The sequence below is a fragment of the Schistocerca cancellata genome, chromosome 1 (genome assembly GCF_023864275.1).
Source record: "Schistocerca cancellata isolate TAMUIC-IGC-003103 chromosome 1, iqSchCanc2.1, whole genome shotgun sequence".
NCBI classification, from domain to species: Eukaryota; Metazoa; Arthropoda; class Insecta; order Orthoptera; family Acrididae; genus Schistocerca; species Schistocerca cancellata.
In genome coordinates this window covers 1,035,375,979-1,035,448,067 of record NC_064626.1, presented here as the reverse complement: position 1 = coordinate 1,035,448,067, position 72,089 = coordinate 1,035,375,979, and the positions used below count along the sequence as shown (strand labels likewise).

At 40.3% G+C, this 72,089-nt stretch overlaps 1 protein-coding gene across 1 annotated transcript; it reads right to left on the bottom strand.

The window, feature by feature from the left end:
• Positions 1-25,147: 25,147 nt before the first annotated feature.
• Positions 25,148-34,580, bottom strand: LOC126122987 (uncharacterized). The gene is made up of 2 exons (XM_049915093.1): positions 34,535-34,580; positions 25,148-26,079 (listed from the first exon to the last, which is right to left on the bottom strand). The coding sequence occupies exons 1-2, from the start codon at positions 34,578-34,580 to the stop codon at positions 25,148-25,150; spliced, it is 978 nt and encodes a 325-aa protein (XP_049771050.1).
• Positions 34,581-72,089: the final 37,509 nt, after the last annotated feature.

The following is a 72,089-nucleotide window of genomic DNA, read 5'->3' as shown; positions in this document are numbered from 1 at the left end:
GTCACTTCTGCCTTATTTGATCTCAAGTATTCCAGAACTCTTTTAAATTCTGACTCTAATACCGTATCTATTATGCCTTCCATATGGACTCCAGTTCCTGTGCCTATCACGTCAGGCAAGTCCTCCTCCACATGAGGCCTTCAATCAGCTCTTTCCACATATCCAAAAAAGGCATTCCCCCTGCACTCTTAATGTTAACACCATTGCTTTTAATTTCATCGATTGTTGTTTTGACTTTCTTTTATCCTGGGCCAGTCCTTCCGACGGTCATTTCTTTTTCGTTTTTTTTTTCACATCGTTCCTGCAGCCATTTTTCCTTCGGTGTCCTGAACGTCCTATTCATTTCATTGCTAAGCGATTTGTATTGTTGTATTCCTGACTTCCTCTCAACATTTTTTACTTCCTTCTTGCGTTGATCAGTTGAAATATTTTATCCAGTACCCAATGTTCCTTCTACCTATGTTTGTTTGTCCAAAATGTGTGATTTCTCTTTTTAAGGCCGGCCGTTGTGGCCGAGCGGTTCTAGATACTTCATTCTCGAACCGCGCGCCCGTTACGCTCGCAGGTTCGAATCCTGCCTCGGGCATGGTTGTGTGTGATGACCTTAGATTAGTTAGGTTTACATAGTTCTACGTTCTAGGGGACTGATGACCTCAGATGTTAAGTCCCGTAGTGCTCAGAGACATTTTAACCATCACTTTTTAAAGATGTCCACTCCTCTTCAACTGAACTGTGTACTTTGGCATTCCTTACCGAACTTCAAACGCGACTTATCTTTCCTCAGTACTTCAGTGTCCTTCTTCCTTCTGCACTGATCCTTCCGTGTGATTGGCTTAAACTTGTCTACTCTTCATAAATACGAAATTGTGATTTAAGTCTAAATCTGAACATGGGTACACCTTACAATCAAATATCTGGTTACGGAATCTCTGTCTTACTATGATGTAATCTCAATTGAATCTTCCTGTGTCTGTTGGGAGTCAAATTTGAATCTTGGAGTAAGAAATTGTTAAAATTACGTAAATTCACTTCATGACTCTCACATTGTTTAGAAGTCACCTTAGCACAATGTCTTATAATTTCTTTGAGTAGTCCAGGCTAATTATAACTTTTCTAAATAATCATTCTCACACCAAGGCTGACGCAACTTGAACATTTCGTCCCATCTTGTACTAAATATTATCTGCTGTATGTATCTTAGTTCCTATGAGTTTTACGAGTACTCTCTACTGATTTGCTACGTTTCTACTGCACTTTTACTTTTTATGGTAAGAATCTTCGCTATTGCTACAGAACACGCTCGTAATCATTGTGGAAGACAAAGTATGGACCTGCAATTAAAATTTCACTCTGCAGAGGATCTAAAAAGACTGTTCCACTCTAACGATTTGCGTATTATACCTCTGAACCCAAAGCACCAGACGCCACACAGCCACGTGTTTATACTCATAGATACAGCAGCAACAAACAGGACAGATAACGTAACTCGCACGATTAAGATTTCTATCTCTGGACTTTCTGCTCTTGATCAGATATTTTTAATGCACTCATTGAAGACACAAAAGAAAAATTTCACCCAATATCCTATAGTAACTTGAAACAAGTCAACCATGATGCCCTACAAAGAACATGGCGGGATATAAATAATGAGGTGACATTAGACGGTAAACTTCTGGAATATTCAGTCGCTGATTACTGCATTTTGTGAGAAACATGCCCCTAAAAGTTCTGTCAAAGTAAAGAAGGCTCCTGCTCCGTGGCTGACCACACAGCTGCGTCAGATAGTGAATAAACTTGATTCGGCACATAAAAGATTCAGACAAAACCCTACATTTGAACTATACGAAGTACGTAGGAAGCTGCGAAAGAAAGAAAAGCAAAACCTACGCAACACCAAAATCAGGCATTCCGAATCTTGCAGCACTGTGGAAAAACCTGCGCAGCTTTGGAATAGGAAGGTCGAAATCTGGTACTGTTTGTCAAGCCTCTGTAGACGAATTAAACGACTTTTTCTCAACAGCAGACATTTCTCAAGTTGTGACAACCATCAGCCGCAAGACAACACCTCCTCGACAGCCACGTTTTTGTTAAAATATGTTTCTGCACATACAGTACGGGAAGCAGCGACGAGAATCATTTCTGAGGCTGTAGGTAGTGATGGAGTACGTAAGGCTAGATTAATAACGTTATCGATATTACACTGCTCCGCAAAACCTAGGGGGAACGTAGGTAACGTTAAAAGACATGTCAGCTACTCGGTGGAAGTAAATGAAAGTGCGAGAACATGCTGTTAAAGGTCTCCCAGTAGTGCACAGAATGTTGGACGCCACATGGCGTGAGATCAGCATGACTACAGCTCCAAATGGGGGTAGCCACGGAACACGAGCTAGCTGAAGGAACGAGAAGAGACTTTTGTACCAATAATCAAGTAGATACAGTGCACTGTGGTGGTGTTCACCGTCACAACATGGCCCGGGGACAGCATTTCGATGACTTCAGAGCGGGAAGAAGGACGAAATGTGATGGGTATAGCCCGGGAGCTTGGTACTACTCATACCATTGCACCACGTGCAGAGGGTGTGGGTATGGGAGACGTTCTGAACCGCAGCACTGCTGCCCAAAAGGGGAGAGAGGTCACACAGTCAACTACAGAAGCAGAGGACCTACACTGCGCAAAAGACACATCAAGAATGACATCTTGTAAACATTGGGAATAAATGACTGAACTCTAATGATGTTTCACCAGTATCGTTAACGATTAGCAGGTTTCCCAACAACTTTCCTGACTTCAAACTGAGGTGCCTTCACTCAGGTATCTATAACGTCATTAACTTTGATCATAAGCAGAAATAAGTAATTGAAGCAATAGGGGACAAAGTAATTATTTTGCGACTTGAAGAAAGTGCGGGTTCGATTCCCGGCGGGGTCAGGGATTTTCACCTGCCTCGAGATGACTGGGTGTTTGTGTTGTCCTTATCATTTCATCATCATCCAGGAAAGTGGCGAAATTGGACTGCGCAAAGGTTGGGAAATTGTACGGGCGCTGATAACCGCGCTGTTGAGCGCCCCACAAACCAAACATCATCATCATCATCATCATGAAGAAAGTGCGTTGAACCGGCAAATTAATGAAGTTAGGAATAAGGTTTTGTTTCCATGGAAAATGGTGATTTGAGAGCAGCTGCTGTAGGAGAGGAAAGTGGGTTACTTACTTGGAATTTTTTTAATCAACTGCCCAATCCTCTTCTAAGTGTAATTTGTGGGATTCCTAGGTTAACTATGGACACTAATAAGCAAATTGTTCATTTATTACGGTTAACAGTCTGATTGCAGAATCAGTCTGTGGTGTTGCAAGTTACAGATAACGAGGTCACGTATCCCTTTTCTCAGAGCAAACTAAGAAAAGTGATTGCTGACACCCACTTTGAAAAATGTCGCTTAGTATGCTGTGCTTAGGCTATTAGAAAGTAACTTATCCAATCGATTGTGTAATGAACTTGTTAATCATTATGTTTCCCGTTTCTACTAGCAAGGGGAGAGCTTGGCTTGAAAGCTTGGCGACATTAAAATGTCTTTAGTAGTTTACATACAAGACGCATGAATCGGAAATTGTGGTCATTATTGTAGAGTGGATACCTCCTGAGGCTCGGTCGCAGGTGCTCTTTGCATATAAACAATAAAGGTTTTCTAATTTACGTGTATTATTGGCAAATATCGAGAGATTTTTTCAGGAAGAGTAATTCCGTTAGTGTTATCGCTTGATAGTGGGTAGGAAAGCTCCAGGTAGGTGACATCCACCAGGATATACAACCAGGGGAGGAGCATGTTTTCGATGCGATAAAGATGGACATTTGATGCATGATTGTTCGATATCCTGAGAAAAAGGAAATGAAAGCTGATTCCAGAAGCGCGCAGATTGCTGTTTGGGACTTAGCCAAAAAACGAGAACCGAAAGAGCCTCCTTTTTCAGTTGTTTCGCTTGAACCTGAAATATGTTAGACACGTATTAGACTTTTTGGAACACTATCCTGACGCGGTGGTCTAGCGGTTCTAGGCGCGCAGTCCGGAACCGCGCGACTGCTACGGTCGCAGGTTCGAATCCTGCCTCGGGCATGGATGGGTGTGATGTCCTTAGGTTAGTTAGGTTTAAGTAGTTCTAAGTTCTAGGGGACTGATGACCACAGATGTTAAGTCCCATAGTGCTCAGAGCCATTTGAACCATTTTTGAACACTACCCTGAGATTTTGACAGACAAGCTTGGTGTCATGAATCAAATGGAATATAATATTCAATTGACAGTTAGGGTACCATTTCGACTGTCAGCCACGAAGATGAAGGAACTTATAAAGATAATCGATCAGCAACTGGCCAATGGCATAACCCAACCCTCATTGTCGCCTTATATGTCTCCCATATTTTTTGTTCCCAAATCGTCAGTTGGTAGACTACCAACAGTCAAAGCAGAAGGTGATCTTAAACTCAGTCCCACTTCCAGATCTGCACGACTGTTTCTTGCAGACTCAGTTCTTGATCTGAACCAAGCGTAGCATCAAGTACCACTTGCGCAAGAGTCCAAGGCCTTGACTGCGTTTTGCACGGACGGGAATTTATTTCAACGAATGTATCCAGGAACATGTTAGCATCGTAACAGCCTCAGGGTAGATTTCAGCCTTGTTTGGAGATGTTTGGCAGCAGCACGTTGAAGGCTACAGTTACACCAGATTAAGCAGCAGCTCTGACAAGATAGAGAAGCTCTGGGACACTCTCTTAAAGAAAGATACACTTTGCTTTTGAACTTAGTACAATGGGATAGACATGTTATGTCTGCCCATGGAATTAGCTCCGACTGTTGGTCCCTTACCGCCCTCTGGGCGTGGGAAACACTATTTATTTGTAGTAGTCGATAGCTTGTCTAGGTTTGCGTTGCTGTTAGTGAGCAAGTTGGGGGCCCCTGGAACCACAATTGAACATCTAACTCAGGTATTTGTTGTGTTTGGCCCTTCAAGAGTATTAGTGAGCGATAAATCGTCGGCGTTTGCCTCAAAGGAATTAAAAAGTAGGATATCGTTGGATATCGCACATAAGCACAACTCCCTACTATTCTCACTTCTCTTTCGCAGAGTGGATGAACCAAAATTTAAAGTCAGCTCTTACCATCTCTCATTCACAGACAGTTGCAGACCGAGTGGGATAAATCGACTAGGCGGTCGAATTATGCATTGAACAGTACCATTCATGACGCCCACAAGACAGCTCCTGCTAGCTTGTATTCACCTTCATAGTGAATTCGATCCTCTCCAACTTATGGGGGATCAATGATTTACTGTCAGAGGATAGTGATCCTGAGACAATAAAATAATTGGGGGGCAACTAAAAACATTCATTTTGCACATAGAATGGAGGCCGTTTACTATAATCAGGGAAGGCGGGCTGTCTTGCTAGGGTGGGTAGCATGATGCACTTAAAGAATTTCTGGGTACAAGGTAAATGGGCACAGAAGCTCATCTCGAAAATTCTACCTAGATTTGTGGGACCTCATAAACTGATTAAAGTCATCTTCCTAGTCAGGATCCTTCTTCTGAAAACTTATTAAGGTCCACACGAGACAAAGTTGGCATGTGCAACCAGGATGCTGGGGAACAGTAAGGCCATTCACCCACTCCACTCCTACCTGTTCAAGCTTAATGTGGGGGAGGGGTGAACATTTGTGCCGTATGGGATACCTTTTCTTTTCGCACTCTTTGATTCATGCCTCAGGTGGGCAGCACAGTTGATCGTAGCAGCGGAGCGACTGGCTCCACCACCACAGGGAAGGTCGCATGTTGTGATGTACGATTTAAGATCAGCCACGGTGTGAGCGACATCAGTCAATTCCGGACAGACAGTGAGCTGCGAGCAAGGGCAGTGTCTTCGGGGCTGGTAGCAGGATCAGGCAGCAGCTACGCTTCAGACACTGATCTGTTCAAATGGCTCTGAGCACTACGGACTTAACTTCTGAGGTCATCAGTCCCCTAGAACTTAGAACTACTTAAACCTAACTAACCTAAGGACATCAGACACATCCATGCCCGAGGCAGGATTCGAACCTGCGACCGTAGCGGTCGCTCGGTTCCAGACTGTAGCGCCTAGAACCGCTCGGTCACGACGGCCGTCGGACACTGATCTATGCTGTTCCGATGTGTCAATTGGTGTTTTGCCAGTGAATATCGCCTGGTGGGAAAACTGTTCTGCTGCGACAGTTGGACCTTCCTGAGGTTCTGAATCTGAAGATCTGAAGGAACACCAAGTCAGCTGTGTTGGCGGGTTCGCTACCTGTCACCCAGTTCCGATCTTTGTCATAGGAACAGCCTGTGGATTATGGTCTGTTGGACCTTGAATGACAGCTGCATGGCGAAAGCTTGCTTAATTATGGTCGAAATGACGGTAAATAATTTTTATTACTCTTATATTGTTACATGATGTGGCCGTCTGAGTGGTCGACGATCTGGTCACACAGAAACTTGTCAGTAGCACAGTAATGTCATTGAACTATCAGGTCGGCTACTGAGTGAATTCTTGCCGGTAGTGTGTCATTAGCATTACAGTACCCCCCCCCCCCCCCATGAACCATGGACCTTGCCGTTGGGGAGGTGGGGAGGCTTGCGTGCCTCAGCGATACAGTGAAACATCCCCTTACAACAATTTATACACGACTGTGCTTAACCTGACACACAATATTTTTTAGCGCAACGCAATCTGACTTTCAATAATCCCTAAAAAATAATGGCCCTGACTGACATTAACCTATACCTTTCACAAATCACTTACCTCACAAAAATCTTCATTACTCGAACTACTGCAATACAGCGAGCGCCACTACTGCCAGCTAAATAAAAGATTCAAACTACGGAAGGCACTAACTACTGATAGGCATAGTTAGCAAATGAAAGATTTTGATAGAGAACAAACAATGTATTTACCTTAATAGTGTTGAAAAACCATAATATACATAGCAGTTCATAATATCCAGTAAAACAAATTTCAAAACTCTGCCATCTCTCTCCCCAAATCCACCACTGCTGGCGGCTCACCTCCAACTGCCCAACGCTACGCGCTGTTCACGTCCAGCTGCCGCTGCCCAACACTACAGTGGCAGACAACAATGCAAACTAGCCACAGACTGCACACAGCACAGCCAGTAATTTTCATACAGAGCGCTACGTGGCGTTGCCAATAAGAAAACCTAAACAGCCTACTTACAACAGATAGCCGTACCGTAGGTACAACCACAACGGAGGGGTATCTGCTGAGAGGCCAGACAAACGTGTGGTTCCTGAAGAGGGCCTTTTCAGTAGTTGCAAGGGCAACAGTCTGGATGATTGACTGATTTAGCCTTGTAACAATAACCAAAACGGCCTTGCTGTGCTGGTACTGCGAACGGCTGAAAGCAAGGGGAAACTACGGCCGTAATTTTTCCCGAGGGCATGCAGATTTACTGTATGATTAAATGATGATGGCGTCCTCTTGGGTAAAATATTCCGGAGGTAAAATAGTCCCCCATTCGGATCTCCGGGCGGGGACTACTCAAGAGGATGTCATTATCAGGAGAAAGAAAAATGGCGTTCTACGGATCGGAGCGTGGAATGTCAGATCCCTTAATCGGGCAGGTAGGTTAGAAAATTTAAAAAGGGAAATGGATAGGTTAAAGTTAGATATAGTGGGAATTAGTGAAGTTCGGTGGCAGGAGGAACAAGACGTCTGGTCAGGTGACTACAGGGTTATAAACACAAAGTCAAATAGGGGTAATACAGGAGTAGGTTTAATAATGAATAGGAAAATAGGAATGCGGGTAAGCTACTACAAACAGCATAGTGAACCCATTATTGTGGCCAAGATAGATATGAAGCCCACACCTACTACAGTAGTACAAGTTTATATGCCAACTAGCTCTGCAGATGACGAAGAAATTGAAGAAATGTGTGATGAAATAAAAGAAATTATTCAGGTAGTGAACGGAGACGAAAATTTAATAGTCATGGGTGACTGGAATTCCAGTGTAGGAAAAGGGAGAGAAGGAAACGTAGTAGGTGAATATGGATTGGGGCTATGAAATGAAAGAGGAAGCCACCTGGTAGAATTTTGCACAGAGCACAACTTAATCATAGCTAACACTTGGTTTAAGAATCATGATAGAAGGTTGTTTACATGGAAGAACCCTGGAGACACTAAAAGGTATCAAATAGATTATATAATGGTAAGACAAAGATTTAGGAACCAGGTTTTAAATTGTAAGACATTTCCAGGGCAGATGTGGACTCTGACCACAATCTATTGGTTATGACCTGTAGATTAAAACTGAAGAAACTGCAAAAAGGTGGGAATTTAAGGAGATGAGACCTGGATAAACTGAAAGAACCAGAGGTTGTACAGAGTTTCAGAGAGAGCATAAGGGAACAATTGACAGGAATGGGGGAAAGAAATACAGTAGAAGATGAATGGGTAGCTTTGAGGGATGAAGTAGTGAAGGCAGCAGAGGATCAAGTAGGTAAAAAGACGAGGGCTAATAGAAATACTTGGGTAACAAAAGAAATATTGAATTTAATTGATGAAAGGAGAAAATATAAAAATGCAGTAAATGAAGCAGACAAAAAGGAATACAAACGTCTCAAAAATGAGATCGACAGGAAGTGCAAAATGGCTAAGCAGGGATGGATAGAGGACAAATGTAAGGATGTAGAGGCTTATCTCACTAGGGGTAAGATAGATACTGCCTACAGGAAAATTAAAGAGACCTTTGGAGAAAAGAGAACGACTTGTATGAACATCAAGAGCTCAGATGGAAACCCAGTTCTAAGCAAAGAAGGGAAAGCAGAAAGGTGGAAGCAGTATATAGAGGGTCTATACAAGGGCGATGTACTTGAGGACAATATTATGGAAATGGAAGAGGATGTAGATGAAGATGAAATGGGAGATATGATACTGCATGAAGAGTTTGACAGAGCACTGAAAGACCTGAGTAGGAACAAGGCCCCCAGAGTAGACAACATTTCATTGGAACTACTGATGGCCTTGGGAGAGCCAGTCCTGACAAAACTCTACCATCTGGTGAGCAAGATGTATGAAACAGGCGAAATACCCTCAGACGTCAAGAAGAATATAATAATTTCAATCCCAAAGAAAGCAGGTGTTGACAGATGTGAAAATTACCGAACAATCAGTTTAATAAGCCACAGCTGCAAAATACTAAGACGAATTCTTCACAGACAAATGGAAAAACTAGTAGAAGCCGACCTCGGGGAAGATCAGTTTGGATTCCCTAGAAATACTGGAACACGTGGGGCAATATTGACCATATGACTTATCTTAGAAGAAAGATTAAGGAAAGGCAAACCTACGTTTCTAGCATTTGTAGACTTAGAGAAAGCTTTTGACAATGTTGACTGGAATACTCTCTTTCAAATTCTAAAGGTGGCAGGGATAAAATACAGGGAGCGAAAGGCTATTTACAATTTGTACAGAAACCAGATGGCAGTTATAAGAGTCGAGGGACGTGAAAGGGAAGCAGTGGTTGGGAAGGGAGTAAGACAGGGTTGTAGCCTCTCCCTGATGTTATTCAATCTGTATATTGAGCAAGCAGGAGAGGGAACAAAAGAAAAATTCGGAGTAGGTATTAAAATCCATGGAGAAGAAATAAAAACTTTGAGGTTCGCCGATGACATTGTAATTCTGTCAGAGACAGCAAATGACTTGGAAGAGCAGTTGAATGGAATGGATGGTGTCTTGAAGGGATGATATAAAATGAACATCAACAAAAGCAAAACGAGGATAATGGAATGTAGTCGAATTAAGTCGGGTGATGTTGAGGGTATTAGATTAGGAAATGAGACACTTAAAGTAGTAAAGGAGTTTTGCTATTTGGGAAGCAAAATAACTGATGATGGTCGAAGTATAGAGGATATAAAATGTAGACTGGCAATGGCAAGGAAAGCGTTTCTGAAGAAGAGAAATTTGTTTACATCGAGTATTGAATTAAGTGTGAGGAAGTCATTTTTGAAAGTATTTGTATGGAGTGTAGCCATGTATGGAAGTGAAACATGGACGGTAAATAGTTTGGACAAGAAGAGAATAGAAGCTTTCGAAATGTGGTGCTACAGAAGAATGCTGAAGATTAGATGGGTAGATCACACAACTAATGAGGAAGTATTGGATAGGATTGGGGAGAAGAGAAGTTTGTGGCACAACTTGACCAGAAGAAGGGATCGGTTGGTAGGCCATGTTCTGAGGCATCAAGGGCTCACCAATTTGGTATTGGAGGGCAGCGTGGAGGGTAAAAATCGTAGGGGGAGACCAAGAGATGAATACACTAAGCAGATTCAGAAGGATGTAGATTGCAGTAGGTACTGGGAGATGAGGAAGCTTGCATAGGATAGAGTAGCATGGAGAGCTGCATCAAACCTGTCTCAGGACTGAAGACCACAACAACAACAACAACAACAAGTATTAGTAAGGACCCTAGTTGAAGTCGGATTGTGTGGGCCCAGTTAAAATGAGAAAGTCACATGCAATTTACGTCATTTTTCTGATGGGGTACTTAACTTTATTTATTGTGCCTTATTATACCTTGTGAGGACAAGTACTCCCTTAATCTCAAGGTGGTGTGTTGAGTGTATGTGTAGATTGTAAAAATTTTTATGGCTCTTCTGTATTTTGTGCGTTGCGGAAAAGAGGTTCTTGTATTTCTGTCTGTTCGTTTTGTATGCTCATTGATCCCAGAACCAGAGCTAGCATAACTTGGGTCAGTAAGTCTGCTGGACAGTTGCTGTTTATTTCATTGAATCTTTTTATTAAATACTATCACCAATTTAATTTCCATAAGTTATAACTATAAATCTGGTGGGCAGTTGCTGTTTGATTTATTGTATTATTTTGTTAATTTCTGCCAGCAGTTGCTTTCAGTAAGTTGTGACAATCAGTTGCTTTCAGTAAGTTGTGACAATAGATTTGATAGGCAGTTGATACTTCGTTCGTGCCATCGATTATTCTATTAAGTTCTGCTGTCAGATGCTCTTCTAGTTACAACAGGAATTATATTGGTCAGTTGTTGTCTAACTCTTTGGATTGAATCATTTTATTTAATTTTGTCAATAGTTGTTTACTTTAAGTGGTAACATTACAACTGTTGTGCAGTTGCATTCATCACACCGTTAATCAGATCCTACCAACAAGTGCTTTTCTGAAGAGTTAATAGTGAGTCGTGGTGGCGGTTGCTATTATGATGGTCGTTTTATTTGAACTCTGTCAACATTTAAAATGTAATGATAAATTTTGTTGGAATGTTACATAATAGTGATGCTGTTAAATTGCTGCATTGAGGTTCTGTTTAGTAAATTCCGCCATCAGTATTCTTTGGTAAATTCACGTTAATGAATGTTAGGGATATGAGATGTTCTTATCTGGTATAGTTTATGTTTGTGAAGTATCTGCTTGTTTGAAGAAATTTGAATAACCTTATTCTGGTACAGTACCTTACCTCTCAATACCAGAACACCACCGCTTTCAGGTCCATTGCTTTTCTTGTTGTACATCAGTAATATTTCATCTCTCTTGTAAATACTGCCAGCCTTTGTGGCCAAGCGGTTCTAGGCGCTTGAGTCCGGACCCGCGCGACTGCTACGGTCGTAGGTTCGAATCCTGCCTCGGGCATGGACGTGTGTGATGTTCTTAGGTTACTTAGGTTTAAGTAGTTCTAAGTTCTAGGGGACTGATGACCTCAGATGTTAAGTCCCATAGTACTCAGAGCCATTTGAACCATTTTTTATAACTACCACATATGTGCCGGTGACATCCAGAAGTACCTAAGAGCCCGCCCTAAGAACATCGTTACTGCAGTATTAGGAACGAATGACGATCTTTGTTGAGTATCACATCGGATACAAAACGCGACTGTGAAACAAAACCCTAAGAAGTCTCAGACAATCATTTATCGTCGGAAATGTCGTGAAACAGTCTCTCCAATACTTAATGACACCCAATTACCGATTCAAAAAACAGCAAATGGCCTTGGCATACTGTTGGAGGAGCATATAAATTAGGAAGAATAAACTATCTCAGGTACCATCTGAATAGCTGAGTGGGTAGCACGGGTGACTGCCATGGGGGATCCCATGTTTGATTCCTGGTACTGCCAGGAATTTATCCTAAGTGTTCGGACTGGTACATGGTGTACTCAGACTCGCAAGTCCAACCGAGGAACTACTAGATTGATTAGTACCGGTTTCTAGACTGGATCCAGTTGTCACATCTATGCCCAGAATGCGGAACTTTAGCTTACATTTATATAAGCTGTTGACGCATGGAGTAAATCTCTTTCCTGCTTACATGCAGTCTATAACTAAGAGAATTATTTCCAGCTTAAACAAAAATTACCCTTTCTGTCCTGCTTGCCATATCTTCATTACCATACTTAACTTCTTTAGTACAACACGGCACGAACAGTCAAAACTCCAGATGGTTGAGCTAATGCTGAATGCTTAAGTAAGATTTATGTGCAACGTTCGGTTCAACAGAGCACAAACAGTGAAAACTACAGATGACTCGAGCTAGCGATAAATGCTTACGTAAGATTTGTGCGCAACATTTGATTCTACATAGCACAAAGAATTGAAACCCCAGAATACTCGAGCGAGCGATGAAAATTTACTTATGATTTATGCGCAATATTTGGTTCTACATGGTGCAAACAGTGAAAAGGACAGGGCCAGACAGGAGTCGAGCTTTTCACACACTTCATCGGTTTGTTAGTTAATTGCACCTCCAATACCTTTCCTCACATATCAAATACCTTTTTTCGTACCATAACTTGCAGTACCAGATCGGATACGGCCAGTTGAAACGTCCCCTTAGGACAATTTATACAAGACTGTGCTTAACCTGACACACAATATTATCTAGCGCAACGCAATCTGACTTTCAAAAATCCCTACAAAAGAGTGGCCCTGACTAACATTAACCTATACCTTTCACAAATCACTTACCTCACAAAAATCATCATTACTCGAACTACTGCAATACAGCGAGCGCCACTACTGCCAGCTAAATAAAAGATTCAAACTACGGAAGTCACTAACTACTGATAGGGATAGTTAGCAAATGAAAGATTTTAATAGAGAACAAACACTGTATTTACCTTAATAATCATAATATATATAGCAGTTCAATTTCAAAACTTCCGCCATCTCTCTCCCCACATCCACCACCGCTGGCGGCTCACCTCCAACTGCCCAACGCTACGCGCTGTTCACATCCAGCTCCCGCTGCCCAACACTACAATGGCAGACAACAATGCAAACTAGCCACAGACTGCACACAGCACAGCCAGTGATTTTCATACAGAGCGCTACGTGGCATTACCCATATAAAAATCTAAACAGCCTACTTACATAGCCCCCATGCTCCCCACAAAAAATTTTACAAATTTTTTTTGGCCAGTGGCCAATACAGATTTGAAAAATTTTTTCATAATTACAGTAAGAAAGATATCAAATGCACACAATTATTTATACAATGTTGGTCAAAAGCTAAAATTTTCTCACAGTCCATAAAGACAGTCCAGATTGTTCATCACAGTAAAATTTCAGTGTTTTTTTTTCTAAGTCTGAGCAGTAAAAGACAATGCACACGGAAGTAGTGGATTTCCATGCAGTCTTGAAGAAGTAGTGTTGTCCTTCCAACTGAAAGACAGTGCTGACTCTTGACATGCTGACAGGTAATGGGCCACAACAGAGCAAACCCACAGCAGAGTCATTCGACGTTTTGAGGAATATTGGTAGGTAGGTCATCACAGAGCAGACCCACTGTAGTCCTGGTAGAGATTGTGGTATTGGTGGGCCACCAGAGATGCAGACCCACTGTAGTCCTTGTAGAGATGGCCAGCAGCCATCTGTTGTGACTGTGCAGGTGCACAATCACCATCGAAGAGTCTTGCGGACAATATAGCAGGTCCATGAACCACCACTTGTGCACTCACAAAGTTTTTTGGAATTGTCCTTAGAACCAGCAATGCTGTTATCCAGTCCCTTGCTGAATTAGTAACACACGTGCAAACACTAACAGTCCCAACTTCTCACATAGTGTCCATATAGTATAACCAACAGAAAAGTGTGCAGTGAAATGAATGCTTACAAGTTAATAATATGATGAACTGGTGTCAATTACAATTTTATGACATAAGAATACAATTACAAAGGTACAAAATACATAATTAAAAACATAACAATACAGATAACATTTGTAGTAATATAAGCTCTACAAAACAATAGAAATAAACATATCCATCAGTGTTACAAGAATTATGACATAAGTAAATACATAAAAGATCAGAATAACTTGCGAAACATCAACTTCACACATGAGCATTAAAACAAAACAGAATAAATAATGTCTAAACATCTTTGCAAAGTAAATAACAGAGTATTAGAAAAATTCTACAACATAGCTCTCATCAGCTAAACACATAAAGACAGGAAAAACACAAATACACAAGGGTATACAAACATATAGCGGAATAACACAAAAGGAAAGGACAGGGTTTATTTTACTGCAGTATTTTGCAAACAAAACTTTCTTTGCTTCTTGGAGATCTCCCTTCATTCATCATTATTCCCAAAAAGTCCTATCTATACCTCCTTCCTGTATTCTATTCATATCTCTTTCAAAATAAGTATTTCTGATTGTACAATACTCATTTTGGCCCAAATCTTTTTCATATAACTTCTCAATGCATTCTTTCCCTACTGTCCATAGTCAGTTTCTTATATAGTCTACCCTTCTTAAGCTAACTTAAATCTACTGAGCTCAGATGCTAAACTAAGGGACGAGGCAATGCAGCATCACATAAAACAATTAATACAAACATCAATGACAAAAAATTTAAATAGGTAAAGCAATTGCAGCACTACAACTAATATGAGCCAATGTGCAGCAACTAAAAATAAATCAGTAGTAAAACTAGCTCAACAGAGTAATACAAAGTGAAATTCAGTAACACTATGCCTGGCAAACAGCAGCAACTTATACCTAAACATAACATAGCTCAAGCAGAAAAAATATTACACTAAAGACAACAATGCAGACAAGGGAAATGTATATTCACATCTTAATGTCTATGTAATCAAAGTGGTGCACCACAACAACTTATTTTGAAAAGAAATATTACCATGTACTTGAAAAGAAAATTATGTGTTACTGTTACTAGTTCCTTCTTATTGTTCTTTCCTTTCCAAGTGCTCCTTTTTTAAAGAATGTGGGTCATAAAATAATTATTTAATAGATCTGTTGACAGAAAGTGTTCACATTAGCAAATGCATTTCATTTTATAAAAGCAATGCTGCAACACAGCTGGAAACCAGATATCAAATGAAATAAGCAATTACGCAAACCAAAGCATAAAAATATCATTCAATAGTCATGTGACATTTCATAAGTTAGTAGAAATTCTCTCAACTCTCATAGAAAGACGCTTGTCATAATCAGGTGTGCAGATGTAAAAACATTTCTTGTCATTTTATTAGGCATTTCAGTAAATATCATAAATTAAGAGCTCCACAGTGTTATCATATGTTTTTAATTTCGACCAAGTCGTTTTTGCGATGCTTTCTACAAACGAATGTCATTAGCGGCGGTATAGGCCTCCTTTTTTTTCTCTACCTGTGCTTCCGGAAAGGCACACCCTAATGGCTTATTCTCCAGGTGTCTGACACAGCTGTGTGCCGACGACGCACGTGCAGGTGGTCACTTAACATTCTTATGGAAATATTTACGACATTTCTCCGCTACAGAGACAGTCTCATATACAAAATTTCACGGGTCGAGAATTTGCATTGCAAATGTGTAGAAACCAAATCTTATGAATATAACAGTGTCCAAAAAATTTTCGCCGTCATTGTGATACATTCACGCATCTACACACACATTTCATAACTCTTAAAGTACGATTCTTGGTTTCCAACATCCTTTTTCACAAGTGAAGAGTCCCTAAACACTACTCATTATTCCTTACCTTATTCGTCAACACTTCTTCAATATTTCATCATAACATACGTAGCATAATCAAATAACTCATATAGCATTAGCTTATTGATCATAAACATACCTCAGCAGCATAATACACATCGTCGTCGTAATAATAACATCATAACACCTCAGTCAAATCTCAAAAACGTCGTAGCTTCCTCCAATAATTTCAAAATCTAAAAAAATTCTCTGCTCATGTCAAAAGTGTCATCTACCTCAAACGTTCTTTAAGAATAATGATCCCATACCAAATACATCATTCAAAGCTCTCATAGTATCACAATGGTTCAAAAAAAATATAAACAGTGCACAAAGTACAGACGAAATACAATTTCGTAAGTGTGAAGTAATCCAACTCTGTAATTGCGTAAACATGTGTCACTGACGTAGTAAAAAGATGTTTGTTTCTCTGTTAAATGATCAGATAGCTGTGTAATTTATGTGTTAGAGAAATATGGTACCGATGTTTTAAATTGTATAAGCAAATACCATATTAGCTAGGGCTCCTTGTGCTTGCCAAACACATGGTACACAAAGTAGGCGTGTACCCCCCTGAGGTTTAATGTAATTATACCCTCAGGTATTACAGATTACAGCAATGGAATGAAATGTATCACGAAAAACCTTCTTTGTAATTCAAAAATCTTTAAAAATAAATGTTTTAAGTACAAAATTAATCACTCAAATACATGTCCTGTAGCGCTAAATGTGCGTCTTGCTGTAAGATAATCTCTGTGGGAGTGTCGTAGTTATTGTCCTCCGAAAGCTAAGTTCAGCAGAAGCCAATGTACTTACCTCATGATAAACAAAAGTGAAACGCTTTGCATATAGATTTCTTAGTTATTACGCTTATTGTTGTGATGAAGAAATTACTGTGCTGTAAAATATTGTTGTGCTACGGAAAAGGCTGTCTCATTGTAGCTATACCACAAAAGTTACTACTAAAAAATATTTTGTTTCCAGAAAGATTCAGAAAAAACTGTGCCGATATAAAACAGATACACCGCAAAAGCAACATTGTAAATTCTCACTCATTAATAACGTCGTGATAAACTCGTGTAGCTGTCACATTAACTAACCACTGTGTCATCTGGTATCTCTCAGAAAGTACTTTAATTCAGAATGTATTTTCAAGTAAACCAAAATGTTGCATTAAAATCTCATTAGCAGTACTAGTAAATGTTCTAAGTATGTGAGCCTTATAGTCATTACGTAATCGTGCAACTAACAAACAAGAATGCACACACACAATAACACTGTGTCGTCTGTTCGCAATAACAATGCATTCGTAATTTCTGTTTAAATAAGTTCTCTTGGTTCTTGACTGGATATTAAACTTCAAACATTGTTGCATGTTAACAGTTTCTCAGTGTGACAAATTGTACAAGTAGCGTGAAGTGAAAATTGCAAAGACTAAGTTAAAAAGCAGATTATCTGTCAATAAACGGTTTTACATGTGAAATGTGGTGTAAACCTTTGCTCTTCCTAGTATGCAGAATTTCAACTTGAATGCAATTATCATGCGGTATTCGTCCGTAAAGAATACTGGAATTTTGCTCAAGGTTAGCGTCAATGTTATTTTCCCCTGAGCCAGCGGGCACAGGTGGCTGCCTGCGGTGCGAGTCATTGTCTGTTTCTTTGTTGGCGCGCGTCGTTATTGGGATTTGGAGACCTAACTTCCACAAATTCATCATGACGAGAGTGCTCTGCTCTGTTTAAATCTCGCCAGTTCTGATGCAATTCAGGTCTGTCATTACGATCATATCGTCTGTCGTCATGTCGGTAGATTCGATAGTTTCTTTCTTGTCGGTCACGTGGTGGAGAATTTCTCCCTGAATCGTAACTGCGCGCTGGACCGTTGCGTCTAAAGTTATTCTGTCTCCCTTGATAATAATTATTTTGGTTCCCATATTGCCTGTTTCTCTGATCGTCTCTGTGATAGTCATTACTGCGGAGAGGTGATCTTTCCCTGTAATTATTACTACTCTGCCAACGGTTGTCATACGGGTGGTGTCTATTTTGGTCACGATTTGTGTGGTGAGAATAGCCTTGTCGCGTCCAGTTATCGTTTCTGTCGTCACGGAATTGTGACGGATGTGACCTGTAGTGATTGTTTTCCTGTTTTCGCATCCCGCGACTGTCTGTGTCAATTTCTAATTCTTGTAACAGTCCCTGAAATGCTTCAATGTCGTCTTTGCAACGTCCTGCTAAAATAATATGTCGTAAATGTTCAGGCAGTTTGATTAAGCAAATGCGGATGAGTTCTGAGGGGCTGTATGGGTTTGACAGGTATTGATTCTTGTGCAACATGTCTTCAAAATATTTCACAAGACTGGAAAATTCAGATTGTTCGAAGTGTTTCATCAATATGATGCTATGTTTTACTCGGTCTTGTGTAGCTTGAGACCAATATGCTGAGAGGAAGGCATGATAAAAATCTCCTTCACTGTGACAATCGTGAATGACCGATCGCATTCTTACACCTGGTTCATTCTCTAAGTAGCCACACATAAATTCTAACCTGTGCTCCAATGACCAGTTGGGAGGGAAACAATGAGAGAATTGATGGAGCCACGCTTGTGGATGAATGTCGTTGGCAGAATTCTTAAACGTTTTGAATTTACGTGTAGTAATGAACAGCTTATAGTCAAAATCATCGTGTCGGCGAGTAGCATATCGGTCATTGTTACGTCGTGTCGGCGGTTCCATCTCAAAATTCGGTGTACCTTGCCAATTTCTTTCATAATTACCGAAATGCCCTGTGTTATTATTTTGTGGCTTTTGCGTATTTCTAAGTTCCTCTTCCCGTGTTGGAGCGCGAGTGTCCTCTAAAATACGTAATTCTTGTATTACCTGTACTTCCCGGATTTCTCTTTGGTGTTGCGTATTAATTTGATTCTGATTTTGTTTGAATTTCCTAATTTGTTCGCACTCTTCTGTGTCATTAAAGACTACTGGTTTTGTGTCATTTAGATTATCATCTACCTTCATAGATAAATTATTTAGCTGTTCCGAAAGTTGAACTACTTTCTCTGATAATGAACTAATTTCCCCCATGTGTCTTTCTACTGTGTCCTTTAAGTTTTCCTGAGTTTTTGCAAGTTCCGTAACCGAATCGGTAGATGCAACTGAGTCCATTTTAGCTTGCAAGGTCTCATGATTTTCATGAACAGTAGTCTGCAGTTCTTTTATGGCTGCTTCGTGATTCTGTAACGCATACTCATGACGCGAAAAAATAGGTTGGAAATGCTCACAAATTTGTGTTTTTACGTCATTACAGACCTTTTGACATTTCGATTCGATGTTATGTAACTCAGTAGTTAAATCTTCACGTGTTTGTTCAAGTGTGGTGTCTAACTTCTGAAGCTTTTGCTGTGTTCGTCTCTGATTTTGTTCCATTGTGTCTAACTTCTGAAGATTTTGTTCCATTGTGTCTAACTTCTGAAGCTTTTGCTGTGTTTGTCTCTGATTTTGTTCCATTGTGTCTAACTTTTGTAGCCTTTGTCCCATTTGTTGCATTAACTGTAATAACAATGCACTGGTGTCTGAAACATGTTTCTCAGTGCTTTTCGGCAGTGAATTTGCACCGGCAACATTCACATTTTGACAAGCGGAAAATGTGTCTTGACTCATTTGAGAAAACGGTGAGGACGCAAAACCTGAATCTACAGTATTTGCAAAATTGTGTCCTATCATTTCGGATTCCTTAGGCGAGCTGTTGCCGACCGATCGATCGATAATGCTTCCCTGTTCACTACCTGTTTCACTGCCTACGCCATTGTTTGACGCCCGCTCCATTTCCCTATGCACAGTTACCAAATTACTACTTTGAATATTAGTTAATTCATTACATGGTGGGGCCAACACACTGCTTTCGTCTTCACTGTCATTTCTCAGTTTACTTTGGAGCCGAGTGTTACGTTTTTCACACGCCATTATTGTCACAATATTTCACACGATAACACAGAAAAGCACAATTTGAATAGCAAAAATAAGAGAACACATTAACATAGCACTGAAAATAATATGTAGTTAATTGCAAGCGCAGCTGCGAAATACTTGGTGCAAATCTACATGCATGCCACAACTGTTTTACAGTACAACAATGAAAGAGTGCAACTACAAAGGAGATTCTCTCTACAATTACGCGCTAGCAATAAACAGAAGCTACACTAAATACACAAACTACAAGAAAAAATCAGAAGATTGCAGTGAGGTATCCTAGGCTAAGTGTCGACATATGAAACGTCCCCTTAGAACAATTTATACAAGACTGTGCTTAACCTGACACACAATATTATCTAGCGCAACGCCATCTGACTTTCTAAAATCCCTACAAAAGAGTGGCCCTGACTAACATTAACCTATACCTTTCACAAATCACTTACCTCACAAAAATCTTCATTACTCTAACTACTGCAATACAGCGAGCGCCACTACTGCCAGCTAAATAAAAGATTCAAACTACGGAAGTCACTAACTACTGATAGGGATAGTTAGCAAATGAAAGATTTTAATAGAGAACAAACACTGTATTTACCTTAATAATCATAATATATATAGCAGTTCAATTTCAAAACTTCCGCCATCTCTCTCCCCACATCCACCACTGCTGGCGGCTCACCTCCAACTGCCCAACGCTACGCGCTGTTCACATCCAGCTCCCGCTGCCCAACACTACAATGGCAGACAACAATGCAAACTAGCCACAGACTGCACACAGCACTGCCAGTGATTTTCATACAGAGCGCTACGTGGCATTACCCATATAAAAATCTAAACAGCCTACTTACACAGTAACTTGGCTGGACCATTGCATAACACTAAATCTTTTTATGTTTTCTTCTCCATTTCAGTAATACAAATGCGGAACAAATTACCTTGTACCCTGTGTGTTATCTAATATCACTCTGCATTCAAGAGACAATTAAAACTTTATGTTTCGTCATCGACATATAACAACTGAGTCTTTGTGTTCAATAAAGAAACAGTGTATCTGTTACATTAGAAAGTATTTACATGTTTGCATCCCCTTCTATTTCTGTTTTCTTCTCCTCAAATAGTCTCCTGATTTTACCGTACAGTTTCGTGCTTTCCATATTGATAAATTCTGTCCTGTTGGCATACATTTATGTTATTTGTCGCTATTCGCATTCTGCAGAAAAGTAATGAGGAAACTGCTCTACTCCTTTTCCACATTTGTTACATTATGTCTTCACCACATCTATACATTTATAGCTTTGCAGTTTAACCATTTTCATAGCGTTACACTTTTAGCACCTTCATAGTTTTTACCTTTACCACTTTTATAAATTTACACCTTTAGCATCTGTATATTTTTCCGTCATTACCAACTTTATACCTTTACACTGTGAGCATCTTCAAAACATTACACTTTTATCACTTAATGCCTTTGCACTTTTACGACTTTTTACGTTTACCTTTTTACCACCTTTATAGCTTTAAAGCTTTACCAAATTAATTCTTAAAATTTCATATAGTCATTGCTATACATATTGTCATTGTTATATTTATAACTACTGTTACGTCCGTCCCCGGTAGTTGAGTGGTCAGCGCGACAGCATGTCAATCCTAAAGGCCCGGGTTCGATTCCCGGCTGGGTCGGAGATTTTCTCCGCTCAGGGAGTGTGTGCTGTGTTGTCCTAATCATCATCATTTCATCCCCATTGGCGTGCAGGTCAGCGAAGCGGCATCAAATCGGAAGACTTGCACCGAGCGAACGGTCTACCTGACGGGAGGCCCTCATCACACGACGACCGTTATTATTATCAACGATAATATCATCGTCAGTATAAATATATATTGCTGAGGTACCATAAAAATTTAGTATATACTCCCTGAAGAAGTCGGGTTAGGTAACAGAGGACCAGAAGACCCTAATATTGCCAGGTAAAACAAAGGAATTCGTGGTGAATAACCCAGCTTATTTCTTCGTAGTCTTTCAGCATCAACTGCTCGTTTGCATACAAGACTCAGGATATAGCTGCTGGCCTGGTGAAAGTTAATCTTGCACATTCTGATCTCAACGCTTTCTTTGGTGTCAGGTAGATGTGACGGACAAAATTTTCATTTCATGATACTTAATCATATGTTTGTTTATGAGGCTGTGTTCGGCAACATCAGACATGTCAGTGTCGCGTTCTTGAAGTTAGCGATGGTTCGCTGTGCATTATTCTGATGCAGGACGTCTAGACTGACCAAAGTAAATGCGATCGCATACACAAGGAATTTTATAAATTCCAGGCCCACTGATACATAGATTAATTTTTATTGGATGAGTCCCCTCTTTAATTTTCTTTGTTGTGGTAAAATTATTTGATTCCCTTGTCTCCCTAGGATTCTGCCTTTTTCACTCAAGATCCATACTTACAGTTCTTACCAAACTGTTGTCTTGAACCCATCACTTCACGACTTGCTGAACACTCGTTGCAATACAGACAAATGCCTCTGTGATCTCTTGGTATGTTTTCCCCATATTCGAGCTATGTCGAAGTCCGAAATATAGTGAAACGTTGCACATGCACATTCTCTGAACAAGGTGTTCACGGTGTAAGACTTTCCGTTTCTGTCAGTATGTTTATAACTGAAGAATATTTGGTTCTTTTCTTTAAGTGTTTTTATTCATAACCTGCCGAACTGTTCAGCTCTAGAAATTATACATTAAATACACTGACGAATAAAAATCACAACACCAAGAAGGAGTTGTGCGACATTAACGAAAGTTTTCAGGCGTGTTTCTGCATCTGAAAGATGATGTCTATTCAGATTTCGCACTAGCCGCATAATAGTGGCGCTAGTAGCGCCACTGTGAGGATGCAAACCAAGTTTGCTTTAAATACAGGCTGTAACGGTCGTGAGCGTTAGTTAACTTTGTGACTGGACGTGGTGAGTTCACATTATTCAAGAATGCCTTTATGGCTACAAAGATGCCATTATCATCCCACTGAGTTTGGACGAGATCATGTAATAGGGCTACGAGGAGTTGGACGTTCATTCTGCGATACTGCAGAAAAAAATTGGCAGGATTGTAGTCACTGGACATTATGCTGGCAGCGGTGATCCCGGGAATGTACTTTGACAAGAAGACTGGACTCCAAATGGCCACAAGGCACTAGCGAGAGGGAAGACAATCGCGACCAGCGTATGGAACTGGTGCATCGTACTGCATCTGCAGCAAAAATTTCAGCAACACTTGGAAATACAATGACATAACAACCCGTTACAAATCGGTTACTTCAACGATGCCACGAACCATACGCCATGTACTGAGCATTCCCATGACGCCAAACGCCGGCCGGTGTGGCGCTTCAGTCTGGAACTGCGTGACAGCTACGGTCGCAGGTTCGAATCCTGCCTCGGGCATGGATGTGTGTGATGTCCTTAGGTTAGTTAGGTTTAAGCAGTTCTAAGTTCTAGGGGACTGATGTCCTCGGATGTTAAGTTCCATAGTGCTCAGTGCCATTTGAACCATCTGACGCCAAACCATCTCCATTTGTGACTTCAGCAGTGTCAATCGAGAGCCCATTTGGAGGCATGATGAAGGTCTCTTGCGTTTTGTGATGAAAGCTGGTACAGCCTCGATGACAGTGGTGGCTGTTTCTTGGTTATGAGGCGAGCTAAGGGCCTGAAACCAACTTGTCTGCATGCTAGAAACATTGTACCTACTCCTGGAGCTATGATCTGGAGTACGATTTCCTACCCTCTCGTGATTATCCCATGCATCCTTATTGCAAATTTGTACTTCAGTCTGGTGTTTCAACCTGTTGTGCTGCCGTTCTTGAACATCATTCCAGAGGGTGTTTTTGAACAGGATAACGCTTGCCCACACGTGACTGTTGTAACCTGTCATGCTGTACAGAGTATCGACATGTTGGCTTGACCTGCTCAATCACCAGGTCTGTCTCCAGTCGAGCACATATCGACATCTTCGGAACGGAACACCAGCATCATCTATAAACAGGATTAACTGTCTCTGTATTGACTGAGAAAGCGAAACGGACATGGAACTCCATCCCACAAACTGACATCCGATACCTATACAACAAAATGACTCACTTTTGCCAGCTTGCATTCAAAATTCTGACGGTGACACCTGTGATTAATGTATCAACATTTTGCATTTACAATGGCTTTTCTCCCACTTACATTAAACTGTCAACTTGCAGTGTTACTCATTTAAGTATGTTACCTAGGAAAAGATATCGTCGAAATTTCATTACTCTACATTAATTATTTTTTGGTGTTTAGATTTTCTTGTTCTGTTAGTGTATTAGGTGTGGAGTGAGTTTCATTCATGGTGTGTCGACTTTGCGAATACGTATTGCACTGTAAACTGATGATTAATTGTGAAAATTCTGTGTTGTGCTAGGTATACTGATTGCAAACTGTGATGTCTGAAGCTGAAATAAGTGGCTATCATGACAGACCAAATATCATTCGCTCTTGAGGAATGAGTTGCTAGACTTAAGTGATATGGCTGTGAGAAAGATTCTAATCCATGCATGTGAATAATGCAGCCAAGAAAATTAACTTTTCAGAACATAAGCCAAATTCCATAAGCAGTGTGTTACTTTAAGTAGTAGAGTATCATGCATTTCCTCAATATGTAAATGTTGCCTAGTTCCTGTACCCTACAGCATTCCTTGAACAATACACCACTATAGTGATAGAAGAAGAAGAAGATCACCATAAATTAAATGTACGTGACTTAGATGGCACTTGGTTAGCATTCTCATCACCTACCTGTTCAATGCACAGAGAGGAGTATAAATCTTGCATATAAAATGGCAGTTAAATTGTTGCTGTTCACTTAACAGTGTCAGGTGCTGAGACATATAGGAGTCAGTGAAATAAGGAAGACAGATGTAGCAGTGCATTCTCTTTTATTTCAAGTATTTTGCCTCCCAAAGTTAGGAGCCAGTGATGGAACAGTACGCCAGCCACAACCAGTCGAGTCTCACGATGGCAACCTGAGCCAGGCTGGAGGTGGCGCCACCCACACTGCAGTATCCACCACCCACATGGCAGCCAGCGGCTGGACCTGTGCCTAGGTGATGGAGTCGGCTAGCCCAAAACCTTAGGGGGTGTGTCGCTTCCAGATGCCATGGTAGCCACCACCCAGCCCAGCGGCCTGCGCCTGTGCCTGTGCCTGGCTGAGTGCAGCTCCGCCCCCACCGTAGTATCCACCCCCAAGCCCAGCAGCCTGAGCCTGGGCCTGTGCCTGGGCAGCAGACTCACCCAGCCCCAAGCCGTAGAGGGCATGTCTCTTCCAGATGCCGTGGTAGCCACCACCCAGCCCAGCAGCCTGTGCCTGTGCCTGTGCCTGGCTCAGTGCAGCTCCACCCCCACCGTAGTATCCACCCCCGAGCCCAGCGGCCTGTGCCTGGGCCTGTGCCTGGGCAGCAGAATCAGCCAACCCCAAGCCGTAGAGGGCGTGTCGCTTCCAGATGCCGTGGTAGCCGCTGCCCAGCCCAGCAGCCTGCGCTTGTGCCTGTGCTTGGCTTAGTGCAGCCCCACCCCCACCATAGTATCCACCCCCGAGCCCGGCAGCCTGAGCCTGGGCCTGTGCCTGGGCAGCAGACTCACCCAGCCCCAAGCCGTAGAGGGCGTGTCTCTTCCAGATGCCGTGGTAGCCACCACCCAGCCCAGCAGCCTGCGCCTGTGCCTGTGCCTGGCTCAGTGCAGCTCCACCCCCACCGTAGTATCCACCCCCAAGCCCAGCGGCCTGTGCCTGGGCCTGTGCCTGGGCAGCAGAATCAGCCAACCCCAAGCCATAGAGGGCGTGTCTCTTCCAGATGCCGTGGTAGCCACTACCCAGCCCAGCAGCCTGTGCCTGTGCCTGTGCCTGGCTCAGTGCAGCTCCACCCCCACCGTAGTATCCACCCCCGAGCCCAGCGGCCTGGGCCTGGGCCTGCGCCTGGGCGGCAGAATCAGCCAGCCCTAAGCCGTAGAGGGCGTGTCGCTTTGAAATGCTGACACCCTCATGATCTGCTTTATCCAGTGCTCCAGCTGTAAATAGAGATTTACATATTACACATTTGATTAGTTTTTCTCTTTACATCTATAACTTTTTGTACAATAATCATGTTTGAGTTGCACTAATAGATGCAAATAATTGTGGAAACATAATAAATATGTACCAGGTGATCAAAAAGTCAGCATAAATTTGAAAACTTAATAAACCACGGAATAATGTAGATAGAGAGGTAAAAGTGACACACATGCTTGGAATGACATGGGGTTTTATTAGATCCAAAAAAGTTCACAGAATGTCCTACAGATGGCGCTGGACAGCAAAACGTCAGTGGTTAAAATGGTTCAAATGCTCTGAGCAGTATGGGACTTAACATCTGTGGTCATTAGTCCCCTAGAACTACTTAAACCTAACTAACCTAAGGACATCAGACACAGCCATGCCCGTGTCAGGATTCTAACCAGCGACCGTAGCGGTCGCGCGGCTCCAGACTGAAGCGCCTAGAACCGCACGACCACACCGGCCGGCCAAAACGCCAGGGACTGCGCATGACAATTGTGTATAAAAGGAGCTGTAATGAGAGAGAGAATCAGATGCGCGAGCAGGCACAGCATGTTGACGTCACTTGAAAAGGCGCTTTTAGTGAAGCTGTATTATCAGAATGAGGAATGTGCTAGTTCAGCGTTACGATCCTGTTTCCATAGGAAGGGGATTCGAACGGGTAAAGGTCCGTTGTGACGAGAATGATTTCGAAGTTCGAAGCCACGGGTTGTTTACACGATAGACCCCGTAGTGGCCGACCGAGCACAAGGCGTAATGCTGCTGAGACAGTTCAGGAAGAAATGGAGACTGTAGCGGGTTCGTCTATGCACGGGGAAGTCAGCGCTCGTGCAGTCGCACCGGCATTCCATACACTACTGTTTGGTTGGCACTGAGGCGTACCCTCCGATGCTATCCGTACAAAACGCATCGGCATCATGAACTGTTACCTTGCGATTCAGTGAAGCGGAGGGCATTTGCGGTGTGGGCGTTTCAAAAGATGGCGGAAGATGACAATTGGTTGAGTAACGTGTTGTGGACCGACGAAGCTCATTTCACGCTCCGAGGGTCTGTCAACGCCCACAACTGCAGAATTTGGGCTACCGAAAATTCTAGATCTGTCGTGGAAACTCCATTGCACGACGAGAAAGTCACAGTATGAGTTGGATTTACCACATCTACCGTTATCGGGCCGTTTATCTTCGAGGAAATACGTGACTCTGGTTTTGTAACTGCGTGACGGGTGAGAGATACGCCTATATGTTACAGAATCGCATCATCTCCAGCCTGGCTGATAAACACCTGCTGGAACGTACGATGTTTATGCAGGATGGCGCTCCACCCCATATTGCTAGACGCGTGAAAGATCTCTTGCGCACGTCGTTTGGTGATGATCGTGTGCTCAGCCGCCACTTTCGTCATGCTTGGCCTCCCAGGTCCCCAGACCTCAGTCCGTGCGATTATTGGCTTTGGGGTTACCCGAAGTCGCAAGTGTATCGTGATCGACCAACATCTCTAAGGATAGTGAAAGACAAAATTCGATGCCAATACCTCCCATAACTCCGGACATGCTTTACAGTGCTGTTCACAACATTATTCCTCGACTACAGCTATTGTTGAGGAATGTTGGTGGACATATTGAGCATTTCCTGTAAAGAACATCATCTTTATTTTGTCTTACTTTGTTATGCTAATTATTGCTATTCTGATCGACATTTTTTGAAACTTTTGTATTTTTTTGGTTCTAATAAAACCCCATGTCATTCCAAGCATGTGTGTCAATTTGTACCTCTCTATCTACATTATTCCGTGATTTATTCAGTTTTCAAATTATACTCACTTTTTGATCAGCCGGTATTCATTAGCTATTTATTTTCTTGTGAGACTTTTCGGTTTTGCTTGTCATCAGATTAATAAGCATAAATTGCAGAAATTAAATACTTCTTTTACCTCCATTGCCAAGCTATATTTATAACAGACACTGCGTTTAATCTGTATGAAAGTGCTGCAGTCATTAATTTCGCCTTACATTATTAAGCACATGCTATGTAATTAAAAAAAACCAGCACTTAAACAGTGCTTTACTACAAGTGGTCCTGTTGGAGATGTTACACTGGTGTCTGCAGGGAAAACACTTCTGGTTAAGGAGTCGTTGAAGATAAATGTTATAGAGCGCAGTAGTGGGTGAAAAATAAGCTCCATCGTTGGAACTGTAATGTCATCGTGTCCAGTAGATGCTGATCCGATACACATGATCGCTTTCCTGACGGTACTGCAAGTAACATGTTTCAAGTAGAGTTTTTCATGGCTACAGTCATTTACCCCCGTGAAGTATTCAATGAATCTCTGTTTCGTTTGTGGTTAAATTGTGTTTGTAGGTAATGTGAAGTTCAGTTCTTCGGCCGGGACAGTCGGATCAGCTGCAGCTTTTACTTTGTCTATGTCAAGACTATGGACGTTTTCTCCATAGGACAGTCGGACTATTTCTATTGTCAGATAATGTGTGGGGCATGCCTGAATTTTGTATTTCTCACAGCCTGACTGACTGTTCGACTTGTGCTTGTAAGCAATATGATTTTCAGGGCTCACTTCAGTTCGTATGCCTGATAGGCAGCGTCCGTGAAGTTCATGAGCTATTTTAGTTTTTTAGTTAGCCAAGGTGCAGGTAACCTTCTTATTTTTCAGGTAGAAATATTTAAGAAAATCTTGTAACAAAGTATTACAGAAGGACAGTGATGGACTTGTATTTATATCACATTTGCATATTAACGTAGGCGAACACAGAGATCATTGGTTTCGATGTAAAATTTCCCTGCTTGGTTATAGGTAAGAAGTTATATTCGTAAACGATGATTTGTGTCTTCCCGAGTTTTAAGCTGGATGACCTGTGCCCGTCTGTCTGGCGCAATATTTGGTTGACACGCCTCACTAACATTATCAGGTGTTCCTGACGTATGGACGTACAGTGCACAAGGAGCACGTGGTGATTATTGGGGAGCTATGTCGACGACAGGATAATCAGGCTGAAAACGCGACCGGACTCTAATAGTCATCATCAACGCTAGAAGGACAGGAAAAATTGTAACTTTGTAAATATGAGCATTAGTTACGGGCCGAGCGTTTTAAATTAAAACACAGGCCTTGATGATAATGAACTGCAACACTATCTAAATATTACGTTGGTACGTAAGTTCGTAATGTTTTTACGTAAGACAGATATACATAAGGGAGACATTAGTCATCAGTAACATATTACCCTTCATTTCCAACGCTGGGATAAATTTTAGATTCCTCGACTGCAGAAATCACGTGGTTTTGAGGCAAAGAACTTGTCGAGCCATGTTCGTAGAGCATTCCTATCCGCAAAGAAAGTTCTTGAAGGCTGTTCGACAAAGAGCGCAAAAAGTGAAAATTTGAGGACCCATGATCAGGTGGATAAGGTGGATGCGGAATGACTTCCCAACCTAAGTTCTGTATAGTGATTTTTGTCGGTTCAGCAGAATGCGGGTTGCGTTATCGTGGAGTAGCACCACTTCACGCAGCTTTTCTGATCGTTGCTCTCGGACTGCGTCTGAAAGACGTCTCAGCTGTTGACAGTAATGTCAGAATCTATATCTACATCTACATCTACATGGTTACTCTGCAATTCACACTTAAGTGCCAGGCAGAGGGCTCATCGAACCATTTTCATACTACTTCTCTACCATTCCACTCTCGAATGGCGCGTGGGATAAAGGAACACCTAAATCTTTCCGTTCGATTTCTTATTTCTCTTATTTTATTATGATGACCATTTCTCCCTACGTGTCAACAAAATATTTTCGCATTCTGAAGAGAAAGTTGGCGATTGAAATTTCGTAAATAGATCTCACCGCCTTTGTTTCAGTGACTGCCACCCCATCTCGCGTGTCGTATCAGTGACACTCTCACTCCTATTGCCCGATAACACGAAACGAGCTGCCCTTTTTTGCACGTTTTCGATGTCTTCCGTCAATCCTACCTGGTAAGGATGCCATACCGCACAGCAATATCCCACCAGAGTACGGATAATTGTAATGTAGGCTATCTCTTTAGTGGGTTTGTCGCATCTTCTAAGTGTTCTGCCTACAAAGCGCAGTCTTTCTTTCGACTTCCCCACAATATTATCTATGTGGTCTTTCCAATTTAATTTGCTCGTAATTGTAATTGAATTGATTTGTGCGATTTATCGTATACCCAAAATTTATCGGATTTCTTTTAGTACCCATGTGGATGACCTCGCACTTTTCTTTGTTTAGTGCCAATTGCCACTTTTCGCACCATACAGAAATTCTCTTTAGATCATTTTGTAATTGGCATTGATCGTCTGATAATTCTACTAGGCGGTAAATTACAGCGTCATCTGCAATCTAAGGGGGCTGCTAGGGTTATCACCTACATCATTTATGTAAATCAGGAACAGCAGAGGGCCTATGATACTACCTTGCGGAACGCCAGATATCACTTCTGTTCTACTCGATGATTTACCGTCTATCACTACGAACTGTGAAATCTCTGAGAGGAAATCACGAATCCAGACACACAAGTGAGACGATGCTCCATATGCACGCAATTTTATTAATAGTCGCTTGTGAGGCACGGTATCAAAAGCCTTCTGGATATCTAGGAATATGGAATCGATATGAGATCCCTTGTCAGCAGCACTCATTACTTCACGGGAATAAAGAAATAGCTGTGTTGCACAAGAACGATATTTTCTGAATCCGTGTTGGTTATGTATCAGTAAGTCGTTTTCTTCAAGGTTATTCATAATGTTCGAGTACAGTATATGCTCCAAAATCCTACTGCAAATTGAGGTCAGTGATATGGGTCTGTAATGCAATGGTTTACTCCTATTTCCTTTCTAGAATATTAGTGTGATGTCCGCCGCGGTAGCTGAGTGGTCAGCGTGACAGACTGTCAATCCTAAGGGCCCGGGTTCGATTCCCGGCTGGGTCGGAGATTTTCTCCGCTCAGGGACTGGGTGTTGTGTTGTCCTAATCATCATCATTTCATCCCCATCGACACGCAGGTCGCCGAAGTGGCGTCAAATCGAAAGACCTGCACCAGGCGAACGGTCTACCCGACGGGAGGCCCTAGCCACACGACATAGTGTGATCTGTGCTACTCTCCAGGCTCTTGTCAAGTGAGCGGTTGTATATGATTGCTAACAAAGGCACTATTGTGTCTGCATACTCTGGAAGGAACCTGACTGGTATACCATCTGGACCGGAAGGCTTGCCTTTCTTAAGTGATTTGAGCTTTTTCGCAACACCTACGGTATCTACTTTTATGTTACTCATGCTAACAGCTGTTCTGGTTTCGAATTCTGGAATATTTACGTCGTCTTCTTTTTTGAAGGAATTACGGAACACTTTATTTAGTAACTCCGCGTTAGTGGCACCATCATCGGTAACATTTCCATCGCTATTGCGCAGTGACGGTGTTGACTGTTTTTGCCACTGGTGTACTTTACATACGACCAGAATCTCTCTGGGTTTTCTACCATATTTTGAGACAATGTTTGATTGTGGAAACTATTAAATGGATCTCGCATTGACGTCTTCATTAATTTTAGAGCTTCCGTGAAACTAAGCCAGTCTTGGGGATTTTGCGTTCCTCTGAATTTGGCATGCTTTTTTCGTTGTTTCCGCAACAGTGTTCTGACGTGCTTCGTGTACCATGGTTTATCAGTCCCGTTTCTTATTAACTTATGTGGTATGAATGTATATTGCTGTCGATACTGTATCTTTGAATTTGAGCCATATCTGGTCTACACTTACATAATTAGCTTGGAAGGAATGGAGACTCTCTCTTAGGAAGGCATCAAGTGAATTTTTATCTGCTGATTTAAATAGATATATTTTGCGTTTATTTTTAGTGGTTTTGGTTGATATGGTTCTGAGCCTCGCTACAATGACCTTGTGTCACTAATCCCTGTATCCGTCATTACTCTCTCTGTTAGAGCAGGATTATTTGTGGCTAAGAGGTCAAGTGTGTTTTCGCAACCTTTTACAATTCGTGTGGGCTCATGAACTAATTGTTCAAAGTAATTCTCAGAGAAAGCATTATAACGATTTCGGAAGATCTTTTTTGTTTACCACCGACTTTGAACATGTACTTTCGCCAACAAATCGAGGGTAGATTGAAGTCTCCACCAATTATAACTCTATGAGTGGGGTACTTATTTGTAATGAGATACAAGTTTTCTTTCATATTAGTCGGGGGGTCGGTAGAAGGAGCTTATTATTACTTTGGTACGGGTGTTGAGTATAACCTCTACCCACAGTAATTCTCAGGAACTATTTCAACTTCACTATAAGATAAACTACTACCAAGAAACACACCACCACCTACTTTATTTAATCTATCCTTTCTGAACACGGTTTGCGCTTCTGTAAAAATTTCGGCAGAGTTTATCTCCGGCTTTAGCCAGCTTTCTGTTCCTACAACGATTTCAGCTTCAGGGCTTGAAGCTCTGGTACTTTCCCAACACAGCTACGACAATTTACAACTACAATACCGACTGTTGCTTGGTCGATTCTCGTCGTTTCTTTGCCCTGAACCCTTTGAGACTGGAGCCCTTTTTGATCTTTCCCGAGACTGTCTAACCTAAAAAAGCGCCCAGTTCACGCCACACAGCCCCTGCTACCCGTGTAGTCACCTCCTGTGTGTAGTGGACACCTGACCTATTAAGCGGAACCCGAAACCCTACCAGAATTACTTCCGAGAAGTAATTCGTAGTACACCACATCGTCGCTGTTCCACCAGATGCATAACGTTATCTTTTATGGATGCGCGCAGCTCTTTGTACGAGGATTTGCTGGTTTGTTTGCGCTCAACGATGGTAGAATGATCACACTTCTTCACATTTGCCAATTATTGAGTACACTGACGTGGACCATTGTAGATTAATGCATTTAAACGACCTTCATCAAATCCCGAAAGTCTGCCTGAACGTGGAGAGTCACTAATGTCAAAATGATCCTCCTTAAAACGAGAAAAACCATTTTATTGCCGTGCTCTGTCCAATGGCATTATCCCCTCTGTCGAGCTCAAACTTAAGAATATGTTCCCATTTGTCCACTTGGCACTTGATATTACAGCGTCCACAGCTCCACTCGCTATCTCCAAATAACAAACGCAAAAATGTTTCAAATGGCTCTGAGCGCTATGGGACTTAACGTCTGAGGTCATTAGTCCCCTAGAACTTAGAACTACTTAAACCTAACTAACCGAAGGACATCACACACACCCATACCCGAGGCAGGATTCGAACCTGCGACAGTAATAGTCGCGCGGTTCCCGACTGTAGTGCCTAGAACCGCTTGGCCACACTGGCCGGCTAACAAACACAAATAACAATAGTGAACTACAAATAAAAAATGTCGACCGATAAAAAAAACCTTAGCAACCGGAATAATAACCTCCAAGATAAAACCCCTATGAACTTGTGTACCAATCGAATATTATATTTGGACACTATAATGGAATATTTCCTTCAGAGAGAATTTAGTCTACATCTCATGCACCGGTATGTATATAATCTGTCGGAATATTCTCACCTAATGATATGCTTGCAATTTTATAGATTCTTTACCCAATCCAGTACTCGATTTGACGCTTGATGATTTTGTATGGCCATGTATCTCCGTAGTACTCGGCATTTCGAGTGAAAAATATTTATGTGAGTTAAATGAAAATGTACAGTTAGGATGAATTTGAAGAATTGAAAAAAAAAAAAAACCGAGAACCTGAAATTTTTTTTACAAGTCTCTAACTAAGTAAAATTGGATTCTCTAATCTTTAATTGGGAAACAGCCATCTTCAAATGTTGTTGCACCACTGCCCATCTCTGATATGATATGACATTTTTATTTATTGTATTAGATACTTCACGGAAAAGTCTTCGGAAGGAGCCATATTATCTCGGATGTTTGTTAATTAAATGTAAAGCCAGCTGATTCTTGCTTCTACGAATGATTAAGTGATTAATCTCCGAGTTGACCTCTATTTTAGCGACGTCTGCACGAATTAAACGTGGGACTAAGCCAATCACCCTGCAGTATTGCTCCAATATAGCGTAAGAAAATAAATAAACAAACGGAATTGCACACTTTGGCTGAATCTGGCTTTAAAGAGGATTAAGTTAGTAACGAATAAAGAATCATCTTAATTACTTTCTTTCTCCGGTTTATGATTCTAGTATTTTTGATTCCAATTTCACATCAAGCGTTAGTATACGCTACAAACTGCCAATAATGTTGATGCTTGGATATCTACTAAAGGTTCTGACAACTTCGTTGCAAGTGCATTAATATTAATGAACACTTCCGAATGTATTATGACGTATACCTCTAAAATTTCAGTACTGATCAGATATCTGCTTGATGGTCCCGTATGAGTAGACGTAATGATCGTCTGACAGCTTACCATGCACGGCGGCGACGGTGGCCAGGAGCAGCACGATGGACCTCATGGCTGCGGCTGTGGATGTGGTGGTCGAAGCGAACGCTGCTGGCCCTTATATTGGGGGCTCACGAGGAAGCTTAACGAGGAAATCGGCACGCGCTCCTCCATAATCACTTGGCTGGAGATAAGGTGGGATGGCCCTACTGCGTGCTTTCCCATTAGTCGTCTGCATCGTGAGCTTCTAATGTAATGGCAAGCAGCGCTCGTTTCGGCCATTATACCTACAGCCCACCTCTGTTCTCATGGTCGACACCGGTGGATGCACTATTAGTCGTGCTAGGCATATGCGCGATAGATAATACTGTATATGCTTGACATTACTCCACCCTGGGCGTCGTCGAGATTGATATGAAAAGAGAAGTAACGAACTTCAGAATGCCACCATCGCTTTACTAGAGTGTTTATTGAGATTTACGGGTATCAGCAAACTATGTTGTCATCTTCGGATCTTATGCACTACGTTTCATTGAATCTCGTCCCGCGACAGCTACGGTCGCAGGTTCGAATCCTGCCTCGGGCACGGATGTGTGTGATGTCCTTAGGTTAGTTAGGTTTAAGTAGTTCTAAGTTCTAGGGGACTGACGACCTCAGATGTTAAGTCCCTTAGTGCTCAGAGCCAATTGAACCATTTTAATCTCGTCCATGTTTACAATAAGTTAGTATGTGACACAAGTTATTGTACACATGGGCGAAATTCTTTGAAGCGTAGTGCATAAGACCAGAATAGATAGCAACGTTCTTTGCCGAAACAGGTTATTTCAATAAATGCTCTACTAAGGCCATCGTGGCATTTTGAAGTTTGTTACTGGCTTCGCGAAGAGAATGTTCTCAATGTGAGCAAAATTACGGGTCAGCAAATAGTAACCAAACTAGAGCTAAAATTATGGAAAACACATGAGTGGCAAAGAAATTGAGACAGTATTACAGTAATTCATCACAGCAGTTCAGAGTGTGTATGGCATAATTCCACACAGAAAGATGCCTTATTTTTGTCAGGAGTCTTCTCACTGGTTTGAACTTCTTCATCTCAGAGTACCGCTTACACCCTACGTGCTCAATTATTTGTCGAATGTACTCCAATCTCTGTCTTATTCTACAGTTTTTACCCTCTACAAAGAGATTCTGGTCATCTGCTGAGTACACGACAGAATCAATACCTCCACTGTGCGATACCCATGATAATATTACCGTTAACAGCGCCACTAAAGCTTAGTTATGAAGTTATCAAACACAGTTTTCCTGAATTCCAACACCAAAGAGGACGAAGTAAATATTCCAGACTTTGGATCGAGAACTATTGCCAATGTGAGTAACATAGAAATAGATATCCTTGGTGTAGCGAGGTAGCTTAAACACTTAGAAAGAGCAACTCTTCTGGTCCAAATGGTTCAAATGGCTCTGAGCACTATGGGACTTAACATCTGTGGTCATCAGTCCCCTAGAACTTAGAACTACTTAAACCTAACTATTTCATGATTTTAAACATGGCTGTGGCAGCAACTGTTAAAATTCTTCACAATAAAGGATGACAGCCAAAAACAGTTGCAGGATAAAATTTATTAAAATTCTTGACCAAGGTTTCGGTACATATAAATGTACCTTCATCAGAAGTAAAAACTACTAAAATTACATCATGTAATGGAGAATAATAAAAACAATTATGCCAACCATAATTGCCAACCATAATTGTTTTTATTATTCTCCATTACATGATGTAATTTTAGTAGTTTTTACTTCTGATGAAGGTACATTTATATGTACCGAAACCTTGGTCAAGAATTTTAATAAATTTTATCCTGCAACTGTTTTTGGCTGTCATCCTTTATTGTGAAAAAAAAAAATAAACCTAACTAACCTAAGGACATCACACACATCCATGCCCGAGGCAGGATTCGAACCTGCGACCGGAGCGCTCACGCGGTTCCAGACTGAAGCGCCTTTAACCGCACGGCCACACCAGCCGGCTCTGGTCCAAATAACATACCAGTTAGGTTCCTTTGAGATTATGCTAATAACAGTAACCCATACGTAGTAATCGTAGGTAACCGCTCCCTAGACGAAAGATTCGTACCAAAAGACTGCACAAGTCAAACCAATACTCAAGAAGAAATGGGAGTAATCCGACGAATTATAAACCCTATCACTGACATTGATTTGCATTAGTATTTCGGAACATATACTGAGTTCGAACATTATGAATTACCTCTAAGGCAACAATCTACGAAAAATATAATTCTTCTGACACACAACTGGCTCTTTATACGCACATCGTAAAGATTACTATCGACAGGGAATCTTAAAGTAATACCATGTTTCTAGATTTATAGAAGGCTTTTGACACCGTTCGTCACAAATGACTTCTAATTAAATTGGGTCTCTATGGAGTATCTCTACAGTTGTGGGACTGGTTTTGAGATTTCCTATCATAAAGGTCACAGTTCGTAGCAACTGGTGGAAAGTCAACGAGTAAAACACAAGCGCTATCCGGCATTCCCCAAGGAACTGTAATAGGACATCTGCTGTTACCAATCTATAAAACCATTTATAAGACCATCTCAGAAGGTCTTTTAGATATCTTCCACATAATGCTACCATTTACCGTCTCATGAAGTCATCAGAAGGTCAAAATTAGTTGCAAAATGATTTAGAGTACCCATTTTACATCGTTTACTGATGATTCTGTCATTTACCGTCTCGAAAAGTCATCAGAAGATCAAAACCAAATGCAAAATGATTTAGACATGATATCTTGCTAAAGAGCGAAAAGTGTGAATCACCCACATGAGTACTAAAAGGAATCCGTTAAATTTCTGTTACACTATGAATCACATAAATTTGTAGGGTGTCAACTGAAATAAATACCTAGGAATTACAACTACGAACAACTTACACTGGAACGATCACATATATAATGTTGCGGGAAAGGCAAACCAAAGACTCCGTTTTATTGGCAGAACACTTACAAGACGCAACACGTCTATTAAAGAGAGTGTCGAAACCATGCTTGTCGCCACGCGGGGTAGCCGCGCGGTATCAGGCGCCTATCCACGGTGCTCACGACCCCCTCCGCCGGAGGTTCGAGTCCTTCTTCGGGCATGGGTGTGTGTGTCGTCCTTAGCGTAAGTTAGTTTAAGTTATATTAAGTAGTGTGTAAGCTTTGGGACCGATGACCTCAGCATTTTAGTCCCATAAGCCCTTACCACATTTTTTTCCACTCTTGTCCGTCCTCTGCTAGAGGTACTACGGGATATTTTCCAGACAGGATTGGTGAAGGGCATCGAGAAAGTCCAAAGAAGGGTAGCTCATTTCGTATTACTGCGAAATAAGAGAATGTCACTGATATGATAAGCGAGTTGGAGTGAAAAACCATTAAAACAAAGGCGTTTTTCGCTTTGGGATGATCTTTTCGCGAACTTCCTGCTCTGAATGCGAAAATATTTTATTTTCGCCATTCTACATAAATATAAATGTAAATGTCGTGTGACTAGGGCCTCCCGTCGGGTAGACCGTTTGCCGGGTGCAAGTCTTTCGATTTGACGCCACTTTGGCGACTTGCGCGTCGATGGGGATGAAATGATGATGATTAGGACGACACAACACCCAGTCCCTGAGCGGAGAAAATGTCCGACCCAGCCGGGAATCGAACCCGGGCCCTTAGGATTGACATTCTCTCGCGCTGACCAGTTTTTTTTTTTTTTCGTTACGTTTGGTCTGGGCGGACGTCACAACACATCCATGCAAGTTGATCGCTGCTTCCTTTACTCAGTTTTTTTATTACCGAGAGCAAACAGCCCTCTGACAGAACACGCTGAGCTACCGTGCCGGCATTCAGCTACCGGGGGCGGACTGCATAAAGATGAATGGTCATTGTAATAGAGTAAGAAAAATCGGAGCCGCTATAGAAATATTTACGTGCTAATCTTTCCCAAGCGCTGTTAGAGAGTTGAATGGTACAGAAATAGTCTGCAGGTGGTTCGGAGAAGCCTCTGCCAGGCACTTAATTGTGAACTGAAGAGTACTCACGTAGATGTAGACATATAGCACCCCCTTGACCGTAGAAGTTAATCCCTGATGTATTAACGTATGATCTATCATCCTGTCCCTTCTTCTTTCCAGCACTTACCGTATGTTACTTTCTTCGCCAATTCTGTGGAGAATCTCCACATTCCTCAGCATATCAGTCCACCTAATTTTCAACATTTTTCTCAAAATCTTCCATTCTCTTCTGTTCCAGTTTTCCCACAGTCCATGTTTCACAACAATACAATGCCGTTCTCTAAATATACAACATAAAAAAATTTTCCTCAACTTAAGGCATATGTTTGCAACTGGTGGATGTATTTTGATCAGGAACACCCTCTCTGCATGTGCTAGTTTGCTTCTGATGTCCTCCTTTATTCGTCATTCATGAGCTATTTTGCTTGCAAGATCCGCAGAGTTCTTTAATTTCGTCTACTTCTTGAGCACCAATTTTGATGTTAAGTTTATCACTGTTCTCTCTTTTGCTACTTCTCATTGCTGTAATGTTTCCTCGGTTTACTCTCAATACATATTCTGTACTCATTAAACTTTTCATTAATGAATTAGCACGTGAATACCAAGGGTAGGAATACATTTCTTTGTGGTGCGCCTCAAATTATTGCTGTCGATGGCTCACCAACTTCCCTACCGACAAATCCTCAGTCCTCTTGCAATTTTTCTGATGTATCCTACGATTAGCCCTTTTTAGTAAATGCTGATATAGTGCCGAGTCAAATATTTTCGAAAAGGTTAAGAAACGCTGCATCCGCCTGACTCTCGTGACTCAGGACTCTTGGCATTTTCTTCTAGTCGCCTGTGATCAATGGTACTAGAGAATGCAGGGAGTGTGTATTTGCACACAAGAACTGCGTGAAAACTTTTCAATACTGCTCGTTTTAAAGAAAAAGCCAGAGTGTCTAAAGTACAAGTGTACAAGCTCCTCCATGCTGATGATGCTGCAACATACTGAAATAAATGGTTCAAATGGCTCTGAGCACTATGGGACTTAACATCTGAGGTCATCAGTCCCCTAGAACTTAGAACTACTTAAACCTAAGTAACCTAAGCACATCACACACATCCATGCCCGAGGCAGGATTCAAACCTGACAGTAAAACATAGACGGAATTATGTTACAGGATTATCACATAGTAAAGGACAGTGAAATGAAAGGTAAACGAGTTACAGTTACAGGAACACATTTCGGAAACCATTAAAGAATACGTAAAATTTATTGTAGTGGCACATGTCTTTCTGTATGTTCGCGTAAAATTTCTACTCTGTAAATACACAAAAAAATAACATATAGCAAATTAAAATCCATTCATGTGTACTAATATTGATAGCATGCAAACACTTTCGATGACTGCTATTCAGTAAATACTTGTGTAGCTGTGTGTTAGTGTGACGTCCACAACGGTAAATGAATGATTACAAAAAAAGTCAAAAGCAGTATCGAGAAAATTCTGTACATGGATGCAGATACATACAGCTGATGATTTTAATAGTTAATTGTGGTACCGTTAATAAAAAGTTACTTGACTACTAAAAAATTCAAAAATATTCAAATGTGCGTGAAATCTTATGGGACTTAACTGCTTAGGTCATCAGTCCCTAAGCTTGTAAGTAGGCTGTTTATGTTTTTTTATTGGCAACGTTACGTAGCGCTCTGTATGAAAATCACTGGCTGTGCTGTGTGCAGTCTGGGGCTAGTTTGCATTGTTGTCTGCCATTGTAGTGTTGGGCAGCTGGATGTTAACAGCGCGTAGCGTTGCGCAGTTGGAGGTGAGCCGCCAGCAGTGGTGGATGTGGGGAGAGAGATGGCGGAGTTTTGAAATTTGTAAGACTGGATGTCATGAACTGCTATGTATATTATGATTTTTCATGACTATTAAGGTAAATACATTGTTTGTTCTCTATTAAAATCGTTCATTTGCTAACTATGCCTATCAGTAGTAAGTGCCTTCAGTAGTTGGAATCTTTTATTTAGCTGGCAGTAGTGGCGCTCGCTGCATTGCAGTAGTTCGAGTAACGAAGATTTTTGGTGAGGTAAGTGATTTGTGAAAGGTATAGGTTAATGTTAGTCAGGGCCATTCTTTTGTAGGGATTTTTGGAAGTCAGATTGCGTTGCGCTAAAAATATTGTGTATCAGTTTAAGCACAGTCATGTATAATTTTTCTAAGGGGACGTTTCATATGACGACCCTTAGCCGAGGATACCTCACTGGAATCTTCTGATTTTTTTTCTTTTAGTTTGTGTAATTAGTGTAGCTATTGTTTATTGCTAGCGCGTAATCATAGAGAGAATTTCCTTTCTAGTTGTAGTTTTCCTTCTTGTACAGTAAATTAGTTGTGGCATGCATGTAGATTTGCACCAAGTATTTCGCAGCTGCGCTTGCAATTAACTAGATATTATTTTCAGTGCTATGTTAATGTGTTCTCTTATTTTGCTCTTCAAATTGTGTTTTTCTGTGTTGTCGTGTGAAATATTGTGACAATAATGGCGTGTGAAAAACGTAGTACTAGGCTCCAAAGTAAACTGAGAAATGACAGTGAAGACGAAAGCAGTGTGTTAGCGCCACCATGTAATGAATTAACTATTGTTCAAAGTAGTAATTTGGTAATTGTGCATAGGTAAATGGAGCGGGCTGCAAATAATGGTCTAGGCAGTGAAACAATTAGTGAACAGGGAAGCATTATCGATCGATCGGTCGGCAACAGCTCGCCTCAGGATTCCGAAATGACAGGACACAATCTTGCAAATACTGTAGATTCAGGGTTTGCGTCCTCACCTTTTTCTCAAATAAATCAAGACACATTTTCTGCTTTTCAAAATGCGAATATTGCCGGTTCAAATGCACTGCCGAATAGCACTGAGGAACATGTTTCAGACACCAGTGCACTGTTATTACAGTTAATGCAACAAATGGGACAAAGGCTACAAAAGTTAGACACAACGCTTGAACAAAATCAGAAACAAATGGGACAATATCTTCAAAAGTTAGACACAATGGAACAAAATCTTCAAAAGTTAGACACGATGGAACAAAATCAGAGACAAACACAGCAAAAGCTTCAAAAGTTAGACGCACTGGAACAAAATCTTCAAAAGTTAGACACAATGAAACAAAATCTTCGGAAGTTAGACACCACACTTGAACAAACACGTGAAGATTTAACTACTGAGTTACATAACATTCAATCGAAATGTCAAAAAGTCTGTAATGACGTAAAAACACAAATTTGTGAGCATTTCCAACCTATTTTTTCGCGTCATGAAAATGCATTACAGAATCACGAAGCAGCCATAAAAGAACTGCAAACTATTGTTCATGAAAATCACGACACCTTGCAAGCTAAAATTGACTCATTTGCATCTACCGATTCGGTTACGCTACTTGCAAAAACTCAGGAAAACTTAAAGGACACAGTAGATACGATTTCAACACAAATGGACACTCTGAAACTTGGTTCAGAAAAACACACAGAGGAAATAATTTCACTATCGGATAAAGTAGCCGAACTTTCAGATCAGTTCACTAACTTATCTACGAAGGTAGATGATGATCTGAATGACACAAGATCTGTAGTCATCAATGACACAGAAGAGTATGAACAAATTAAGAAATTCAAACAAAATCAGAATCAAATTAATACGCAACACAAAAGAGAAATCCGGGAAGTACAAGATCAGTTGGCACAAGTAATACAAAAATTACAAATTTCAGAGGACACTCGCGCTCCAACTCGGGAAGAGGGACTTAGAAATACGGAAAAGCCACAAAATTATAACACAGGGCATTTCGGAAATTATGAAAGAAATTGGCAAGGTACACCGAATTTTGAGATGGAACCGCCGAAACGACGTAACAATGACCGACATGCGACTCGCCGACATGATGATTTTGACTATAAGCTGTTCATTACTAAACGTAAATTCAAAAAATTTAATAATTCTGGCAACGACATTCATCCACAAGCGTGGCTTCATCAATTCTCTCATTGTTTTCCTCCCAACTGGTCATTAGAACACAGATTAGAATTTATGTGTGACTACTTAGAGAATGAACCAGCTGTAAGAATGCGATCGGTCATTCACGATTGCCGCAGTGAAGGAGATTTTTATCATGCCTTTCTCTCAGCATATTGGTCTCAGCCTAAACAAGACCGAGTAAAACATAGCATCATAATGATGAAACATTTCGAACTATTTGAATTTTTCAGTCTTGTGAAATATTTTGAAGACATGTTGCACAAGAATCAGTACCTGTCAAACCCATACAGCCCCTCAGAACTCATCCGCATTTGCTTAATCAAATTACCTGAACATTTACGACATATTATTTTGGCAGGACGTTGCAAAGACGACATCGAAGCTTTTCAGGGACTGTTACAACAACTGGAAATTGACACTGACAATCGCGGAACGCGAAAACAGGAGCACAACAATTACAGGTCACATCCGTCACAATTCCGCGATGACAGAAATAATAACTGGACACTACAAGGCTATTCTTACAACGTAAATCGTGACCAAAACAGACACCACCTGTATGACAGCCGTTGGCAGAATAATAGTTACAGAGAAAGATCGCATTTCCGTAGTAATGAATATGACAGAGATAACCATAAAAACAGACAATATGGGAACCAAAATAATTATTATCAAGGAAGACAGAATAACTTCAGATGCAATAGTTCAGCGCGCAGTTACGATTCAGGGAGAAATTCTCCACCACCTGACCGACAAGAAAGAAACTATGGAATCTACCGACATGACGACAGACGATACGATCGTAACGACAGACCTGAATTGCATCAGAACTGGCGAGATTCAAACAGAGCAGGGCACTCTCGACAAGGTGAATTTGTAGAAGTTAGGTCTCCTAATCCCAATAATGATGCGCGCCAGCAAAGGAACAGACAATGACTCGCACCGCAGGCAGCCGCGTGCGCCGGCTGGCTCAGAGAAAAATAACATAGACGCTAACCTTGAGAAAAATTTTAGCATTCCTCACCGACGTATACTGAATGATAATTCCGTTCAAGTTGAACCTCTGCGTACTAGGAAGAGTAAAGGATTGCACCACATTTCACATGTAAAACCGTTTATTGAAAGATAATCTGCTTTATAACTTAGTCTTTGCCATAAAACTTTTCTCTTCACGTTACTAGTATGCTTTGTAAGACTTATAAACTGTTACCATGCAACAATGTTGAAGTTAAATATCCAATCAAGAACCAAGAGAACTTATTTAAACAGAAATTACGAATGCATTGTTATAGTGAACAGACGTCACAGTGTTATTGTGTGTGTACATTCTTGCTTGTTAGTTGCACGATTACGTAATGACTATAAGGCTTACATATTTAGAACATATACTGGTACTTCTAATGAGATTTTAATGTAACATTTTGGTTTACTTGAAAATACATTCTGGATTTAAAGTACTTTCTGTGAGATACCAGATGACACAGTGGTTAGTCTATGTGACAGATACACGATTTTATCACGATGCTACTAATGAGTGACAATTTACAATGTTGCTTTTGCAGTGTTTCTGTTTTATATCTGCACAGTTTTTCTGTATTATTCTGGAAAGTAAAACATGTTTTAGTAGTAACTTTTGTGGTATAGCTACAATGAGATTGCTTTTTCTGTAGCACAACTATACGTTATATTATAGTACTTACTTGATCATGGTAAGGTACGTAATAACTACGATATCTATATGCAAAGCATTTCACTTTCGTTTATGATGAGGTAAGTACATTGACTTCAGCAGAACTTTGCTTACAGAGGACAATAAGTACAACACTTCCACAGAATTATCTTACAGCAAGATGCACATTTAGCGCTACAGGACACACATTTGAGTGATTAATTTTGTACTTAAACCATTTATTTTCAAGATTTTTCAATTACAAAGAAAGTTTTCCGTGATACATTTCATTCCATTGCTGTAATCTGTAACACCTGAGGGTATAATTACATTAATCCTCAGGGGGGTAAACGCTTACTTTTGTGTATCATGTGTTTGGCAAGCACAAGGAGCCCTAGCTAATATGGTATTTGCTTACACAACTTTACACATCGGTACCATATTTCTCTAACACATAATTACACAGCTATCTGATTATTTAACTGAGAGAGACAAACTTTTTTTCTACTACGTCAGTGACACATGCTTATGCAATTACACAGTTGGATAACTTCACACTTATGAAATTGTATTTCGTCTGTACTTTGTGAACTGTTCATATTTTTTCGGAACCATTGTGATACTATGAGAGCTCTGAATGATTTATTTGGTATGGGATCATGATTTTAAAGTACATTTGAGGTAGATGACATTATTGAAATGAGCAGAGAATTTTATTTAGGTTTTGACATTATTGCAGAAAGCTACGACGTTTTTGAGATTTGACTGAGGTGTTATGATGTTATTTTTACGACGACGATGCGTATTATGCTGTTGAGGTATGTTTATGATCAATAAGCTGATCTTATATGAGGAATTTGATTATGCTATGTATCTGTTATTTTGAAATATTGTATAAGTGTCGACGATATGTATATATATAATAAGGTAAGGAATAATGAGTAGTGGTTAGGGACTCTGATTTGTGGAAAAGGTTGTTGGAAACCAAGAATCGTACTTTAAGGGTTTGAAATGTGTGTAAATGCGCAAATGTACCACAATGCCGACAAAAACTTTTTGAACACTGTTATATTCATAGGATTTTGTTTCTACACATTTGCAACGCAAATTCTCGACCTGTTAAATTTTTTATATGAGACTGTCACTGTAATGCAAACTGGTGTCGTAAATATATCAGTAAGAAAGTTAAGTGTACACCTTCACGTAATGAGTCCTGGGCACCCAGCGGCACGACAGTCGCCTGGAAAAAAGCCATTAGTGTGTGCCTTTCAGATGCACAGGTAGAAAAAAAAGGGGGCCATTATCCTCGATATTGACATTCCTTTGTAAGAAGCATCGCAAATACGAGACGCTCAAACTTGAAAACATATGATAACACTGTGGAGCTCTTAATTTATGATATTTACTGAAATGCCTAATGAAAGGACGAGAAATATTTTTATGTCTATACACCTGATTATGACTACTGTCTTTCTAGCTGAGAGATTTTTTTACTACAATATGAAATTTCATATGGCTAATGAATGATGTTTCGTGCCTTCCTTTGTACATATTTGCTCATTTTCTTTAATATCTAGTTTCTAGCTGCACTGCAGCATTGGTTATTATAAAATTTAATAGATGTACTAATATCACTATTTTCTGTGTACAGACCCAGTAAACAATACGTTTATGATATACTTTCTTAGAAAAGAGAGCACAAATAGACATTTCCCTTCACAGGAATTGCATAAATAATTTTTTTTAATGACTTTGTAACTTTCTTGCAGAGTAAGTTTTTGTGATGCATCAGTCTAGTGTTAAGATGTGACATAGGTATTAGACATGGCCATTTTAGTGTAATATTTTTTGTGCTTGAGCTTTGTCATGTTTAGGTATAAGTTATTTCATTTGCTGCTGCTGTTTGCCAGGCATAGTGTTACTGAATTTGACTTTGTATTACTCTGTTAAGCCAGTTTTACTACTGATTTATTTTTATTGTTTGCTGCACATTGCCTTATATTAGTTGTAATATTGCAATTGCTCTGCTAATTTATTTTAGTGCTGCTTGCTTTGCCAATTTGAATTATTTTGTCATTGCTGTTTGTGTTAATTTGTTATGTGCTGTTGCATTGCCTTGTCCCTTGGTATATATATCTGATCTCAGTGGATTTAAGTTAGCTTAAGAGGGGGTAGACTATATAAGAAACTAACTATGATGAATTGGAAGAAATGCATTGAGAAGCTATAAGAAAATGGTTTGGCAAAGAAAAGTAGTGTACAGTGGAGAAAAACTATTTTTGAAACAGGATGTGAACAAAATACAGAAAGCATGTTTGGATAGGCCTTTTTGGAAATAATGAAGAGTGAAGGGAGATCTCCAAGAAGTAGAGAAAGTTTTGTCTGCAAAATACTGCAGTAAAACAAACCCTGTCCGTTCCTTGTGTGAACCCACTATGTGTTTGTGTACTCTTGTGTATTTGTCTTTTTCCTGTCTTTATGTGTTTAGCTAATAAGATTTATGTTGTAGAATTTTTCTGATAATATGTTATTTTCTTTGTAAAGATGTTTAGACATTATTTATTCTGTTCTGTTTTAATGCTCATGTGTGAAGTTGATGTTTCGAAAGTTATTCTGATCTTTTATGTATGTACTCATGTCATAATTCCTGTAACACTGATGTATATGTTATTTCGATTATTCGTAAAGCCTGTACTACAAATGTTATCTGTATTGTTATGTTCTTTAATGATGTATTTTGTACCTTTGTAATTGTTTTCTTATGTTATAAAATTGTAATTGACTCCAGTTCATCATATTATTAACTTGTAAGTTCCATTTCACTGCACACGTTTCTGTTGGTCATACTATATGGACAATATGTGAGAAGTAGGGACTGTTAGTGTTTGCACATGTGTTAATAATTCAACAAGGGACTGGATAACAGCATTGCTGGTTCTAAGGACATTCCAAAAAAATTTTTTGTGAGTGCACAAGTGGTGGTTCTTGGACTTGCTATATTGTCCACAAGACTCTTTGATGGTGATTGTGCACCTGCACAGTCGCAACGGATGGCTGCTAGCCATCTCTACAAGGACTACAGTGGGTCTGCATCTTTGATGGCCAACCAATACCATTATTTCTACAAGGACTACAGTGGGTCTGCACGTTTGATGGCCCGCCAATACCATTATTTCTACAAGGACTATAGTGGGTCTGCATCTTTGAAGGCCCACCAATACTGTAATCTCTACCAGAACTACAGTGGGTCTACTCTGTGATGACCTACCTACCAATATTCTTCATAACTTCAACTGACTCTGCTGTGGGTTTGCTCTGGTGTGGCCCATTACCTGTCTGCATGTCAAGAGTCAGCACTGTCTTTCCATTGGAAGGACAACACTACTTCTTCAAGACTGCATGGAAATCCATTACTTCCGTGTGCATTTTCTTTTACTGCTCAGACTTTGAAAAAAAAACACTGCAATTTTACTGTGATGAATGATCAGGACTGTGAGAAAATTTTAGCTTTTGACCAACATTGTATCAATAAGTGTGTGTATTTGATTTATTGTTATTGTAATTATGAAAAATTTTTTCAAATCTGTATTGGCCACTGCCCAAAACAAGTTGTAAAATTTTTTGTGGGGATCATGGGGGCTATGTAAGTAGGCTGTTTATGTTTTTTTTATTGGCAACGTTACGTAGCGCTCTGTATGAAAATCACTGGCTGTGATGTGTGCAGTCTGTGGCTAGTTTGCATTGTTGTCGGCCATTGTAGTGTTGGGCAGCTGGATGTGAACAGCGCGTAGCGTTGCGCAGTTGGAAGCGAGCCGCCAGCAGTGGTGGATGTGGAGAGAGAAATGGCGGAGTTTTGAAATTTGTAAGACTGGATGTCATGAACTGCTATGTATATTATGATTTTTCATGACTATTAAGGTAAATACATTGTTTGTTCTCTATTAAAATCTTTCATTTGCTAACTATGCCTATCAGTAGTTAGTGCCTTCAGTAGTTGGAATCTTTTATTTAGCTGGCAGTAGTGGCGCTCGCTGTATTGCAGTAGTTCGAGTAACGAAGATTTTTGGTGAGGTAAGTGATTTGTGAAAGGTATAGGTTAATGTTCGTCAGGGCCCTCCTTTGTAGGGATTTTTGAAAGTCAGATTGCGTTGAGCTAAAAATATTGTGTGTCAGTTTAAGCACAGTCATGTATAATTTTTCTAAGGGGACGTTTCAAGCTTACACACTACTTAACCTAAAGTATCCTAAGGACAAACACACACACCCATACCCGAGGTATGACTCGAACCTCCGCCGGGACCAGCCGCACAGTCCATGACACTACTGAATTAAAGGTGAAAATAGCACACTTGCTGTATGTAATATTTTGCGTCGCTGTTGACATACTTCAAATATCAGGTGATAACTTATGTCGGCAAAAAACCATTCCTACAGTCTTTATAAGGCCGGTTGGCCAATCTTAGTTACAAATTGTCCCAGAAATATGCATAATAGAGAAAAATACTGTAAAACATAAGACAAAAATAGATCAGTAATCTTCGCTATAACTCTGTTCGTCACGCAGATTGCTTCTGTACGCTTTAGGTAGATGAGAGACGAATTTCCGAGTGTTCATAGTTCCAGTGAAATATTCTCGTGGTCGTGCGACGCCAATAAAAGTCCAAAGCCTGTTCCTCGTGTAAATAACAAGCCTTGACCAGAGTTAATGTGCTGACTAGCATAGAAATGGTGTCCATAGTTTGCATTTTATGGTAATTAGTCCACCTCCACCTCACTCACAGCGTGCAGTAACACAGAGGTCAGAGTTACCAGCTCTCGGATCTCACCAGTCCTCACTAGATTACGTGAGCAATTGCAAAAGTGTTAATGGCACACAAGTGGCGTGGTGAGTGTCAAACAGGAATGATTTTTCCTTCACAAACACGCTATAAAGTAGATGTCGACTATAACAGCAGTGGTCTTCATGTCTCTGATGGGCATGACTCAATATGCAAGTACACAACGAGAGTTTAGTAGTTTGTTAACTACATATCTATTATGACCTTGTGGTGCTTCAGTGTCCATAGAAAGTTTCTCTGGATAGCGTTCCACACAGGTGCGTTTTTCTTTCAGGTCGCTAAAGGTCTTTCTAAAAGTTCATCATGCTGACACTGGTTTGATGAGTTTCATAGCATTGTCTCGTAGTCTGTGGAACCGTAGGGCATGACTGCCGGCGTAAATAGATCGGGCACACATTCACTTCCTGTGTAAAGTGGGTCGGCTCTAGTAGCAAGGAAACCTGACCTTGACAGTTGCGTGGAGACAGGCCACCAACAATGAAAGACTCCTTCCGACAGCCGGCTGCAACGAGGGTTCTGAGAGTGGCGGCGGACGCTGTGTCCAGAGAAAATCTCTCAGCGGGTCTTCTACCACCGCTCACTGAAAGCCGCACTTGGTTCAACTGCGGCTGGTCCCAGCTCTTGCCTCTACCATCGGATTTTTTTATTTTGGAGTCTCGAATTTAAGCTTCAGTTACAGGCGAACCAATAGCTCTATAAAAAAATTAATTGTATCAATATTTTTTTGTTTTATTCTGCGTTATGTTATGGAGCAATTTGGTTTAAAAATTCAACGCACATTTTTTTAAATTTTAAACTGTAATAGGGACTATCTGGTTTGCGGCGTTTTCGCTGCGAAAAACTCACTTCAAAATTATACTTAAGCGCCAACCAAATAGTATAGGCATGCGTATTCAAATACAAACAGGCAGAATACGGTGCTGCGGTCGCCAACGCCTATATAAGACAACAAACGTCTGGCGCAGTTTTTAGATCGTTACTGCTACAACAATGGCAGATTATCAAGACTTAAGTGAGTTTGAACGTGGTATTACAGTCGGCGCACGAGCGATGGGACACAGCATCTCCGACGTAGCGATGAAGTGGGGATTTTCCCGTACGACTATTTTACGCGTGTACCGTGAATATCAGGAACCCTGCAAAAAATTAGATCTCCGACATCGCTGGGGCCGGAAAAAGATCCTGCAAGAACGGGACCAACGACGACAGAAGAGAATCGTTCAACGTGACAGAAGTGCAACCCTTTCGCAAATTGCTGCAGATTTGAGTGCTGGGCCGTCAACAAGTGTCAGCGTGCGAACCATTTAACAATACATCATCAATATGGGCATTCGGAGCCGAAGGTTCACTCGTGTACCCTTGATGACAGCACGACACAAAGCTTTATGCCTCGCTTGGGTCCATCAACACCGACACTAGACTGTTGATGACTGTAAACATGTTGCCTGGTCGGACGAGTCTCGTTTCAAATTGTCATATTGAGTGGGTGGACGTGCACGGTTAAGGAGACAATCTCATGAATCCATGTACTCTGCATGTCAGCAGGGGAATGTTCAAGCTGGCGGAGGCTCTGTAATGGTGTGGGCGTGTGCAGTTGGTGTGATATGGGACTCCTGATACGTCTAGGTACGACTCTGATAGGTGACAGGCACGAAGGCCTTCTGTCCGATCACCTGCATCCAGTCACGTCCATTGCGCATTGCGGCGGACTTGGGCAATTCCAGCAGGACAATGCGACACCCCATAGGTCCACAATTGCTGCAGAGTGGCTCCAGGGACACTCCTCTGAGTTTGAACACTTCCGCTCGCCACCAGACTCTCCAGACATGAACATTACTGAACGTATCTGGGATGCTTTGCAACGTGCTGTTTATAAAATAAATAATATAAAAAATATTATTTAAATATTAATTTTTCTATCTGTATGATGGCGATTGTGATTGTAATTGTAATTAATATTTGCTTATCTGGAACGTGGACGTTTAATTATTCGGTATCAGACGCTTGACAATGGCTTTCTCGTAAAGGCAATGTTACTCGTAGTTGACCGTGAAATAAAACTGAAGTAATCGGACTTCGTAAATAAATCGTTTCCAAAGACTGCTGCGGTAGGTGCGGACTCATAATCTAAATCTCAATATTTCAATAATTTGCCAGCCATGCCAATACGTCGTACAGAGGTGATTGTCTACTAAACATAAAAAAGTTACACAGTTAGTTAAATCAGATATATTCAATGAATAAGCCTACAGTTCATAATCCTACTTACTTTTATAAATATAAATTCTTTACAGAGTCGAGCGCCTAGTCTGGTTGCAACTCGCAGTATTCTTCTATAACATGAAATATGGCGGTGTGCCAGACAATAGAATAAAATACATGCTTCTCGCACCACTTCTACCAGAGCTCTCCCTTTTCTTAATCAAACATAAGAGTAACGTAATTGTGCTTTTGTTTTATCAGCGACACAGCGCTGCAGTTGTGTGCCATAGGCTTTATTTATTTGTCACTGATTATTTATTTAATTAATATTTCGCGTTTCCGAGGAAACTCACGCTCGGCATGCAAATGTGCCTTTATATTGCCCCCTGAATTGCGAGGCGAAAGGACACACCTGCAGGCGAGCAATTCACCTAAAGGCACAAGAAAATCTAAGTTATCTACAACTATTTACATGACTTACATTATACACATTATATACAAAATTAGAATGACGCGGGTGCGCCGTAAAAGTTCTTATGTTGGCAGATAGAGTGCGCGCATGCGCAGAAGCGTCTGTGTGACTCCGGCACTGCCGTTATATAGTACAGTTAGATCACGCGGCACAGTATTGCAGTTCATATTGTTCGTGTGCGCGCGTTTCTCAGTCGTTGCACAAAGAAAATATTCAACCAAGATTACATATGAAGACTACATCCTATGACCGGTAACTTAGTTTTAAATTTACAATATTTGTTATAACACAATACAACTTAGATTGTTGAATGTTCTTAGTTACATAGTATTGTTTTGAAATACTTCAAAGAAAAATGTCCGTATGTTTCAGGTGCGTTGACCTATACACATCGTGTCGTTATTACAGTTCATATTCATCTGCTGCACAATAATTTTTTTTTTACAGGTTAGTATCGTCGTGGTAAAGTTTTTTTTTTGATCACAGTAACATCGTTGTATAACAACGTGATTAATACATAAGCGTGTCCATTTCCCATTTCCATTATAGTCGTTGTGATGCAGTTCGTTGTGACTAAAGGCATTGCTCATTACAGATCAGACGTGACCCGTCGAGTAATTGGTCCACGTGCAGTTTTTTTTTTTTTTTTACATTCCGTGGAAGCTTGGTTGCAGAACCTCGGACGGCACATAGCTGGCGTCGATCCTTGGACAGTCCAGGTAAGAGTGTCCGTCACATTTCGAGAACATTTCATTCCCTGAAGTTCCAACCAAAATTCTTCCACCCGTCGTGTTGTTTTCTGGACAGGCACTTTGTGTCCATTTAATCCAGTTAACATCTTGAAGTTAGGTACTGTAGTAATGTCACTAGACGATGCAGGAATTATGCACTTCACATTTTCAGTTTTTTTTTTTTTTGCTGAATATAGCTCACCTAAATGTTCGTAGTTATTAATCAAAGAAATCATTCATCGCGTTTACATAGATACGCTGCATAATGAATGGCATTAACTGTTTTTTTTTTTACATAGGTTTCTGCGTAGTTGCAGAGTTAGTAATGTTCGTTAATGTCCGTGAACCGAGGTTCACTATGCAATGTCTTTTTGGCACTCGTTTTGTTCAAATTTTTTACATAGTAACAGTTACATGATACATCAGTTAAAAAAATAAGTAATTATACATACACACGTCACATATTTTCTTAGCATAAACATAATACAGTTGCACATAAACATGTTTGCATCATCATTACATAGCTATAGGTTATTACATTGTGTCACGTGATGTCATCTGAAATTAAGATAGGTTAGACACAACATTCATTACATCAGTAGGCAAGACCAGGCGTTTTCACTACTCAATAAATATTCAAAATAGTAAGAGAGAAAAAATGTTCGATTCCTCGCGTTTTGTGCGTGTGTGTAGAGTGTCTGTGTGGCCTTGACTACTGATAGATGCTTTTTGTGTTGAGAGATGTGCGTCTAATCTATTTCTCAAAGTAAAAGATCGCTTCACAGATGACGTCTGTCGGTTCGTCAGGTGTCATACCAAGTCGGTGGTACCTACAATAACAAATGTTCCGTGAAAAATTAATATATCATTCACTGCTACGTAATCATAAATTTTATTTTGATATCCCGTCTTCCAGGTGGTGGCGCGCGCTGAAAGAAGAGTTCTTCTGCCTTCAACTGCGACTCTGGAACCGGTGAAATGAAAATTTCTACACTACTTATTATCTGTGTTGTAACAACAGAGTTTTTCGAGTTGCTTAGCAATATTTTGATGGGTATGACTTTGACATTATTCAGCATGAAATGCTCTAAGATCTCGGTGTGCGTATAGCCCAATAATTTTGTTAGTTCTACGATGTTGTAACAGATACGCACCAGGATGCAGTATGTTAACAATTATATAAGGTCCTTCATATAGCAGACGCCACTTAGCGTTGCGTCGTTTGAGTGCTACAGATTTATGATGAGTACGAAGTAGTACAAGCATTCCTACCTCGAATTTTTGTTTTCTTTTTATTATGTTTCTGTGATGTTTGTTTCGTATCTGTGCGTGATGTGTCAGCGTAGTCAATACTTCTTTTATTTTTTGTTCAGGTGTGATTTCCTTGTCTGACAACTTAGGTAATGGTTCTATCCACTGATCGTTCTGTTTGCAATTGAACATGATCTCGTTAGGTGTGTAATTTGTATCATAAATATTTAAGTTATTGTGTACGTCTTCGAAAAGACTTAGGTAGGACACCCAATTAGTATGTTTTGATGAAATATAGGTCCTCATGAATCGATTTAATTCTCGGAAAAGTCTCTCAGTCGCGTTACATTGTGGACTAAACCTCGAAATAAATATACTTTTAATGTTATTGTCCTTCAAGAAATTTCTCCATTTGTACCCAGAGTAATATGCTGCATTATCTGACAGAATTGCTTTAGGTTTTCCCACGTGCGTCAGGTAATCACTTGAGAATCTTCGTATTATAGCACTTGCAGTGGCGGATTTTAAAGCATAAAGTTTGACATGTTTAGAAAATATATCGTAAAAAGCTAAGATATATTTGACGCCTCCAGAGCTTGCTGGATGCGGTCCACTGATGTCAGTACACAGAATTTCCAGGGGTTTACTAGGTAAAATAGAATGTAAATCTGTTTTTGTGGATAAATTCTGAGGTTTTGATTTTTGACATATGACACATGTTTTCAGTTCCCTGTAAATTTTTCTTCTCATATTGCTAAAATAACAGTATGTGCTGAGCTTTGCCAAACACTTTTTCGTCCCATAATGACCCCAAACTAAGTGTGTGTGCCAAATTAGATTACGTTCAGACTCTTTGGGAATGCATACACACCAGTTAGTAGCATTTGGATGTCGGCGGTAAAATAACACATCATTGTGTAACTTGTAATACTTAGTCGAAGGATGATTGTGTTTTTCTACCAGTAATGTTATTATCTTATAGCAGTGAGGGTCAGATTTTTGTAATTCAGCCATGTTTCTGCACATATCAATATAATATTGGTGATACTGCTTGTCTTGCATTAAGAGAATCCTGTAGTCATTTATATTTTCTAAGTCACTGTTGGTATCATTCATACCTTGTGGAAGTCTAGACAAAGCGTCTGCAATGGTGTTGTCCTTACCTTTTATGTACTTAATTTCAAAAGAGTAGTTCTGAAGTGTAACTGCCCATCGTGATAGTCTAGGATGTACAAGTTTACAAGTTAACAAAAATGTCAGGGCCTGGTGATCGGTGTAAATTACTGTATGTTTTCCAAATAAATAATAATTGAATTTCTTGAATGCCCATACTATGGAAAGTGTTTCTAACTCAGTAGTGGAGTATGTACACTCACATTCAGTTAGAGTACGACTTGCAAACCCAATAATTCTTATCTGTTCCTTTTCTTTATTCTTTACAACTTGAAATAAGCAACATCCCAAGCCAGTTCGTGAAGCGTCACAAGTCATACAAAAGTCTAAATTGAAATCTGGATGGCTCAATAAGTTTGCACCCACTAAAGCATGTTTAATTGTATTAAAGTCATTCTGGCACTGTTCCGACCAGATCCAAACTTGATTCTTTCTGAGTAGATTTAGCAGATGTTTACTGTTCAAAAGTGGTTGTGGCAAAAAACGTCTGAAAAATGAACATAGCCCAAGGAATGATTTTAACTGCTTTTTAGTACGAGGGCTAGGAAAGTTTCTGATAGCATCTAATTTACTGGGATCCGGACGTATGCCCTGCGAATTAATGATATGTCCTAAATACTTTATCTCACTGCAACCAAACTTTGATTTTCTAAGATTGGCTGTGACTCCAGCTTGTGCAAATTTTTCTAAAATTCTTTGAAGTGTGTCAACGTGTTCCTTCCAAGACTGTGTAGCTATCAGTATATCATCTACATAGTGTGTGACTGTCTCAACTAAATCGTCGCCAAGCACGGTATCCAGGGCTGTAATGAATACCCCAGAGCTGACATTCAGTCCGAAAGGTAGAACACAAAACTGATAGGTTCGCCCCCCGAACATAAATGCAGTATATTTCCGTGAATCAGGAGTGATACCCACCTGCCAAAACGAATTAGCAAGATCTATTGTGGAAAAATATTTTGCATCTAGAAATTTCTGTAATTGCTCTTCTAAATTTTCGGGTTTTGTGTGAACCGGTAAAATTATTTCATTAATTGCTCGTGCGTCTAACACTAACCTAATGCTTCCATTTGATTTTTTGACAACAAGTAGAGGACTACAATAAGGTGAGGTGGATGGTTCAATGACCTTCCAGTCTAACATTTATTTTAATTCTTGCCACACAGCAGGTCGTTGAGATAACGGTACGTTATATGTCTGGTGGTAGAATATCTTGTGAGGCTTAACTTCAATCTTGTATACATACGTGTTGATAACACCTAATCGTTTGGTAAAAACTTGTAAATATTTGGATAACACTTCCTGTAGTTTTATACGTTCATGTACACTGAGAGCTGTAGCTTCACTTATCTTATGATCAAGCAATGTTTTCAAGTCCATTAGCTCTGTGTCAGATGAGTGTGTTTGCATATCTTGAATGTCATTGTCAAGTACTAACTGAACCTTGTACCCTGTACAGTGTTTGTCATGCTTTAGAGTTCTCCTGTCCAAATCAATAATAATTACACTGCCTTTATCATTTAAAATACATTTACCTTTGGAGAAGTCTATAATAGAGTCCTTCTCGCTCATAATATCTATTCCTAATATGCAATTTGTCACAAGGTTTTGTACAACCAGGAATGGCCATTGTACGGTTCCATTACCTATTTTAATGTTTACAAAAACTTGCTTCGTAACCCTACATGACTTATTACCTAGTGCAGTAGTTATTTTACAGTTTTGGGCAGGAAACTCAGGCACAGGTTCCAATTCACACATCTTTTTATAGAAATTAAAAGACAAAACGCTCACAGCTGCACCTGTATCTAGGATAATAGTAGTTGGAATCCCACCTACTACACCAGTAGTAGATGCTAAAACAATTTCATTTGTGTTTGAACGACATTGTGTACTGTCTTGTAAAAGTTCATCTGATATATTGTTATTGTAGTTGTATCTTATAAATAAAAAAGGTAATTTTTGTTTAGAATTATTCGGCATATCATTATTCTGTTGTTCAAGTGTGGTGTCAAATAACTGATTAACATTGCAGTCGCCCCGCAAGAATTCTTCAGCCATGACCTGGGGCATAGAAGTGACTGTTTCTAGTTTGTCGGATTAGCATTTGTACTAGGTACTGACACAGATTGAGGTTGTGCATCAGGTGTCATTTCTATTATATTCACATTCGGATATTGCCTATTATGATCTCCAAACTTTTGCAGTTGTTGTTGCTGTTGCGCATTATAACTTACCTGTCGGTCGTAAGGTATGCTCCAATTTTGTCCTGGTGGCTGCTGTGGTAAAGCAGAGTTTGAATGGAAGTACTGATCGTTACGAGTCCAACCTTGATGCTGTCTTGGCTCGTAGTTATTATTATTTCTATTTCTGTTTGTGTTTTTGTTGTTGCCTTTGTATCCGTTGTTACCGTTGTAGTTATTACCGCGGTGCCTTTTGTATGGATTGCCGCATGAAGTGTTATTACTGTTGTAACTATTGTTTGTATTGGAATACGCGTGTTGATTTTGATTTTCGTATTGAAACGGCATGTGAGTTTGCTGTTTTTGCTGTACCGCGTATCCAACTGTGGGCGCGCCAGAATTGAGTTGGCAAGCCTGCATGTTTTGCATACCACTAGTGTAAACATTGTGGCTGCTGTTTTGCCGCGCGAAGCGCTGATCTTCAAGTAACATGTCAACCGAATCTAAGGCTGTTAAAAAATAATCTGAATCGTCATCCGGGATATGTAGGAGTTTTTCTTTAATGTTGAAAGGCAATTTGGCCTTCAACGCACGGAGTATATCACGCGTTGCGACTGGTTCGTCTAAAAAGTGTCCCATGTTCAAGTATTTTTCAAAATATCTGCGTAAGTTGCCATTTTTACTGTTAAAAGTTTCAGGTTCTAAAATTTGTCTTCTGAGTCGCTCCTGGACGGATTGCGACCAGAATTTGTTCAGAAAAGCACGCTCAAACTCACTGTACGTGGTACATACGTCAGCTTGACTGTATGCCCAGACAGCTGCATCGCCTTGGATGTAACCGACAATATATGAAATCTTTTTCCGGTCACTCCAAGTGCGTGGAAATGCGTTACTAAAAGATTTAAGAAAAATCACCGGATGAATGGTTCGTTTTTCTGGGATAAAAATCTGAAATTGCCTGTGTTTCATTAAGCTTTCTTCTTCCTTCGCATTGTGATATGGATTTATTCCACTGTAATTACTGGTATGTTCAGCTGGCGAGTAATTACGATAATGTTGCTGTGGTTTACCATGATAATAGCTTGTGTTTGTGTTTGCACACAGTGGTATGTGTTGTAGTCGTGGTGTGTTTTGTTCTTGTGTGTTTGTCGTGTGCGGTATGTGTGTGTCATACTCGAATGTATATTGGTTCCTGAACTGTGCATTTTGACTGATATTTTCGTTACATACAGACTGTGGTCGATTGGTGAATTGTCTCATGGGTGCAGTGACGGATTGTACTGCGTCACTGACCAGCTGTTTGTTATTAGTAATGTATTGCGCTACGGAGTCGTGCACAATTGTTGGTAAATTTTCACGTAAGCATCTATCAAAATGTTTGTCTTTGTTCACTACCCAATCATGAAATTCTTTATTAATATTTTGAAAATGAGCTGTGGCATCAGATTGTAAGATGTCAGTCAGGTGTTGTTCAACATTGTCAAATTTATTCTGTACGTCAGTAATTCGTTTTTCAAGGTTGTCATGTACTGAAGGATATGTTTGAATTTGTTCAGTAAGAACTTCACACGTGACATTAAGGTTTTTTACTTGTGTCTGTAAAAGTGCTACGTCAGTTGTAGTCTTTTCTTGTCTCGTATTAAGCTGGGAAAATTTAGTACTGAGTTCAGTCATCTGTTTGGTCAGTGTGGCCTCTATAAGTTCCACACGTTTACATAAAGTGTCATTACCTGTCTTGAGTGCTATGAGGTCAGATTTAATTGCGTCATTTTGTGTCTGTAAGGTTGCCATGTTTTCGGCGTTTTGTTTCATTAGCATTTGTAACATGTCGGCAATGTTTACTGTTTGCAAGGTCTGTGCCCCCGTCGCGTCATTAGACGTGACGTCATGCATCAACATGGGCTCTGACTGAGACTTTGAAATTTTTGTAGTGGACGGCCTATTGCCAAAATTTCCGTCAACACTTGCGTCAATGTTTGATAAATCGTCACTACCGGTTGCTGTCGTAAAGTCATTTTCTAACATTTGTCTCTCGTCCGAGTCGGATTGCGTCTGAATGGTACGTCTTTGCTGTTCCATTTTTGCGTATTGATTTCTAGTTATTACCATGCCACACGTGATATATGTTTCAAGAAAATATTTGACACTGATTTTAAACTAAAATGCAGTTGAGCATGAATCGCTCGTAGCAACAATGGCTGTCTGTTAATTTAAAAATATAAACTGAATTTGAGATTATTGGTAATGGCTGCTGTCCATGTTACTACGTATCGTACAGAAGTCGGCCATATTGTACACTCGTGTATTGGTATTGTTGCATACGTTATTGTTTAAGGAAAAGTACTGAGAATGAAATTTATCACTGAAAACTGTTATGCACGAAAGAAACACTACAGAATCTACTGAAAAGCTAATACACTGAATTATACGTCTGATCAAGCCTGCTAATGCAAAGATGCTGCGTCTTACCTTATTTTGCTGGAAGTTTCATTGCGTCTTCCCGCAAAATTTTAGAATTGGAAAATATCTTCAGATTTTTTTGTTATCTCTCATACATTCACGTCCAGGTCCAGAAAGTTGATTTTTCACATGAAACAAAGAGAACAATGTAACAAATGACAAAATAACAAGTCCGACACGCAGTCGCCAATATAAAATAAATAAAATAAAAAATATTATTTAAATATTAATTTTTCTATCTGTATGATGGCGATTGTGATTGTAATTGTAATTAATATTTGCTTATCTGGAACGTGGACGTTTAATTATTCGGTATCAGACGCTTGACAATGGCTTTCTCGTAAAGGCAATGTTACTCGTAGTTGACCGTGAAATAAAACTGAAATAATCGGACTTCGTAAATAAATCGTTTCCAAAGACTGCTGCGGTAGGTGCGGACTCATAATCTAAATCTCAATATTTCAATAATTTGCCAGCCATGCCAATACGTCGTACAGAGGTGATTGTCTACTAAACATAAAAAAGTTACACAGTCAGTTAAATCAGATATATTCAATGAATAAGCCTACAGTTCATAATCCTACTTACTTTTATAAATATAAATTCTTTACAGAGTCGAGTGCCTAGTCTGGTTGCAACTCGCAGTATTCTTCTATAACATGAAATATGGCGGTGTGCCAGACAATAGAATAAAATACCTGCTTCTCGCACCACTTCTACCAGAGCTCTCCCTTTTCTTAATCAAACATAAGAGTAACGTAATTGTGCTTTTGTTTTATCAGCGACACAGCGCTGCAGTTGTGTGCCATAGGCTTTATTTATTTGTCACTGATTATTTATTTAATTAATATTTCGCCTTTCCGAGGAAACTCACGCTCGGCATGCAAATGTGCCTTTATATGTTCAGAGGAGATCTCCACCCTCTCGTATTTTTGGACAGCCCTGCAGGATTCATGGTGGCAGTTCCCTCCAGCACTACTTCAGATATTGGTCGAGTCCATGCCACGTTGTGTTGCGGCACTTCTGCGTGCTCGCGGGTGCCTTACACGATATTAGGCAGGTGTACTAGTTTCTTTGGCTCTTCTGTGTATATAGCTTGAAATTTTTTTGTCCGATGTTAATGAAATTTTAATAGGTTATAGGTACATACATCGGTAGTGAAAATCTCAAGTTACAACATATTTCAATCACCCCACAAAAGTCTCATTTTTCTAAAGTAACTTTTTCCCAGCCTAGAAAAGCAAGTAACAAAAAGCGTGTGTTCGTTTCGGCAGTTGTAAGAAGCTACAACCATTGTGACCGTACAGAGTGATGCGAATTTTATGAAGAGTGATATTTAAGACTGGTTTTATGCCTGTCAGATTGTGGGAATAACAGCGGTTGCAGTGGGGGAATCACGTGCTACGTCGCCAGTCACAGGCAAACCACTTTCTAACAGCCCAGTGGTTCGCGGCAGCGATGCTTTCATTTTCACAGCCGTTCACGCTATTAATCGTGAGGCCCAGTAAGGACAGAAGCAGTCTTAAATATCACTCTTTATAAAATTCGTATCGCACTGTACCGTCACAGTGGTTGTTGCTTCTTACAAGCACAAAATAGACCTTCAAAACAAACCCATGCTTTCCGTAATGTGTTCATCCTAGGCTGAGAAAAAGTTACCGTAGAAAAACTTTTTGTGGCTGATTGAGACTTCTGTAACTTTAGATTTCCACTACCAGTGTATGTGCCTGTAACCTTATAAAATTTCATTAACATCAGACAAACGCATATCAAGCTATATAGATTTGAAGTGAGTAGTTCGTAGCGAAGATATCGAAAACTGGAAAATTCTTATACAATTTAATATAAGAAATATATATACTGAACTTTAAAACCAAATTTCTCTATACTGCCTAAAAAAATATTGTTGCAAGTTATTTTCGATAAGTCTACTAATTTTCTTGTAATTAAATGTAAAAGAAAATTTAAATTTATGGTAATGTCTTATGGGACTAAACTGCTGAGGTCATCGGTCCCTAAGCTTCCACACTACTTAATCTAACTGAAACTAATTTACACTAAGGACGACACACACACACCCATGCCCGAGGGAGGACTCGAACCTCCGACGGGGGGAACCGCGCGGACCATGACAAGACCCCCTTAGACCGCGCAGCTGTCCCGCGTGGCTTGTAATTAAATATTAAAATCGAGTATGGATACTAAAAAATCCGATAGTTGTCTCCGTGTGCTTGTGCGTCTTGCTTTGGATCTAATTGTCTTTGAACAGTTGTATCACTTAACATTATATATACAATACAGAAATTTTGCATAAAACCTTTGCACATAACAATCATATGTACACAATAAAAGATAATCCTAACGTATAAATATGCAGCAGTAGTGCTAATTATGGCCCTGTGGCCTACAATGAATTTTATATTTTAATAAATATACAAGAAAAGAAACTCCTACTGAAAGTGACACAACGGTACTGCTCATGGCTTTGTGGTCTCAAAACAATAAGACTGTATAACGAACAAGTTCTGTGGCGTTAAAACTCTCATGTTACTCATTGGTCTACGAACTGTCTGCCAATTTACAAAAACACCTACAGCATGATTTTGGGTCCTGTAGCCTCGTAAAAGCTTTCAATCCCAAATAGTTTATGGAAATACAGTTCAATGGGCGGCTCCGTGGCCTCAAAAATTTGCAATTTATTAAGAACTGAGGCTCTTAGTCCTTTAAATATGAAATTATTTAAATTATCTTCAAATATGCTTTGGATCCATCGTCCAGAACATTTTGCTATAAAAAAGGCAGTATCCATTAATATTAACAATGAAGTTCAGTGAAATGGAAATCGTACACTACTAGGGGTGGTCAGCGTTACTAGCCATACAAATAGTGGTGAATAGCATGCAGTTTCATTCTACAGTTATTAGCGTGCCCTATGATCAGATACTTTTCCACTAAAGTAAGAAATTATACATCCTGATTTACGTGGTGGGTCATAATATCGTATTTTCTCTGTCTTCCCATTCTTTCACGGATTAAGATACTTCTTTTTAATAAGAAATTGTTTTTGTAGGACAATCCTGAAACATACAATGACCACGAACATATGTTTAATTATTCCATTATGAAAATTTTTTGAACTACCTTAATTAAAATTCAGATATTTAGTACAAATACCTCCTTTCCATACCTGAATTGCATTCCGCATTACATCTATTGCTGCTATTACCAATTCTTATTTTTTGCCGATATAATTGCTGTAAAAATGTTTTAATAAATGGACACTTCCACCAGACGATCGTCGCATTCCCTGCGAACATCAAATAAAAAACCATAGACAATAATACATTTTCTGACTTCAGACTTAAGTACTTCCTTGTGAATTTAGTTCTACACCATCTCGACAGGGCCGGCCGTTGTGGCCGAGCGGTTCTAGGCGCTACAGTCTGGGACCGCTACGGTCGCAGGTTCGAATCCTGCCTCGGGCATGGATGTGTGTGATGTCCGTAGGTTCGTTAGGTTTAAGTAGTTCTAAGTTCTAGGAGACTGATGACCTCAGCAGTAAAGTCCTATAGTGCTCAGAGCCATTTTGAACATCTCGACAGGAAAAATAACTACTAAGATTATCGTGCCATCACGTTTAAGTAAACTTCAGGAGTGCAGTTTACGTATACTACGGGAACGCTTCTCGTCACTGTAAATGCAAACGATGCGATCCCGCAACCAAAAATCCAATTTAATCTTTAATCACAATATACAATGTCCCCGCGTCTGTCTACAGCCATAAGTACATGTCAGCGGCGCAGCCCTGAGTCCAACAAATCATTATCAACATGTTCTCTTGTGTCAGTGCTGCTCCGCAACTGGGATACTCAATTAGTCACTGATGAAACGAAATTTCCGCTAATGAGTCATCTGATATAACTGGTTTTAGGGCCACGACACACGCAACTTGTACAGAATTTTCACAGTTCATCAACACCCGCACGATAATCAAACTTATAATATACAAATATTACACCCAGCAAGGCGGCGCAGTGGTCACCAAACTAGACTAGCATTCGGGAGGACGACGGTTCAAACCCGGGTCTGGCCATCCAGATTTACCTTTTCTGTTATTTCCCAAAATCGATCCAGGCAACTACCACGATGGTTCCTTTGAAAGGACAGGATTTCCTTCCCCATCCTTGCCACAATCCGAGTTTGTGCTCCGTCTCTAATGACCTCGATGTTCACTGTACTTGAAGCCCAATCTTCCTCCTTTCCTTACAAATCTTACGGAGCAGGCCTGTTGTTGTTGTGGTCTTCAGTCCAGTGACTGGTTTGATGCAGCTCTCCATGCTACTCTATCCTGTGCAAGCCTCTTCATCGCCGAGTAACTACTGCAACCTACATCTTTCTGAAACTGTTTAGTGTATTCATCTCTTGGTCTCCCTCTACGATTTTTACCCTCTATGCTTCCCTTCCGATACTAGATTGGTGATCCCTTGATGCCTCAGAAGGTGTCCTACCAACCGATCCCTTCTTGTAGTCAAATTGTGCCACAAATTCCTCTTCTACCCTATTCTATTCAGTACCTCCTCATTAATTACGTGATCTACCCATCTAATTTTCAGCATTCTTCTGTAGCACCACATTTCGAAAGCTTCTATTCTCTTCTTGTTTAAATTATTTATCGTCCATGTTTCACTTCCGTACATAGCTACACTCCATACAAATACTATCAAAAAGACTTTCTGACCCTTAAATCTATACTCGATGTTAATAAATTTCTCTTCTTCAGAAACTCTTTCCTTGCCACAGCTAGTTTACATTTTATATCCTTTCCACTTCGACCATCATCACTTATTTTGCTTCCCAGATAGCAGAACTCGTCTACTACTTTAAGTCTCTCATTTTCTAATCTAATTTCCTCAGCTTCACCTGATTTGATTCGACTACATTCGGACTAAATCTATATGTACACAAACCTCACACTCTAAACCTGTATGTAACACGAACTGTCCTCTGTCGTACTTAATAATCTCTGTGTTACGAAAGTCATTCGACCATTTTGCGCTCAAATCCTAACTCTGCCAACAGTTCTTAAAACTCTTCCAGCGCACACATACCTCTACCGGCCAACATGAGCACTCTTCTCACTCGATACGGTAATTTCACGAAGCAAAGCCGTATAATCACCTTTGACGTACATTATTTCTATTGAACATAGTCTTGAAATATTTTCTTAGACTGTTCCATTCCGATCTCGAATACTTCGGCGACATGAGGAGCTCTCTCTTCTCATGTTCCTTTTCAAGCCAATATTCCTCCATGACACACCGTCAAAATTCATTCTAATTTGACAGTCAAGTACTATGACACTCATTGTTGCTGCAGGATCTCTTCGCAAGTGTGCGCAAACGAAGTTAATTTTTTGGTGATGTGACCATGACATTGGTAAATATGATCTAAATTACTAATCCACAGTCTTTGATTAAATTCGTCGTACTTATTCGAAAAGTGACCTATATTCTAGATTCCAATATACTGTCGACGCACTACGTCCTCTTCGGTGCTTGTTAGACTATATTCAACTGATTCGCGAGACTGTGTAGTGGAGTGACTACTAACACTTTCCTCACAGTTCTCACGTGCAAATTCCGTCCCGATCTTATTTTCCTCTTTCAAATTAGTCGCCATATTCATAGTCACTGCCTTATTCTGCTTATTGGATCTTTCTTCCAACAGCTTCAGATCTTTACTTGATTTTATTTAATATCTTCACCAATGCTTTAACTTTGTCCTTTAGCGTTGCTCTTCCATTGATGTTGCCAATTATGAATCTACTCGACGCAACCCTTCGTCTAGCTTCGCAAAAATTCTCTCTTCGCCCTGGCGACATTTTCCCGTACCCTTCTCTTCCAAATCTATAATCCGTTTCTCATTGTGTTTCCTATGCGCCTCCAAACATTCTTCAGTTTTAAAGAAATCGGGCTGCAGTTTGTAGTTCTAAGTCGGCGCTAAATTTTTTTAGTGAGGCACGTTGCCTCCGTTCTTCTATTACTCTAAATATTTCTCTAGTCTGGACCCTTTGCGCTTCTTGTCGATTCGCGATATTTTCCCATAACTATTCAGTCTTTCAGTGTACTCCGCCACATATTCTATATAATTTTTAACGTTTTCTATCAGCTTGACCAGCATGGATTCTTCCAATGCCGATTCACTGGACAACTCACCGTACGTGATTTTTAATTCTGATTTTTCGCTGATGGTTACTTCAGTTGCAGTTTCAACTATTGCCGTTTGATTAGTTTGCATTTTCCTACACTCATCTTTCTCGTCCTTTCTCCTTTTCGCTTGTGGGATTTCCTTTTCTAACCAGCAGATCATCGAAATATGTCTACTCATTTGCTGATCGGGATGTCGCGTCTTCATACAGTGCTCAGCTGTTTGCAGAAAAGTCTTCACTTCGTAACCCCGCACACTAATGATACGTTGACACATTTCCCACAGAAGTGTCACTATCCAGTGGTAATCACATCTATATATAATGCGAAAAATGTTTCCCAAGAAATCAGGATTCTAACACTGGCCTCGTCATTTCGTATGTACAGTGTAAGTTGTTGTTCAAGTTATCAATCAACAATTCTCCCCTTACTAAACATACATAAATCACTAACCTAATTCATAGCCTTTTGGTCTACAAAAATAAACAACAAATTCGTTTCTGCTTTCTCTTCCTCATAAATAGCCAAGCACATCCTTGACAATCGCGTAAGCAGTACCCACAACGTTTGCAAGTTTCACAGAATTCGGGTACAGACTTGTTACAAGGTGTGCTATGACTAATAAGAAGGCGCTGAGTGCACCAGAATGGACCTAAACTACCCATCTCAACTGACACAGATTAGACCGTTCAGTTTCCTGCATCAACCAAACTTGAACTGGTGGATATCGCGACGTGTTTCTGCCTAATATACACTAATCATTACACGACATTTAATCTCACAGAATTCTTATAGTTCATTAATTCCTCATGCACGAAACAATATCTACAAATAACTCTCAGAAATACAAACACATTTGAATATTTCCGCTTGATAACCAAATTCTTGATTATACTCGTATTTCACGAAAAACAGTAAATACTAACCAGACACAAACAGATAAAAACTTCCCTGGCAATTTCAAAGACGAGTGCTCAGGACAACGATGTAGTTTTACTCACCAGCTTATGCAGTTTGCTAGGAAAAAGCACAAATTAGTAAAAAAATTAGTTTAGATTTGGAGATGTTCATTAATTGCTGGGTGTTGGACCTACTTTTCCGCTTTTTTCAGTTAAAATTAGTTGAAACAAAATTTCAACTTGAGAATCAGAAGACTTCCAGCTTTCGGTAATTAATCCTTGCAGGGTCGCACAGACTTTTACGTAGTGTGTCAGTTGTGCTTGGTGCATACCCCTGGGTTGCACAGTACCAAACTCTGGTGACCAACGGACTAAGGAACCACTCCAAATGATCATGCAAAATAATTTAAAACGAAGATATTGTCACGCAACGGAAATGTCTTATATAAACGAATATTAATACGGGTGGCTCAATTAATCGTGAAACAAATGGGTACCACACCAGTCACATACAAATATTAATGGGAGTTGAGAGCTTCTAGCTATGAAGGAAACAAATGGTCACTATAACAATTAGATTTATTATCTTTAAACATGACAATTAGTCACTGGTATTTATGAAGAAGGGTTGACAAATAGATAACGGATTACAGGTCTAAAGTACAACGTTGGCACAGGTGGGTGGGGAGGATAAAACATAGTTATGTTAATAATTAGTGGACACGACCAGTGACTGTGCAAGTTGTTAATTAAGAGTAGATAGGAGTGGGCACCATAAGACTACCGAAATGCGCATTGAGAGTAACCAGCTGGATGCATTACTTCAAGACGACATACTCAGCTCCTGAAGGGAGCGATTTAATTAAGTGTTAGCAATGATTACGCTGCACTTTGTGGAGAATCTACTAACAGGTTTTCCCTTTCAATCCTTTGTCCCTAGTCCACGTTCGGCTCCCATTTTTCCCTCTCTTCTACACTGAAGCGTCAAAGATGGTTTGGGATGCGTATTCAAATACAAAGATATGTAACCAGGCAGAATACGGCGCTTCGGTATGCAACGCCTAATAAGACAGTAAGTGTCTGGCGCAGTTGTTAGGTTGGTTACTGCTGCTACAATGGTAGGTTATAGAGATTTAAGTGAGTTTGAACGTGGTGTTATAGTCGGCGCATGAGCGATGGGACACAGCATCTCCGAGGTAGCGGCGAAGTGGGAATTTTCCCGTACGACCATTTCACGAGTGTACCGTGAATGTCAGAAATCCGGTAAAATATCTCCGACATCGCTGCTGCGGAAAACGATCCTACAAGGACGGGACCAACGGTGACTGAAGAGAATCGTTCAGCGTGATAGAAGTGCAACCCTTCCGCAAATTGCTGCAGATTTCTAAACTGGGCCACCGATAAGTGTAAGTGTGCGAATCATCCAAAGAAACATAATCGATATGGACTTTCGGAGTCGAAGGCCCACTCGTGTAACCTTGATGACTGCACGACACAAGGCTTTACGCCTCGCCAGGGCCTGTCAGCATCACACTGGATTGTTGATAAGTGCCCGCATCTCGTGGTCGTGCGGTAGCGTTCTCGCTTCCCACGCCCGGGTTCCCGGGTTCGATTCCCGGCGGGGTCTGGGATTTTCTCTGCCTCGTGATGGCTGGGTGTTGTGTGCTGTCCTTAGGTTAGTTAGGTTTAAGTAGTTCTAAGTTCTAGGGGACTGATGACCATAGATGTTAAGTCCCGTAGTGCTCAGAGCCATTTGAACCAACCATTTTTTTGTTGATAAGTAGAAACATGTTGCCTGGTCGGACGAATCTCGTTTCAAATTGTATCGAGCGGATGGGTGTATACATCTCCACGAGTCCACAGACCCTGCATGTCAGCAGGTAACTGTCCAAGCTGGTGGAGGATCTGTAATGGTGTGGGGCATGTGTAGGTGGATTGATATGTGTCCTCTGATACATCTAGATACGACTCTGACTGGTGACACGTATATAAGCATCCTGTCTGATCACATTCAGTCCGCAGCTCGTGGTCTAGTGGCTAGCGTTTCTGCCTCTGGATCACGGGGTCACGGGGTCACGGGTTCGATTCCCGGCCGCGTTGTGGGTTTCCTCTGCCTGGGAACTGGGTGTTTGTGTTTTCCTCATCATTTCATCATCGTCATTCGTGACAGTGGCTAGACTGGAATGTGAAAAAAATTGGACTGCGTAAAAATTGGGATGACCGCTCAGTTGAGCGCCCCACAAACCAAACATCATCACCTGCATCCGTCCATGTCCATTGTGCATTCCGACGGACTTGAGAAATTCCAGCAGGACAATGCGACATCCCACACGTCCAGAATTGCAACAGAGTGACTTCACAAACACTCTTCTGAGTGTAAGCACTTCCGCTGGCCACCGAACTCCCCAGACATGAAAATTATTGAGCATATCTGAGATGCTTTGCAATTTGCTGTTCGGAAGAGATCTCCACCCCCTCGTTACTCTTGAGGATTTATGGACAGCCTTGCAATATTCATGGCGTGAGTTCCCTCCAGCACTATTTCAGACATCAGTCGAGTCCATGCCACGTTGTGGTGCGGCACTTCTGCGTGCTCGCGGGGGCCGTACACAATATTAGGTGGGTGTGCCAGTTTCTTTGGCTCTTCAGTGTATATGCCACTATCGAACTTCGGCTTGTATCCCTTCTCTATATGAAAATTTATTGAATTCAGTATGTAGTTTCTCGATGTGCGTGGCTTCTTGGCATATAAACGTGTAGCCTATTAGTGTGGTGGGTGTTGGCTTTGTACGAGGGCGTGCTGGACGTGAAAATTCTTAAACTTTTTAAATAAAACGAACATCAGTGACACTCTACATCTTTATTCTTCACGTCTACATATTTGCAGCCCTTTACTGCTAGAGGGCTCCGAACTGTAGCGTGCAGCTTGGCAGTGTCAAACGTGAATATGTAAATGCGTGAGAAACATCGTGCTATAATCGAGTTTCGAATTCGAAGAGATCGTCCACACATGGGAAATTTCTTCAGCATGAAATTTCCAGACCACACGTGCGCTGCGACATCTGCAACAATCCGACACCTTGCGTTGTCATTGATTATACTCCATACGACACCGACTTGGCCCTATCCGACTTGTATCTGTTTCCAAAACTTAACGAACACCTTCGAAGACCTCATTTTGATATTAATGAAGCGGTGCAAGCATAGGTGAGGTTGTGGCTCAGTCAACAAGTCAAATATTCTTCAGCGATGGTATCAACAAACTGGTCTCTCGTTGGGTGAATTGTTTTCTTCACCAGGATCATTATGTTGAGAAATAAACGTGTAGGCATGAAGAATAAAGGTACAGAAAGTTAATAACATTTTTTATTTAAAACTCTTTAATAGTTTTCACATTAAAAATCTGGAGGCGTTGCTTTTCAAAACACCCTCGTATCTGTCTTGGCTCCGATAATGCGGCCACGATGCTGTTCATTGTAGCTTATCCATATTCCTATTTTCTTGTTCATTACTACTGTAGATCTATTAGTGCATTATGCCTACTTTATTTTGTACTGATAATCTTCTCTCATCTACATTTAACTAAACAATATCACTCTCCCTCATCGAACTGAAGTTCATGGGATTTGTTTTCTTTACATTTTTTATTACTATATTGCGGGATGACTAATTAGAAACTTCGGTGAGTGTTATATTTACTTTCTCTGCAAGGAGTTCTTTGTATTTTCTCTGAGTATTGTAACGGGACATCCTCCTCTAGCATTACTTTTGATCGACAGTAGCTGTTGATTCCAGTAATATTTTTTAAATCTTCGACAGGTTAATATTATTTCAGCTGTTTTTTTGAAAAAAAAAATCATATAATTTTATACATAATATGTTATATTTCAAGCTAAGATTTATGAACAGGAATTATAATTTTGGATGTTGTAATCGATAAATACTAGTTCTGAATGTACAGTTACAATTTTTTTTTGAAACATTTGAAGTTAGGAATTATTCGGCACACTTAAAATTTCTATTATTAATTACGCAATCTAGTACTGTTTATTATGTTTATTTCTGGATTCGTTTATGATATAATAATCGAGAATAATAGAAATTCGTTTGTGAAGAAAAATTGTAAGGCCTTTGGAATATTGTTATTAGCGAAGAGTGGAGTAGTAGTAAGGGGATGTGATCGGACGTATTTTTGTATTTTGGGCGAACAATGTAAATTCAGCTTTGTTAATGTGACAATTCAAAAGACTGTGTCATATACTAAAATGTGACAAAATAAATTAACGTAAGACAAAAATTCTGCAACGATAATCTTCAAAATTATTTAGATCAATTCAACCACGAGGATCTAAACTGTGAGAATTTTAGCTTCAAGAATCAGACGCCTAGACAAGAAGAACTGGAGCCAACTCTGCAAGAAAAGTAAACTAAAAAGTTTATTGTAATCTTACTCTTCTCAAATCTTTAGAATAGAAGTTGCTGTCATCAACAAAGAGTATTTTTCCCGCGTCTAACACTACCGGGGAAAGTCCTTGAGGCATGTCAAGAAAATTTTTGTTAATAATGTGAAAACTCGTATAGTAATGTGTTTTAGTTCGCTAAAAGTTTAGCCTTACTTGAAGTTTGTGTACTCTACCCTGCAACTCGATTCATTTCTCGTAACCCATGTTTCTTGAGACACTCGAAAATATGCACAAACTTCTGCCATCATGATATCGTGCTACTCAGAACCTCAAGATACAACAACAGGCTCGGTCTGTGCGGAATGGGCCAGTAGGCTGAGTCATTAACGCGAATAGTACGTGTAAAATCTGACACACCTGTAACCGCTAACAACGCGACAGGAGAAATCAGTTATTTATTATATTATTATTGATTATAATTATTTGAGCTACTGCATATCTGCCATCTGCAGTTAGTGGGAGACTCGAGTTCGAATCTCATCCTTGGTACAAATTTTCTATCGTCGCTTGTTTCAGAATACTGTAAACCAGTATGGGCTACAAAACATCGTCATCCGCACACATGAAATGATGAAGTGTACGTCACTTTTTTGCTTTATAGAGCTTCCAATTACTTCTTGAATGTAAATACAAACCCACTATAATCTCCAAAATCATTCTTATTGTCCTTTTCTCGCACCATACCTTGAGAATTAGAGATGAAGGCAACAGGCAGATTGCATTTTCCTAGATTTTCAGAAGCCGTTTGACACAGTGCCCCATTGCAGAGTGTTGACGAAAGCACGAACATATCGAATAGGTTTTCAGGCATGTGATTGAATGGAAGACTTATTAAGTAACGGAACCCAATACGTTGTCCTGGTCGGAAATTGTTCATGAGAGACAAGGGTATCCTCAGGAATGCCCCAGGGAAGTGTGATAGGGCCGTTCTTGTTCTCTATACAGGGCGGTCAGTA

Coding starts and splice junctions, on each gene's coding strand:
- LOC126122987 (XM_049915093.1), bottom strand. CDS start 34,580: ATGAGGTCCATCGTGCTGCTCCTGGCCACCGTCGCCGCCGTGCATG. Junction 26,080..34,534: donor CACCGTCGCCGCCGTGCATG/GTAAGCTGTCAG, acceptor CTCTATTTACAG/CTGGAGCACTGGATAAAGCA.